The 72,089-nt window shown below is 41.2% G+C and overlaps 3 protein-coding genes across 5 annotated transcripts; 1 reads left to right on the forward strand and 2 right to left on the reverse strand.

Annotated features, from left to right (window-relative positions):
- Positions 1–4,478: 4,478 nt before the first annotated feature.
- LOC106579698 (phthioceranic/hydroxyphthioceranic acid synthase-like) lies at positions 4,479–27,754 on the forward strand. The gene is made up of 6 exons (XM_045702792.2): positions 4,479–4,560; positions 5,093–5,246; positions 9,756–9,916; positions 13,249–13,455; positions 16,989–17,170; positions 19,809–27,754. The coding sequence occupies exons 1-6, from the start codon at positions 4,479–4,481 to the stop codon at positions 25,371–25,373; spliced, it is 6,351 nt and encodes a 2,116-aa protein (XP_045558748.2). The 3' UTR covers positions 25,374–27,754.
- A 17,420-nt stretch (positions 27,755–45,174) lies between these two features.
- LOC106579703 (patched domain-containing protein 3) lies at positions 45,175–50,498 on the reverse strand. 2 transcript variants are annotated; one of them, XM_082966012.1, is made up of 5 exons: positions 49,696–50,498; positions 48,974–49,045; positions 48,336–48,463; positions 47,748–47,893; positions 45,175–47,008 (listed from the first exon to the last, which is right to left on the reverse strand). In XM_082966012.1, the coding sequence occupies exons 1-5, from the start codon at positions 50,383–50,385 to the stop codon at positions 45,408–45,410; spliced, it is 2,637 nt and encodes an 878-aa protein (XP_082822138.1). In that variant the 5' UTR covers positions 50,386–50,498; the 3' UTR covers positions 45,175–45,407. The 2 variants fall into 2 exon arrangements, with proteins under 2 accessions (XP_082822138.1, XP_045558749.2); XM_045702793.2 differs by lacking the exon at positions 48,974–49,045 and having other exon boundaries at positions 49,696–50,497.
- A 13,161-nt stretch (positions 50,499–63,659) lies between these two features.
- LOC145862335 (patched domain-containing protein 3) lies at positions 63,660–69,430 on the reverse strand. 2 transcript variants are annotated; one of them, XM_082966013.1, is made up of 5 exons: positions 68,629–69,430; positions 67,907–67,978; positions 67,269–67,396; positions 66,681–66,826; positions 63,660–65,493 (listed from the first exon to the last, which is right to left on the reverse strand). In XM_082966013.1, the coding sequence occupies exons 1-5, from the start codon at positions 69,316–69,318 to the stop codon at positions 63,893–63,895; spliced, it is 2,637 nt and encodes an 878-aa protein (XP_082822139.1). In that variant the 5' UTR covers positions 69,319–69,430; the 3' UTR covers positions 63,660–63,892. The 2 variants fall into 2 exon arrangements, with proteins under 2 accessions (XP_082822139.1, XP_082822140.1); XM_082966014.1 differs by lacking the exon at positions 67,907–67,978.
- Positions 69,431–72,089: the final 2,659 nt, after the last annotated feature.

Here is a 72,089-nt window from a genome sequence, read left to right on the forward strand (position 1 = left end):
CAGCTACAGTGCATTCGGGAAAGTATTCAGACCCCTTGACCTTATTCTGAAATGGATTAAATAGGTTTTTTCCCTCGTCAATCTACACACAATTCCCGATACATACAAACCAAAAACAGTTTATTTTTTATTTTTGCAAATGTATAAAAAAATATTAAAAACATTGAAATATTACATTTACAAAAGAATTCAGACCCTTTACTCAGTACTGTGTTGAAGCACCTTGAGTCTTCTTGGGTATGACGCTACAAGCACACCTGTATTTGGCGAGTTTCTCCCATTCTTCACTGCAGATCTTCTCAAGCTCTGTAAGGTTGGATGGGGAACGTCCCATCAGCTTTCTCTAGAATTGCCCTACTATATTAATTTCTCAACTTTCCTAATATTAAGCACATTGCATATATTTACAACAGGAGTATAGCCTACATGGCTGGCATGAAAATAAACCATGGGAAAAAGTAACCTCCATTCGCTATTTAAGTACATAGATTACATGTATGTTTTCCTGCGTCTCTGTTTCGATACAGGTGTATGATAATGGTCCATTCTAAATTAAAACAAATGTCATACATATATTATCTAGTATATGTAAAGACAAGACTAAATCAAGGATCGTCTGATGGGTGACAATATTAGCCTATCACTTGTGAATGATATATTATTGCTTGTGAATGATGCCCAGCATAAGAAACAAAGCTTTTTTCCCACTAGACTTTATCGAATCGCAGTCGCACGCCTCATGTAGCCTAGCCCATAGGTCTATATGTTTTAATAAGGTTTGTATCACAACTAAAGTGGCCAAATAACTTCTTAGAATGAAGCACATTAATCTGCTTTACAAGGGGTGCAGATCCTAACTACATACATAAGCAGTGTTTGAGTTTCAAGTTTGGGGAAGATTATTTTCACCATAGAAAATGCATCTTTATAATAAAAGCATTACATGCATAGTTGCATTTGCGGTCACTTTTGATAATAGTGTTTTCCGCTAATGGAACGTTTGTGTTTATAGCCGACTACCATGTGCACACTGCTGCGCTTATAATGTGAAGAAATAGCCTAATAGTTGATCAACATTTTAAGCTAAAAGTCTTGTGTCAGCAACATTGCATCAAATTGTTTTTTTGATGCTAGTGGTTGTATTAATTTGGGATCTATCACATCCCACAACTTTCCCAGACTATGTTTGGAATATTTATTACTCACACAGAATAGGTCAACTTTTGTACTATGGGGGATAGTAGATTGAAATAGGCTAGTGTTTTTGTTGTTCGTTAGGCCTACTCATCTTGTTGGCTGACGAAAAGTAAATGTGGACAGTTCTTATATCTTCAATATGCACCTCGGAATAAGGACAAGAGCAGTTGCGTCCACGATGTGTCTGTCTTCACTTGTAGCCTGTGAGAAAGACCCGATCACGTGATGGAGCGTGCAGCACTCAGGCAGAAGAGCACAATGGCAACTGGCCGCGAAGGGCATGGATTTTTTTTTTAGGATGCATTACGGCCACACAAAGGGGATGCCGCCACTGCCGTGAAATTCTAGGCATTATCAGGTGCTTGTCAAATTGTGAATGAGTGACTGATGTACAGACAGTGTGTACAGCCTGCACAAAAAAAACAAAGCAGAGCTCATGCCTTTCAAGCGACTTTTTTCAAATCATCATTAGAGTCACATCATGCAGCCTTACAATGTATTACAAATCAAAACATATAGCCCAACATTTGTAGAACAACTAAAGTTACATTACCATCTATAAATTAAGAAAATAGGAGGACCCATTTCTTTGTTAATCACTCGCCACAGAATAGCCGAGTGTGCGCACTCCCTCAAATCGTTTGGAGAAAATATCCTTTCTATATTATTCAGCTTTGTTCAATTGTATTCTTCATACTATAAAATAATGACTCGGAATTCTAAGCAAAATCTTGTCTGCTAAAGGAGTGTAGCCCACAGCCATTTGGCATAGCCAGATCAGGACCTAACATAAAGACAAATCAGAGTATGCAGTTATTTGATTGACAATCACAGCTGACGAAATTTCGTGATCGACACAGCAATAATGAGGAGCAGTTTTATTTAATCCATTTTAGCATAAGACTGTAACGTAACAAAATGTGGACTTCTTTTAAGTCTTATACCGTTTCTTGTTAACAACATCTTGACCTACAGTCCAGCCTACAAGGCCTTACAATCGGATAGCTAGTGACCTTACAATAGGCTAACTAGTGACCCTACAATAGGCTAGCTAGTGACCCTACAATAGGCTAGCTAGTGACCCTACAATAGGCTAACTAGTGACCCTACAATAGGCTAACTAGTGACCCTACAATAGGCTAACTAGTGACCCTACAATAGGCTAACTAGCAACTCTACAATAGCCTAACTAGCAAATCTACAATAGGCTAGCTAGTGACCCTACAATAGGCTAACTAGCAACTCTACAATAGGCTAGCTAGTGACCCTACAATAGGCTAACTAGCAACTCTACAATAGGCTAGCTAGTGACCCTACAATAGACTAGCTAGCAACTCTACAATAGGCTAGCTAGTGACCCTACAATAGACTAGCTAGTGACCTTACAATAGGTCAGCTAGTGACCCTACAATAGCTATAGGCTAGTTAGCAACCCTATGTCAAAGAGAAAGCTGTATTTTTGCAAGAGATGAAAACTTGGAAATGATACATGTGTTACCTGATGCTGATGCACTGTCACAGGATACCAAGTGCATTTAAGTGAAGGGGCACATGTTTAACATTGTATCCAGAATGACTGCTATGTTACTAGTCATGCCTGGCACAGACCATTCGGTAACACAGTTGTTGACTAAAACCGTCCTTGGGTGAAAAGTCTAAGAAAATTATTTGCTAACAGGTCCACAATAATTTGTCGAATATTTTGTGATCGACACAGCAATAATGAGGAACATGTTTTATTTAATCCATGTTAGAATAAGGCTGTAAGGTAACAACATTTGGAAAGATAGAAGGGCCTTGAATCCTTTCCGTGAATACTATAGTATTCATACAGTAATATACTATACTATTTTTACATTTGCTGCATCTGCAAATTCTACAAAACATTAAAGAGAGAGGGAAGTGAAAGACCAAAATAGGAAGTATGACGTAATGACGTGAGAAGTGGAGGAGCTGTGTCAGGAAAATAAGTAGGAATCCCCCTGACACTCTACTTGTGGTACCATGTGACTTCTTTGAAGTCCTATACCGTTTCTTGTTAACAACATCTTGACCTACAGTCCAGCCTACAAGGCCTTACAATCGGATAGCTAGTGACCCTACAATAGGCTAACTAGTGACCCTACAATAGGCTAGCTAGTGACCCTACAATAGGCTAACTAGTGACCCTACAATAGGCTAGCTAGTGACCCTACAATAGGCTAGCTAGTGACCCTACAATAGGCTAGCTAGTGACCCTACAATAGGCTAACTAGTGACCCTACAATAGGCTAACTAGTGACCCTACAATAGGCTAACTAGTGACTCTACAAGAGTCTAACTAGTGACCATACAATAGGTTAGCTAGCAACCCAACAATAGGCTAACTAGTGACCCTACAATATAATAGCTAGCCACTTTACAATACACTAGCAACTTTACAATAGGATAGCTAGTGACCCTACAATAGGCTAACTAGCAACTCTACAATAGACTAGCTAGTGACCCTACAATAGACTAGCTAGTGACTCTACAATAGACTAGCTAGTGACCCTACAATAGGCTAACTAGCGACCCTACAATAGGATAGGTAGCCACTTTACATTACACTAGCAACTCTACAATAGGCTGGCTAGTGACCCTACAATAGCTATAGGCTAGTTAGCAACCCTATGTCAAAGAGAAAGCTGTATTTTTGCAAGAGATGAAAACTTGGAAATGATAAATGTGTTACCTGATGCAGATGCACTGTCACAGGATACCAAGTGCATTTAAGTGAAGGGGCACATGTTTAACATTGTATCCAGAATGACTGCTATGTTACTAGTCATGCCTGGCACAGACCATTCGGTAACACAGTTGTTGACTAAAACTGTCCTTGGGTGAAAAGTCTAATAAAAATATTTTTACATGATGCTTCCAAACTTATTATAACGACAAAATTAAATATTTCTTCACCAAAAAAATTGTTCTCACATATTAGCATTATTAAAACCCTTTATGCATCTCTTTTATTATCTTTCATATTCCCAATTACTTTTCTTACTCCACACAAATGCCCTGCCCACTTCACTCCTGCCCCAAAACGGTGACCAATCCAAGCAAGAGAAATTGGATAGAAAAGAGCAGACGCTCTGAGCTATCCTTCAAAGACCAACCTACTACTACTACTACTGCTAATGAGCCAAAGAAACTGGAGGTAAATTCAGCACCTTCTATCTGAGTTTAGGTTATACTAGAGGTTTAGAAATAAGTGCACGCATTGCAGTGTCCAGCTGGTGTGTGTGTGACAGACAGCCAGGATGGAGGAGGAAGAGGGAGCCAGGATGGAGGACGAAGAGGGAGCCATTGCAGTTGTTGGCATTGGATGCAGCTTCCCTGGAGGTTTGACAGTTTATCTAATTTTGTGATGTAGCTAGTTCTCTTAAGAATTGTAATTCATTTCAGTATATCTTTTCACTCACTTTAAAGCAATTTGAGATGACTGGAAAGCAAAATAACTACTGTAGAGATGTATGAATAAAGAAAGGTCTAGAATCACCAGGCAAATCACTGGTTATTGCTATATGCAGTCATGGAATGTTTTCACCTCGTATAGAACCATAAGAAGCTGCTCAATTCATGTTGATTAATTAAATCACTACAATGCCAGCAATGTAAAACCTCAGACTACAGAGGTTATTATACTGCGACAACTATTATGAAACATCTACTAACTTAGGTATGATGTAAATATCTGATCCAAATATGCTTTTAAAGCAAGGGCTTATTTACAGACAAGCTACATTTTGTTAAAAAATAAACAATTGGTAAGAAAAATAATACTTTGATGTAAAACTAATATGTTGATTACTTATTAATGTTGAAACAATTTAGATTAATTCCCTATTCTGATTCAACCAATATTCAATTCCAGGTGAGGGGCTTGACAATTTCTGGAAGGTTCTTCTGGAAGGGAAGAACTGTGCAGTTCCAATCCCTGATGAGAGGTTCAACAGTACTTACTGGTATGATGCTGACAACAGAAAACCTGGGAAGTCTCACACTATCAAAGCTGCTCTCATAGATGGGTTAGTACGAAGATTCACTGACCATTTCTTTTTTTACCACTGCTACTGTTATTCAATTAAAGAATTTCAAGGGTTTGATTCCAAAACACAATATTTTTTTTATCTGAAATGAATGTCTGCTTTCTGTATTAATTATGGCTGTTCTCATACTTTTTGCTAAACTAGATATCTGATACACTTGTGTCATTACCAAAACGTGCTCTATCCAAAGCCATGTGTTTAAAGAGTTGGGGCATTGAAGTTTTAGCATTATTATGCATTGTCACTACAACATTCTATGGCAGCCATGTTAGCACACCAATAAATATATGGGGAATATAAAAACAAATGCTATGTAACTGAATATCTAGATTTTAAACAATATTCAAGTTTTTTAAAAATTGGCCCAATTGTCTATACTGTACAGTGTATTCTGAAAGCATTCAGACCCCTTGACTTTTTCCACATTTTGTTACATTACAGCCTTATTCTAAACTGCATTAAATTGTTTTTTTCCCCCACATCAATCTACAGTCATGGCCAAAAGTTTTGAGAATGACACAAATATTAATTTCCACAAAGTTTGCTGCTTCAGTGTCTTTAGATATTTTTGTCAGATGTTACTATGGAATACTGAAGTATAATTACAAGCATTTCATAAGTGTCAAAGGCTTTTACTGACAATTACATGAAGTTGATGCAAAGAGTCAATATTTTCAGTGTTGACCCTTCTTATTCATGACCTCTGCAATCCGCCCTGGCATGCTGTCAATTAACTTCTGGGCCACATCCTGACTGATGGCAGCCCATTCTTGCATAATCAATGCTTGGAGTTTGTCAGAATTTGTGGAGTTTTGTTTGTCCACCCGCTTCCTGAGGATTGACCACAAATACTCAATGGGATTAAGGTCTGGGGAGTTTCCTGGCCATGGACCCAAAATATCGATGTTTTGTTCCCCGAGCCACTTAGTTATCACTTTTGCCTTATGGCAAGGTGCTCCATCATGCTGGAAAAGGCATTGTTCGTCATCAAACTGTTCCTGGATGGTTGGGAGAAGTTGCTCTCGGAGGATGTGTTGGTACCATTCTTTATTCATGGCTGTGTTCTTAGGCAAAATTGTGAGTGAGCCCACTCCCTTGGCTGAGAAGCAACCCCACACATGAATGGTCTCAGGATGCTTTACTGTTGGCATGACACAGGACTGATGGTAGCGCTCACCTTGTCTTCTCCGGACAAGCTTTTTTCCGGATGCCCCAATCAATCAGAAATGGGATTCATCAGAGAAAATGACTTTACCCCAGTCCTCAGCAGTCCAATCCCTGTACCTTTTGCAGAATATCAGTCTGTCCCTGATGTTTTTCCTGGAGAGAAGTGGCTTCTTTGCTGCCCTTCTTGACACCAGGCCATCCTCCAAAAGTCTTCACCTCACTGTGCGTGCAGATGCACTCACACCTGCCTGCTGCCATTCCTGAGCAAGCTCTGTACTGGTGGTGCCCCGATCCCGCAGTTGAATCAACTTTAGGAGACGGTCCTGGCGCTTTCTGGACTTTCTTGGGCGCCCTGAATCCTTCTTCACAACAATTGAACCGCTCTCTTTGAAGTTCTTGATGATCCAATAAAAGGTTGATTTAGGTGCAATCTTACTGGCAGCAATATCCTTGCCTGTGAAGCCCTTTTTGTGCAAAGCAATGATGACGGCACGTGTTTCCTTGCAGATAACCATGATTGACTGAGGAAGAACAATGATTCCAAGCACCACCCTCCCTTTGAAGCTTCCAGTCGGTTATTCAAACTCAATCAGCATGACAGAGTGATCTCTAGCCTTGTCCTCGTCAACACTCACACCTGTGTAAACGAGAGAATCACTGACATGATGTCATCTGGTCCTTTTGTGGCAGGGCTGAAATGCAGTGGAAATGTTTTGGGGGATTCAGTTCATTTGCATGGCAAAGAGGGACTTTGCAATTAATTGCAATTCATCTGATCACTCTTCATAACATTCTGGAGTATATGCAAATTGCCATCATACAAACTGAGGCAGCAGACTTTGTGAAAATTAATATTTGTGTCATTCTCAAAACTTTTGGCCACAACTGTACACACAATACCCCATAGTGACAAAGCAAAAACAGGTTTTAGCAGGTTTACATCAAGGTTCCCTCTGCACTTTGCTCCGTTCATCTTTCCCTCGATCCTGACCAGTCTCCCAGTTCCTGCCGCTGAAAAACATTCCCACAGCATGGTGCTGCCACCACCATGCTTCCCCGTAGGGATGGTGCCAGGTTTCCTCCAGACGTGATGCTTGGCATTCAGGCCAAAGACTTCAATCTCGGTTTCATCAGACCAGAGAATTTTGGTTGTCATGGTCTGAGAGTCCTTTAGGTGCCTTTTTGGAAAACTCCAAGCGGGCTGTTATGTGCATTTTACTGAAGAGTGGCTTCTGGCTGGCCATAAAGGCCTGATTGGTGGAGTGCTGCAGAGGTGGTTGTCCTTCTGTAAGGTTCTCCCATCTCCACAGAAGAACTCTGGAGCTCTCTCAGAGTGACCATCGGGTTCTTGGTCATCTCCCTGACCATGGCCCTTCCCCACCGATTGCTCAGTTTGGCCGGTCGGCCAGCTCTAGAAAGAGTCTTGGTGGTTCCAAACTTCTTCCATTTAAGAATGATGGAGGCCACTGTGTTCTTGGAGACCTTCAATGCTGCAGAAATGTTTTGTTACCCTTCCCCAGATCTGTGCCTTGACACAATCCTGTCTTGGAGCTCTACGAACAATTCCTTCGACCTCATGGCTTGGTTTTAGCTCTGACAACTGCGGGACCTTATATAGACTGTTGTGTGCCTTTTCAAACCATGTCCAATCATTTGAATTTACCACAGGTGGACTCCAATCAAGTTGAAGCAAGGATTATCAATGGAAACAGTTCAATTTCTAGTCTCATAGCAAAAGGTCTCAATACTTACTGTATGTAAATAAGTTAATTAAGTTTTTATTTTTAATACATTTGCAAACATTTCTAAAAACCTGTTTTCACTTTGTCATTATGGGTTATTGTGTGTAGATTGATGAGGGAAACAAAATATTTAATCAATTTTAGAATGCTGCTGTAATGTAACAAAATGTGGAAAAAGTCAAGGGGTCTGAATACTTTCCAAATACACTGTCTATGGCTCTGGCTATACTCCGAGTCCATATCCGAGTCCAAGAATCAATCCATCCTTGACCGACAAATAATGAATTGTGACAGACTTTCAATGTTGTTATTATTCCTTAAATCCTTCCCTAAAGTGTTGTAACGGCCGTCGAAGGGAGTAGACCAAGGCGCAGCGGGTTGAGTGCTCATTTTAACGTTTATTGAACACTTACAAAACAAAACAAGAAAAGAAAACGAATGAACGCACACTATTGCAGGCTACTCACAGCTATGCAAAATCAACTTCCCACAAAAGACAGGTGAAAAAAGGGCTACCTAATTATGACTCCCAATCAGCAACAACGATGTACAGCTGTTCCTGATTGAGAGCCATACCAGGCCAACACAAAGAAATACACAACATAGAAAAACATAGAAATACAAAAACATAGAACCATACCCAAAAACCCCGATAACACAAAACAAACACACCCCTGCCACGCCCTGACCAAACTACAATAACATATAACCCCTTATACTGGTCAGGACGTGACAAGTGTATATAGTCAAACAAGAAAAGCTGCCCTTGATTTAGCCTAGTGGGGAAAAAATGAACACAGTGCATACACTGGATACAATAAATCAGTTATGTGATTTTTTACGTGACAGGTGTGGCATGTCAAGAAGCTGATTAAACAGCATGATCATAACACAGGTGCACCTTGTGCTGTGGACAATAAAAGGCCACTCTAAATTGAGCAGTTTTGTCACACAACACAATGCCACAGATGTCTCAAGTTCTGAGGAAGCGTACATTTTTGCATGCTGACTGCATGAATGTCCACCAGAGCAATTGCCAGATCATTTAATGTTAATTTCTCTACCGTAAGCCGCTTCCAACGTCATTTTAGAGAATTTGGCAGTACGTCCAACCAGCCTCAAAATCGCAGACCACTTGTAACCACGCCAGCCCAAGACCTCCACATCAGGCTTCTTCAGCTGCAGGATCGTCTGAGACCAGTCACCTGGACAGCTGATGAAACTGAGGAGTAAACCCTCCCAGGCCCACGCCCCTACCCAGTCATGTGAAATCCATAGATTAAGGCCTAATTTATTTATTTAAATTGACTGATTTCCTTATACTGTAACTCAGTAAAATCTTTAAAATTGTTGCGTGTTGCGTTTATATTTTTTGTTCAGTATGTACAGTACACCACATTTTGGAATGAAACTCTTAATTTATATAACCAAAGGTACTATACTGTATTTTAGAATGATATTGTTGGTAATGTACAGTTGACCAACAAATGCTCTTGCCCCTGAATTCCCAGCTTCAGATTGCTTTTGTTGTATCCAATATTTTCCACTCTTGTTTAGCGGTTAATGTTTTTATTCTTAGCTTCAATGAATTAGACCTAAGGTTGTTTGGTGTCACTGATGCTGAGGCTGACCACATGGACCCTCAGCACAAAGTCTTGCTGCACTGCACCTACAGGGCTCTAGAGAATGCTGGATTGCAAATAGAGAAAGCCAGCGGAACAAGGACTGGAGTATACATAGGTAAAAACGTTTTATATACCTACAGTACCAGTCAAAAGTTTGGACATAGCTACTCATTCATTTCTTTATTTTTACTATTTTCAACATTGTAGAATGCCAAGACCGTGCAAAGCTGTTATCAAGACACAGGGTGGCTACTTTGAAGAATGTCATATAAAATATATTTAGATTTATTTAACCCTTTTTTGGTTACTACATGATTCCATATGTGTTATTTCACAGTTCACAGTCTTCACTAATATTCTACAATGTAGAAAATAGTCCAAATAAAGAAAATCCCATGAATGACTACAGTAGGTGGGTCCAAACTTTTGACTGGTACTGCATAATGCTAATGACACACCAAATACCTCTGCACTGGTTACATTTGTGTTGCTTCTTAATGTAAGTGTGTATATATATATATATATATATTGCAGATAAATTGTGGGTTCTATCAATGTCGTTTTTTGCATCATTTCCAATCCCCCATATCTTTTAAAAATATATTTTCCCGTAACACTACCTCCCTTTCCCAAATTGGAGTAAACTAATGTACAACAACACTTAGTCATCTACTTCCAGTTTATACCGGACACGGTACATTTTACATTAGTTATCTCTCTATATATTTATATATATATTTGATTATTATTTTTATCGCACCATTCAGCTCATCTATCTAAAAAAAAAAAAAAAAAAACAGTCTTGACCTCCAATTGACAAATATTTTTCAACTGTGCTGTAATGTTTCACAAAAGTTCTGGACCTTTCTATTGTCATATCGTTTCCACAGATTCTAAATATAAAGATGAACTCCTTTACCAAATGTACTAATATATTAATGATTGACTGACCATGGATTTTCAAGTCACCCAGCTGTGTTATTTTCAAAGATAGCTTTAAGTACATTTTGTGATTTTTCAGCCATTCCTAAAACCTGCAATCAAAAACAAGCTACATATAGGCAGTAACAAAACAAATGATGTAAAGATTCTGTCTCTTCACAGCAAAATCGGCAGAGCTGGGAAGGTTGTATCCCCCATATACAGTGCATTCGGAAAGTATTCAGAACCCCTTACCTTTTTCCAAATTTTGTTATGTTACAACCTTATTCTAAGTATTCAGACCCTTTGCTATTAGACTCGAAATTGAGCTCAAGTACATCCTGTTTCCATTGATCATCCTTGAGATGTTTCTACAACTTGATTGGAGTCCACCTGTGGTAAATTCAATTGAATTAATTGGACATGACTTGGAAAGGCACACTGCTGTCTATATAAGGTCCCACAGTTGACAGTGCATGTCAGAGCAAAAACCAAGCCATGAGGTGGAAGGAATTGTCTGTAGAGCTCCGATACAGGAATGTGTCATGGCACAGATCTTGGGAAGGGTACCAAAAAATGTCTGCAGCATTTAAGTTCCCCAAGAACACAGTGGCCTCCAGCATTCTTAAATGGAAGAACTTTGAAACCACCAAGAATCTTCCTAGAGCTGGCCACCCTGCCAAACTGAGTCATCGGGGAAGAATGGCCTTGGTCAGCGAGGTGACCAAGAACCCGATGGTCACTCTGACAGAGCTCACAAGTTCCTCTGTGGAGATGGGAGAACCTTCCAGAAGGACAACCATCTCTGCGGCACTCTACTAATCAGGCTTTTATGGTAGAATGGCCAGCCGGAAGCCATTCTTCAGTAAAAGGCACATGACACAACTGTGATGAAACCAAGACTGAACTCTTTGGCCTGAATGCCAAGTGTCACGTCTGGAGGAAACCTGGTACCATCCCTATGGTGAAGCATGGTGGTGGCAGCATCATGCTGTGGGGATGTTTTTCAGCGGCAGGGACTGGGAGACAAGTCAGGACGGGGGACGAGGAACGGAGCAAAGTACAGAGAGATCCTTAATGAAAACCTGCTCAAGAGTGCTCAGGACCTCAGACTGGGGTGAAGGTTCACCTTCCAACAGGACAATGACCCTAAGCACACAGCCAAGACAAGACAGGAGTGGCTTCGGGATAAGTCCTTCAGTGGCCCAGCCAGAGCCCGGACTCTAACCCAATCGAACATCTCTGGAGACACCTGAAAATAGCTGTGCAGCTGTGCAGCTATTTACAACCTGACAGAGCTTGAGAGAATCTGCAGAGAAGAATGGGAGAAACTCCCCAAATACAGGTGTGCCAAGCCTGTAGCATCATACCTAATAAGACTCGAGGCTGTAATCGCTGCCAAAGATGCATCAACACAGTACTGAGTAAAAATCAGAATACTTACTGTATGTACAGTTGAAGTCGGAAGTTTACACTTAGGTGAAGCACAAAATAGATGGCATCATGAGCCAGGAACATTATGTGGATATATTGAAGTAACATCTCAAGACATCAGTCAGGAAGTTAAAGCTTGGTCGCAAATGGGTCTTCCAAACTGACAATGACCCCAAGCATACTTCCAAAGTTGTGGCAAAATGGCTTAAGGACAACAAAGTCAAGGTATTGGAGTGGCCGTCACAAAGCCCTGACCTCAATCCAATTGAATATTTGTGGGAAGAACTGAAAAAGCGTGCGAGTAAGGAGGCCTACAAACCTGACTCAGTTACATCAGCTCTGTCAGGAGGAATGGGCCAAAATTCACCCAACTTATTATGGGAAGCTTGTGGAATGCTCCCCGAAACGTTTGACCCAAGTTAATCAATTTAAAGGCAATGCTACCAAATACTAATTGAGTGTATCTGTCCCACTGGGAATGTGATGAAAGAAATAAAAGCTGAACTAAATCATTCTCTCTACTATTATTCTGACATTACACATTCTTAAAATAAAGTGGTGATCCTAACTGACCTAAGACAGGGCATTTTTACTAGGATTAAATGTCAGGAAATGTGAAAAACTGAGTTTAAATGTATTTGGCTAAGGTGTATGTAAAACTTCCGACTTCAACAGTAGATGGGAAATTTCTGTTTTATTTTGTAATAGATTTGCGAAAAAGTCAAATCTGTTTTTGCTTTGTCATTATGGGGTATTGTGTGTATATTGATGAGGGAAAAAAACGATTTAATCAATTTTAGAATAAGGCTGTATTGTAACAAACTCTGAATACTTCCAAATGCACTTTTTATAATAATTTAAATTGAAAAACTCTACGTTTTGAATCCACTCCTGTTTGTATCAGTTCATAAACCCTGTGCCATGGAATCGGCACATCAATAATCTCTTCCCAACTATCTTGCAACCAGTATGGCACAGCTGTCATTTTTGTGGTCCTTAAATGGACCTAGGAATACCTGTGGTAATTTGACTTTTTATTATTATTTAGTGGTGACACCATATGATTGTTACTTATATCCATTTTAATTATAGGACTGATGAACAGCGACTACAATCTCACAACAGCCAAATACAATCCCTGCTTGATCAACCATTGGACTGGCACTGGTAAATCCATGAGTATTGCAGCCAACCGGATATCCTACACCTTCAACCTCACTGGTCCATCAGTTGCCCTAGACAGTGCCTGTTCCTCATCTCTTGTGGCACTGCACTTTGCTTGTCAAGCCATAAAACAAGGTACACATCTTTATCTAATTGTGAGTAAGAAAATTGCTTGGCTAGTAGAAGACACAGTATGTACTGTATAGAAACATTTGACAGTAATTTCTATATAAAAACAAATGGAGGATGGTTGTTGCTTGTTTTAATATGTAATGTAGATTGAATGTTGTCTACTCGTCTCATTACATTACATTACATTTAAGTCATTTAGCAGACGCTCTTATCCAGAGCGACTTACAAAATGGTGCATTCACCTTATGATATCCAGTGGAACAACCACTTTACAATAGTGCATTTAAATCTTTTAAGGGGGGGGGGGGGTTAGAAGGATTACTTTATCCTATCCTAGGTATTCCTTAAAGAGGTGGGGTTTCAGGTGTCTCTGGAAGGTGGTGATTGACTCCGCTGTCCTGGCGTCGTGAGGGAGCTTGTTCCACCATTGGGGTGCCAGAGCAGCGAACAGTTTTGACTGGGCTGAGCGGGATCTGTGCTTCCTCAGAGGTAGGGGGGCCAGCAGGCCAGTGGTGGATGAACGCAGTGCCCTTGTTTGGGTGTAGGGCCTGATCAGAGCCTGAAGGTATGGAGGTGCCGTTCCCTTCACAGCTCCGTAGGCAATCACCATGGTCTTGTAGCGGATGCGAGCTTCAACTGGAAGCCAGTGGAGAGAGCGGAGGAGCGGGGTGACGTGAGAGAACTTGGGAAGGTTGAACACCAGACGGGCTGCGGCGTTCTGGATGAGTTGTAGGGGTTTAATGGCACAGGCAGGGAGCCCAGCCAACAGCGAGTTGCAGTAATCCAGACGGGAGATGACAAGTGCCTGGATTAGGACCTGCGCCGCTTCCTGTGTGAGGCAGGGTCGTACTCTGCGAATGTTGTAGAGCATGAACCTACAGGATCGGGTCACCGCCTTGATGTTAGTGGAGAACGACAGGGTGTTGTCCAGGATCACGCCAAGGTTCTTAGCACTCTGGGAGGAGGACACAAGGGAGTTGTCAACCGTGATGGCGAGATCATGGAACGGGCAGTCCTTCCCCGGGAGGAAGAGCAGCTCCGTCTTGCCGAGGTTCAGCTTGAGCTGGTGATCCGTCATCCACACTGATATGTCTGACAGACATGCAGAGATGCGATTCGCCGCCTGGTTATCAGAAGGGGGAAAGGAGAAGATTCATTGTGTGTCGTCTGCATAGCAATGATAGGAGAGACCATGTGAGGATATGACAGAGCCAAGTGACTTGGTGTATAGCGAGAATAGGAGAGGGCCTAGAACAGAGCCCTGGGGGACACCAGTGGTGAGAGCGCATGGTGCGGAGACAGATTCTCGCCACGCCACCTGGTAGGAGCGACCTGTCAGGTAGGACGCAATCCAAGCGTGGGCCGCGCCGGAGATGCCCAACTCGGAGAGGGTGGAGAGGAGGATCTGATGGTTCACAGTATCAAAGGCAGCAGATAGGTCTAGAAGGATGAGAGCAGAGGAGAGAGAGTTAGCTTTAGCAGTGCGGAGAGCCTCCGTGACACAGAGAAGAGCAGTCTCAGTTGAATGCCCAGTCTTGAAACCTGACTGATTAGGATCAAGAAGGTCATTCTGAGAGAGATAGCAGGAGAGCTGGCCAAGGACGGCACGTTCAAGAGTTTTGGAGAGAAAAGAAAGAAGGGATACTGGTCTGTAGTTGTTGACATCGGAGGGATCGAGTGTAGGTTTTTTCAGAAGGGGTATAACTCTCGCTCTCTTGAAGACGGAAGGGACGTAGCCAGCGGTCAAGGATGAGTTGATGAGCGAGGTGAGGAAGGGGAGAAGGTCTCCGGAAATGGTCTGGAGAAGAGAGGAGGGGATAGGGTCAAGTGGGCAGGTTGTTGGGCGGCCGGCCGTCACAAGACGCGAGATTTCATCTGGAGAGAGAGGGGAGAAAGAGGTCAAAGCACAGGGTAGGGCAGTGTGAGCAGGACCAGCGGTGTCGTTTGACTTAGCAAACGAGGATCGGATATCGTCAACCTTCTTTTCAAAATGGTTGACGAAGTCATCCGCAGAGAGGGAGGGGGGGGGGGGGAGGAGGATTCAGGAGGGAGGAGAAGGTAGCAAAGAGCTTCCTAGGGTTAGAGGCAGATGCTTGGAATTTAGAGTGGTAGAAAGTGGCTTTAGCAGCAGAGACAGAAGAGGAGAATGTAGAGAGGAGTGAGTGAAAGGATGCCAGGTCCGCAGGGAGGCGAGTTTTCCTCCATTTCCGCTCGGCTGCCCGGAGCCTTGTTCTGTGAGCTCGTAGTGAGTCGTCGAGCCACGGAGCAGGAGGGGAGGACCGAGCCGGCCTGGAGGATAGGGGACAGAGAAAATCAAAGGATGCAGAAAGGGAGGAGAGGAGGGTTGAGGAGGCAGAATCAGGAGATAGGTTGGAGAAGGTTTGAGCAGAGGGAAGAAATGATAGGATGGAAGAGGAGAGAGTAGCGGGAGAGAGAGAGCGAAGGTTGGGACGGCGCAATACCATCCGAGTAGGGGCAGAGTGAGAAGTGTTGGATGAGAGCAAGAGGGAAAAGGATACAAGGTAGTGGTCGGAGATTTGGAGGGGAGTTGCAATGAGATTAGTGGAAGAACAGCATCTAGTAAAGATGAGGTCAAGCGTATTGCCTGCCTTGTGAGTAGGGGGGGAAGGTGAGAGGGTGAGGTCAAAAGAGGAGAGGAGTGGAAAGAAGGAGGCAGAGAGGAATGAGTCAAAGGTAGACGTGGGGAGGTTAAAGTCACCCAGAACTGTGAGAGGTGAGCCATCCTCAGGAAAGGAACTTATCAAGGCGTCAAGCTCATTGATGAACTCTCCAAGGGAACCTGGAGGGCGATAAATGATAAGGATGTTAACCTTGAAAGGGCTGGTAACTGTGACAGCATGGAATTCAAATGAGGAGATAGACAGATGGGTCAGGGGAGAAAGAGAGAATGTCCACTTGGGAGAGATGAGGATTCCAGTGCCACCACCCCGCTGGCTCGATGCTCTAGGGGTATGCGAGAACACGTGGGCAGACGAAGAGAGAGCAGTAGGAGTAGCAGTGTTATCTGTGGTAATCCATGTTTCCGTCAGCGCCAGGAAGTCTAGGGACTGGAGGGTAGCATAGGCTGAGATGAACTCAGCCTTGTTGGCTGCAGACCGGCAGTTCCAGAGGCTGCCGGAGACCTGGAACTCCACGTGGGTCGTGCGCGCTGGGACCACCAGGTTAGAGTGGCAGCGGCCACGCGGTGTGAAGCGTTTGTATGGCCTGTGCAGAGAGGAGAGAACAGGGATAGACAGACACATAGTTGACAAGCTACAGAAGTGTTGTTTCTTGTATTATTGTCTCCTGTGTCTTTAGAGAACTGTTTCACTTTGATATCCTTTTTCTTCTGAAAAAAATGTTCAGTTCTCTTCTGTCTCAGCCTGTCAATTGTGCCCAGAGGGCAATTTCTAAAAAGATCAAGCAAAAAATAAAATCATACTGTATGTTTGACTATTAACCTTTTTTTCAGCTGCATGAGCAGGTGCTGTTTGAGTGCCACCTGCAATTATATTAAAACCCGTTTGTCCAACCAGGTGACTGTGAGATGGCTCTCTGTGGCGGTGTAAGCTGTATCATAGAGCCACAAGTCTTTGTCGCTCTCAGCAAGGCAAAGATGATTTCACCTGAAGGCACCAGCAAACCTTTCTCCCGCAGAGCAGATGGCTATGGCAGAGGAGAGGGTTGTGGGATTCTTCTACTGAAGCCACTGAAACAAGTGAGCGCTTATGATTTCTTCCATTTGCACTCGTTGCAGTACAGTTCAAACATATTCAAACTGGGCAAACATTTAGCCAGTCAGGCCATAAAACTGTGTCTGGGAGTATTTGATAAATGAAATGAACTCTCAAGCTTTCATTTTGTCAAAGAACTTGTAGAGTATATGACTAATATGTGACATATACAGTGAGCTCCAAAAGTATTGGGACAGTGACACAATTGTTGTTGTTTTGGCTCTGTACTCCAGCACGTTGGATTTGAAATGATATAATGACTATTAGGATAAAGTGCAGATTGTCAGCTTTCATTTGAGGATATTTTCATCCATATCAGGTGAACCGTTTAGAAATCCGTTTTTGTACATTACCCCCCCCCCCCCCCCCCATTTTATGGGACCAAACATATTGGGACAAATGTGACCCATTTCAGTAAACAAGGCGTACGTATGTCGCGGGTCACTACTTCACAGGAGAGCCGTTTGAACATAAACTTTTTTTATTTATCAAAATGCGTTTTATAGGCAGAAATACCTTCTTGAACATGTGAACTTTCATGTGCCTTAATAACAAACTTGTATGCCATCTGTAAATACGAATACAATTGTTAAATGATGAGCCTAGTTGGTTTAGCCACAGAAAAAGTCAGCAACCTTCCCATTAGCGTGGGGTGTTCTCTCATTATGTGTTTGCAAGTAGCTAGCAAGTCAGCCAGTTAGCTTGAGTGTTTGACTGCCGTTGTGGGGTCAGAATATTTGGATCAACCATACTCATCAGCCAGAGCGTCCAGTGTGCGCTCTGAACGCTCCGAGAGCGAAACGCTCTGAATTTACAGACAATCTGACAGCACAGTTACAGTCACCAACGCTCTGGATAACATAACAGCCTAACCAGCTCTGCTAGGGCGAGTAATGTTCAATGAGCTGTTCTCTCATTTGTGTCTGGAAGTAGCTAGCAAGTTAGCTTGGGTGCTTGACTGATTTTTTAAATTTATTTTTATTATTATTATGAACAAAACAAATACAAAAACAGAAATATAAAAACAAAAGTACATAAACCTAACATAAACCTTACATATCGAGATACATTTTCAATTTGGCAAAAAAGTTTCATGGTACGTATAGATTTTTTGTTTTTTACACTTACTGAAAATGTCAAAATAATATTTAAATTCTATCTTAAACAATGGTTTTGTTCTCCGTCGACTTGAAAAATAAAGAAATGAACAGTGAAAGTTATATCAGGGTCCATATAATTTAGATAAAAATTCAACATAATATCAGTCTTTCAAATTAACGTTAATATTAGTTTATTTTAAAATAAAATCTAGCTCACTCCAAAACCTTCTGACATAAGAACAGTCCCAAAATAAATGGTCAAAAGTCTCTGGGTCACAACCACAAAGTACACATTTGTTATCAATAGCTATTTTGAATCTGTGTATAATAAAGCTTACGAGGGTGTGAACGATCGTGAATGGGTGTAGACAAAGAAGGGCTCTCCAGCAGTAGTGTCAAAACATTCAAAGGCCATTTTCTCAAAAGTCTATCAACTTTTAAAGCAAAATTACTTTCACATTGTTCCTCAACTGTAGTGTATGATAGACCATTTTGTAGCTCTCTACTTTTATCCAATGTAAAAAAAAACACAATTTCAAATTTTGCTACATAAGACCGATTTCAGCCGCTCGGTCACACATTCACTTGTGTAATAAAATAGTCAAAAGTTTAGTACCTCTACAAACTTGTTGGATGCTTTTGCTGTTTGTTTTGCTTTTGCTCTTTCAGATTTTTTTTGTGGCCAATAGAAATTAATGGTAAATAATGTATTGTGTCATTTTTGGAGTCCCTTTTATTGTAAATAAGAATAGAATATGTTTCGAAACAGTTCTACATTAATGTGGATGCTACCATGATTATGGATAGTCCTGAGTCATGATGATTGAGAAATGTACAGACTCACAAATATCTATCCCCCCAAAGACGTGCTAGCCTCTCACCCTTATAATAACAGGGGAGGTTAGGATTTTGGTGGGTATGATAATTGTGTGTCTGTAACTTTCTCATTCATCATAATTGACAATTAATTCAGGGCTATCCGTAATCATGGTAGCATCCACATTAATTTACAAAAACTGCTGTAATTTCTAAACCGTTCACCCGATATGGAGGAAAATTACCCTAAAAATCATAGCTGACAATCTGCACTTTAGCCTCATAGTCATTGTATAATTACAAGAACAGAGCCAAAACAACAACAAAAATTGTCACTGTCACAATACTGTTGGAGCTCACTATACTTACCGTCCCTTATTACCTATTTAATTTAGACTGCAATAGAAAAGCTATTATGTATCATCTTTATTACTATGTTTGGTCCATCAAACACTGGTCCATCAAACACTGGTCCATCAAACATGATATCAATTCTGTTGAATTTCAAATCTTTTACAGGCCTTGAAAGACTGTGACCATGTATGGGGCATCATAAGCAGCACTGATTTATATTTTACACAGGCTCTCAAGGAGAATGACCATGTGTGGGGCATCATAAGCAACACTGATTTATATTTTACACAGGCTCTCAAGGAGAATGACCATGTGTGGGGCATCATAAGCAGCACTGATTTATATTTTACAGGCTCTCAAGGAGAATGACCATGTATGGGGCATCATAAGCAACACTGCTGTAAACCAAGACGGTCACACAGTCACTCCAATCACCAAGCCATCCATGGTCCAGCAAGAGGAGCTGCTGCGAGGAATCTATTCAGAGTCTGACCTGTTATCGGTCCAGTACATAGAGGCTCATGGGACTGGAACTCCAGTGGGGGATCCCATAGAAGCAGGCAGCATCTCCAAAGTCATTGCCAAAGCCAGACCTCCAGGTTCAGAGATACTCCGCATCGGCTCTGTGAAAGGCAACATTGGACACACTGAATCTGCAGCTGGAGTGGCAGGGCTAATCAAGGTACTCCTAATGATGAAACATGAAACCATTGTCCCTTCACTGTTCTACTCTGAGGACAGTGCCAGTATCGATGTGAAAGCCTTGAATGTAAAAGTTCCCACTAAAGCAGAAAAGTGGGGCAATGCAGGCTCTGTTGAACGGGTTGCAGGGATCAATAATTTTGGTTTTGGGGGCACAAATGCCCACACCATTGTCAAACAGTACAACAAGTCTCACACCAAAACAGCTAGGGTTGAGCGGTCATATGAGTATTTTGTCCTCTCAGCAGCCTCAGAAAAATCCCTTAACATGATGATACAGGACACAGATGAACAGATAAGTGCAGACAAAACAGTGGAACTCCAGAGATTGTCATATACGTCAGCCTGTAGAAGAAGCCACTTGAAACGTAAATACAGGAGGGCATTCACAACGTCATCACTGGTTGATCTGAGAAACCAGCTAAAATCTGCTTTCAACAAAAAGATTGACCCCTCCATGCTCAATCCAAGGTTAGTGTTTGTTTTCTGTGGGAATGGTGTGACCTACCAAGGCATGTGCAAGCAGTTGCTAAAACAGGAGCCAGTGTTCAGAGAGAAGATAAGGGAGATTGAGGCACTTTTTCAAAGGTACCAAAGAATGTCCATCACAGACAAACTGGAAAGTGCATCGAATGATGATAGCTTTTCAAAACCAGATGTTGTCCAGCCCCTCCTCTTTGCCATTCAGGTTGGCATAGCCAGTCTCTTCAAGCACTGGGGCATCAAACCTGATGCCATTCTTGGCCACTCTGTAGGAGAGGTTGCTGCTGCCCACTGCTCTGGGCTGTTGTCCCTTGAGGATGCAGTGAAGGTGATCTACTTCCGCAGTACTCTGCAGAATAAGGTCACAGGAGGGAAAATGCTTGTGGTCAGTAACATGGTCGTATCAGAGGTCTTGAACCTCCTCCCCTCCTACTCAAATAAGATTTCCTTGGCTGCCTTCAACAGCCCACAGTCCTGCACACTCTCAGGTGATGCAGAGGCTATTGACAGTCTCCATCAAAAGCTGAGCAGCTCAGTCAAGAGGAAGAATCTGTTCCTCCGTGTTCTGGATGTCCCTGCTGCATACCACAGCCAGATGATGGATCCCATCCTGTCTCAACTAGAGGACAGTATTGGCTCTTTACAAGTCAATGATGTTGAGACAGAATTGTTCTCCACAGTGACAGGAAAGGAGGTAGAGCAGCCAGACTTCAGCACAGGCAAATACTGGGCCAGGAACATTCGAGAGCCAGTTTCATTTGAACAGGCAGTGAGATCAGCAGCCAAAGAGAATAAGAATGTGGTCTTTGTGGAGATTGGCCCTAGAAGGGCACTACAAAGAAACATCCAGGAGACGCTGGGAAATGAGACACAAGTGCTAACCTCAGTGCAGCCAGATAAAGATCATGAGACAATGCTGAATTCTGTGTCCAAACTGTTTGAGTTGGGGGTTCAGGTAGACTGGGATCAGTTCTACAGAGGTTGTGAGACATCCCCAACACCTTTACCAAGGTATCAGTTTGATTGTGTGAAGAACAATGTCATCTTTGAGGCAGGCACATTAGGCTGTCATCCTGTATTAACTCAGAGAGGCAATGATGGAAAAACCTTCAGCTGTGATCTGGCTTCAGCCTCAGTGTCTTACCTGCAGGACCATAGAAACAATGATGTTGCAATTGTCCCTGGTGCCCTCTATGTTGAGTTGGGTTTGGCTGCCTTCATGGCCAGTGCCAAACCAAAGGTGCCACTCAACACACTGCAACTCAGTGTCAGTTTTCAGAGTCCATTTGTCATTTCACCAAATTCTCCTGAGTTGAGTGTCAAACTGGATCACATTGAAAACGAGACAACGTTTAAGATACAATCTCCTACAGTAACGTATGCATCAGGCAGCATATCATGCAAGCAAGGGAGGTTGGCCGAAGAACAGTACATCTCTATAGACTCGGTTTACAAGCGATGCACATCAACTATGAGTACTGACGATTTCTACAATTACCTAAGTAAGGGAGGGTTTCAGTATGGTTCTGTTTTCATAAACAGAGGAGATGTGCATTATGGTGAAGACTTGATGGAAGCCATCTCTGTTGTGTCTGTCCCTGAAGAGCTCCTTCCACAGTTGCATGACTTCTGCATTCATCCTGTAGTGCTAGACTACTTGCTCCAACTGACTCAAGTCACAACAGCGAATGCATTCATGGCAAGGCCTGGCTTTCCTGCAGAAATTGGCAGTTTGACTGTTCACGAACCCTTGCAGCCTGAAATGGTTCTGTATTTGAGAGCTGCAAATGTTGCAGTGGACCATTTTGAAGTATCTGGCTGTTTCACAGACAAAGCAGGCCGGGTGTTGGTTGAACTGAAGCATGTTATATTCAAGTATCTTGGAAGTCAATCTTGTGTAGTTGAAGAGTACTTCTTCCACAATGACTTCAGTGTTGTCTCTGATGACTACAAGCCAACTAATACTCCCAAAGCACTGGTCTTCGCTGACCAGACGGGTGTATCCGAAGCCATCCGAAAACACTTGAGCTCACAGTCTCAATACATCTCTTGCACACATGCCAATGATCTCTTGAGCCGTGGATTTAAAGCGCTGTTTGATCAAATGTCAAATCTGAACAGCTTTGAAGAAATCTTGTTTGTGTGGAGCAACGACAATGTTACCTCACACAAAACAGAGGCTATCCTGGAGAACATGGTAAGCTGCTGTGAGATGTTCCGACAAATAGTCCTGGAACTGAAGGTAATGAAATTTCCAAATTCCATCAGAGCAATAACCTTCCGGTCAGCAGAGAACACAGTGGACTGTATCAGCTCAGGCTTTGTCATGTCAGGTATGACTAGATCGTGTGCTGCAGAAATGGCAGATCTTTCCTTCCAGCTGATTGACATCAGCTCTGTCTCTGCAGAGGACATCAGAGCTCTGTCTCAGGTCCTTGACTCATTCCCCTGCAGCAAATACCCAGAATTGGTGGTGAAAGATGGGCAGATTCTGAAACCTTCCATAGTGCACACGCCCCCTGAAAGCAGTGACAACTCACAGGGAAATGTCCATTCTTTGAAGTCTGGGCAGTTCATCCTTCAGACTGCTGATCCGTACAGAATGACTAGCTTGTCTGCCGTTCCCTGTGATGTTGATGATATAAACATCCCAGTGAAATCAGTTGAGATTCAGCTCAGTAAGATATGTGTTCATTCCTCAGACTTCTGTCCTGTCAGTGTCTCTGATCTGAACTATGGTCAGACAATATACTGGAACAATCATACATCTCAGAAGCACCAGCTTCTGGCTCTTGACTTCAGTGGTACTGTCACAGCTGTAGGGAAAAATGTGAACAAACTGAAAGTGGGAGACCATATAGTCGCATGTTATCCCATTGCTGCATCTTCTAAGATTGTGATTCCTGAAGCAGCATGCTACAAGACAAAGAGGCTCACATTTCTGAAGGAGGCTCCTTGTGTGTCCTACTTTGTTCTTGCATGGGAAGTCTTGCATCATGCATTATCCAAAGTCAAACAGCGGAGGTTAGGCATCATCTCATCTGTTCCTGACTCAGGTTTGACAAAGATCTTAGCCCAAACTGCAAATAAATCAGGATGGTATAACATTGTCTTGCCTCAGTTTAGTGATCAGCTTCACAATGTGAACAAGCTTGACGCATTTGTCCTTTTGCCACCATTTGACAAATCTCAGTTTGAAAAAGCTTGCAATGTTTCCGGTGTGAGACACATTGTTGCTGTATGCGAAAATGAGTGGCAATCCTCCTTTTCACAAAATGTCTTCAGTTGTGGCAATGACAATGTTCGCATTCAGACTGTTCAGATGTCTAGCATATTGGAAAAGGGATCTATCAGAGCAGAAAAGCCTCACATTTACCGTTGGCTCAAATCAATGCATTTGGACAAGAAGTCTTTAGATTTTGAAACCAACACCTTTCAGACAATGTCATCCGGTAGCATTGACTTCCTGCCTGTTGAGGAATCTGAGTCGTACTTCAGCTCAAAGACCCTGTCTGTTGTGGCACTGGGTAAAGATGATTCCAAAGGCGCACTGTCCGACATTCAGTTGCTGCCTAAACCAAACCAGCTTTTCCAGAAGAAGTCTGTGTACATCGTTACAGGTGGTCTAACTGGACTAGGGTTTGAAACAGTGAAATTCATTGCACATCGAGGAGGTGGGTACATTGTCATTCTTTCCAGAAGCAGGCCCTCGCCAGACGTACAGCAGGAGATAAGCAAAATTAAGAGTCAGTATGGCACCACAGTCGTAAGCTTGCAGTGTGATGTCTCAATCTCTGCACAAGTGGTAAAGACCATTACTGCAATTGGGGAAAGTTTCCCATCTTGTCCAATCAGAGGGTTGTTCCACAGCGCTGTCGTCCTGCACGATGGGCTGATTGAAACCCTTGACAAATCTCTCTATGAGAAAGTCCTGAAGCCCAAAGTGAATGGGGCTCTGAATCTGCACCACGCCACAAAACACTGCAAGTTAGATTACTTTGTGTGTTATTCCTCCATTTCTGCCTTTATTGGCAATGCGTCACAAACAAACTATTGTGCAGCCAACTCCTTCTTGGACACATTCTGTCAGTATCGGCGAAACGTTGGACTCGCAGGACAGTCCATCAACTGGGGAGCTTTGAACCTTGGTCTCTTGTTGAACAAAGACCATTTACAAACATTTCTGTCAGCAAAGGGGATGATGGTCTTGGAGGTTGCAGAAATCCATGAGAGCCTAGAACAATGCCTTGTGCTGAACAGACCCCAACAGGTTGTCTGCAAGTTCAGTTTCAATAACCTGAGGCGTCATGTTCTTATTCACAATGCCGCCCTAAAAATGCGTCTAGGCGCACTGGTGGCTGAGGCGCTAACAAAAGCCAAAGGGGTAGATACAATATATGACCAAACTACCGCGTCCAAGTCACCAAGTGAATACGTCAGGTCGGTGCTCAGGGAAAAGCTAGGTGTTGAAAATGATCAGCTGAATGACGATTCTTCTCTCACGGCATTAGGCGTTGACTCAATGCTAGCAATGACTTTGCAGAATCTTCTCTTTCAAGACAGCGGTGTGAATGTTCCCCTGGTTAAATTGCTAGACCCCGACAGCACACTGTCTACTTTGGTAGCAATGCTGAAAGAGGGTGCAAACCAGGAATCTGAGCATGGTGATGAACATGTTTTGGATCTGATGGATAATAAGGAGGAAGTAAATTACATGTCGGCTGTATTGTAGAGACTTATTCCATCAACATGTAATTGTTAAAGCTTATTCATTGCAGTCAACTTAATTTTTTTATTTGATTTATTAGGATCCACATTAGCCGACGTCAATAGATACAGCTAGTCTTACTTTACAATTTATATACATTTAAAAACATGAACATGTAATGTAAGTGTGCATCTATCAGTTCCACATACATGTCAGTACATACAGACACCAAGTAGGTCAGATGGGGAAGAGGCTTTGTGTGGTGCACTCATGGCTTTGTATAATACCGTACATTTCTTTGAATTTGTTCTGGACCTCTGGGAACTGTGAAAAGACCCCTGGTGGCATGTCTGTTGAGTTAAGTGTGTATGTTAGTGCTGTGCGTAAGTTGACTATGCAAACAATTTGGAATTTACAACACATTGTTTCTTATAAAACAAGAAGTGACACAGTCAGTCTTCCTCAACTCTTAGCCAAGAGAGACTGGCATGCATAGTATTAATACCAGCCCTCTGATTACAATGAAGAGCAAGAAGTGTCGATCTGTTCTGGACCAGCTGCAGCTTAACTAGGTCTTCCCTTGCAACACTTGACCACATGACTGGACAATAATCAAGATAAGATCAAACTAGAGCCTGCAGGACTTGCTTTGTGTCATGTGGTGTCAAAAAAAAGCAGAGCATCTCTTTATAATTTTTTTATTTAACCTTTATTTAACTAGGCAAGTCTAAGAACACATTCTTATTTACAACGACGGCCTACCCAGGCCAAATCCGGACGACGCTGGGCCAATTGTGCACCTCCCTATGGGACTCCCAATCATGTCCGGATGTGATACAGCCTGGAATCAAACCACGGACTGTAGAGACGCCTCTTGCACTGAGATACAGAGGAGCTTAGGCCTTAGACAGCTGCGCCACTCAGGAGCCCATTACAGACAGACCTATCCCCATCTTTACAACCATTGCATATATATGTTTTGACCATGACAGTTTACAATCTAAGGTAACACCAAGTAATTTAGTCTCCTCAACTTGTTCAAACAGCCACACCATTCATTACCAGATTCAGCTGAGGTCTAGAACTTATGGAAGGATTTGTACCAAATACAATGCTCTTAGTTTTAGAGATGTTCAGGACCAGTTTATTACTGGCCACCCATTCTTTGTTAAGGGTTTCAGTGAATTCATTAGATATGGTTGAACCATCAGGATACCTGGACACACATGCGTTGTTTAATGCCAGTAGCAGGTCATTGGTAAAAATAGAAAAGAGTAGTGGGCCTAGAGAGCTGCCCTGCTGTACACCACACTTTAGTTTGATTTGTTCATGAGGTTTAGCCATATAGAAGGCTAACTTTAGATTAATGTCCATATACATTTCCCTATTATTTGAATGATTAAATATCAATAATGCATATATTGTTACTCAAATACATTTATTTATGGAACTAACTAGTGCAATATAATACAGGATTTTTACTAGAAAAGGTGTTAACAAAGTGGTCAAATATTTGTGTGACATAATTATTATTCCTCTTTTTCTTTTATTATGGTAAAAAGTAGACAACCTTTCAAATGATGGTGATTTATTCTCACAAAATGTATTATGCATTATCCTGATATAATAAACATTGTTATGTCTTGATTATAGTTACTGAGAGGTATTGACATGTTGAAATCACTGAGCTGACTGTTCAAACGACTAGCACACAGCTCAGACGCCCATGCACACCCCACAAGACATGCCACAAGAGGTCTGTCTCTTCACAGTCCCCAAGTCCAGAACAGACTCCGGGAAACGCACAGTACTACACAGAGCCATGACTACATGGAATTCTATTCCACATCAAGTAACTCATTCAAGCCGTAAAATCTGATTGAAAAAACAAATAAAAATACACCTTATGGACAGCGGGGACTCTGAAAAGACACACACACAGGTACAGACACACGCATACGCACACACACACTAGCACACGGACTCTCCACACACGTACATTGTAATATTGTTGTATCGTGGTATTATACATTTTGTATTGTAGATATGTAGTAGTGTAATACTGTTATATGATGTACCGTTTTATTTTAGATTTTTTTGGGGGTGATGTAAGCCCCTTAATGTGTTTGGACCCCAGGAAGAGTAGCTGCTGGCTTGGCAGGAACTAATGGGGATCCATAATAAACCCCAGAAAGAGTATCTGCTGGCTCAGCAGAAACTAATGGGGATCCCTAATAAATACAAATACAAGCAAAAGAGCGTATGTTTTGCTCATGAGGCATTCTTCAGTTATCAATGGGTACTTGTCCTTATAGAAAGTCTACACCCACTTGGATTTCTTCACTTTTTATTGTGTTACAAAGTAGGATTAAAATTGATTTAATTGTCATTTGTTGTCAATGATCTTCACAAAATAGTATAATGTCAAAGTGGAAGAAAAACATAATTTTTTAAAGATAAATAAAAAATAAAACGCTAATATACCTTGAGTCAATTTCAATCAATCAATCAAATGTTTATAAAGCCCTTTTTACATCAGCAGTTGACACAAAGAAGGTGACACAGAATCCCAGCCTAAAATCCCAAACAACAAGCAATGCAGATGTAGAAGCACAATGGCTAGGGAAAACTCCCTAGATAGGCAGGAACCTAGGAAGAAACCTAGCTAGGAACCAGGCTCTGAGGGGTGCCCAGTCCTCTTCTTGCTGTGCCGGGTGGAGATTATAAGAGTACATAGCCATTAAGGCTAGACCATTCTTCAAGATGTTCAGTCGTTCAAAGATGACCAACAGGGTCAAATAATAATCACAGTGGTTATAGAGAAGGGTGCAACAGGTCAGCACCTCAGGAGTAAATGTCAGTTGGCTTTTCATAGCCGAGCATTCAGAGATCGAGACAGCAGGTGAGAGCGAGAGAGAGAGACAGCAGGTGAGAGAGAGAATACAAGGTAGCATGTCTGGTGAACAGGTCAGGGTTCCATATCCGCAGGCAGAACAGCAGAAACTCGATCAGCAGCATGACCAGGTGGGCTGGAGACGGGGACAGCCAGGAGTCGTCAGACCAGGTACAGTAGTCCTGAGTCATGGTCCTAGGGCTCTGGTTTTCCGGGAGGGGAGAATTAGAGGAGCATACCTAAGATCGGACAGGGCACCAGATAAGACAGGAGAACTAAACTAGATAGGACAGACTGATCCTAGCCCCCTGGTACATAGACTATTGCAGAATAGATACTGGAGACTGAGACAGGGGGGACCGGGGGACACTGTGGCCCCGTGAGATGATACCCCCGGACAGGGCCAACCAGGTAGGATATAACCCCACCCACTTTGGCAAAGTACAGCCCCACACCATTACAGTGATATCAACAGACCACCAACTTACTACCCTGAGACAAGGCTGAGTAGAGCCCACAAAGATCTCCTCCACCGCACGAGCACGAGACGCAAAACCTGACAGGAAGATCACATCTGTGACTCAACCCACTCAAGTCGAGTATAGCGAAAAAAGCCCGGCATGACATGATGCAACCATCCTAGGCCTAGGGACAGCATGGGAGAGCGCGAGCAAGCCAGAGACTCAGCCCCCGTAATAGGGTCAGAGGCAGAGAATCTCAGGGGAGAGTCGGCGAGGCAAAGATGGCAAGGGTGGTTCGTCACTCCAGTGCCTTGCCGTTCACCTTCACACTCCTGGGCCAGATTACACTCAATCATAGGACATATGACCTACTGAAGAGATGAGTCTTCAGTAAAGACTTAAATGTAAAGTCTGCGTCTCTCACATGGATAGGCAGACCATTCCATAAAAATTGAGCTCTACAGGAGAAAGCCCTGCCTACAGCTCTTTGCTTAGAACTTCTAGGGACAATAAGGAGGCCTGCGTCTTGTGACCGTAGCGCACGTGTAGGTATGTACGGCAGGACCATATCAGAGAGATAGGTAGGAGCAAGTCTATGTAATGCTTTGTAGGTTAGCAGTAAAACCTTGAAATCAACCATAGCCTTAACAGGAGTAATATGATTAAATTGTGTGGTTCTAGTCAAGATTCTAGCAGGCGTATTTAGCACTAGCTGAAGTTTATTTAGTGCTGGAGAGATTGCAGTAGTCTAATCTTGAAGTGACAGAAGCATGGATTAGCTTTTCTGCATAATTTTGTGATAAGAAGATGGAAAAAAGCAGCTCTTGAAATATTCTTGAAACGTTCGTCAAAAGAGAGATCAGGGTCCAGAGTAATGTTGAGGTCCTTCACAATTTTATTTGAGATGACTCTACAACCATTGGGATTCATTGTCAGATCTCTTTGTTTCTTGGGACCTAGAACTAGCATCTCTGTTTTGTCTGACTTTAAAAGTAAAACATTTGCCGCCATCCACTTCCTTATGTCTGAAACACAGGCATATTGAAATGTACAGCTGTGTGTCGTCTGCATAGCAGTGACAGTTGACTTTGTGTTTCTGAATGGCATCACCAAGAAGAAGCAAATATAGTGAAAACAATAGTGGTCCTAGAACAGACTCTTGAGGAACACCGAAACTTACCATTGATTTGTCAAAAGACAAACCATCCACAGAGACAAACTGATATCTTTCCAACAGATAAGCTCTAAATCAGGCAAGAACTTGTCTGCATAGACCAATTAGGGTTTCCAATCCCTCCAAAACAATGTGGCGATCGATGGTGTCGAAAGTGGCACTACGGTCTAGGAGCACGAGGACGGATGCAGAGCCTTATTCTGACGCCATTAAAGGCAATTTACCACTTTCACGAGTGCAGTCTCAGTACTATAATGGGGTTTAAAACCCGACTGGAGCGTTTCATATACATTATTTGTCTTCAGGAAGTCAGTGAGTTGTTGAGAAACAGCTTTTTTTTGAAAGAGAGGAATGGGAGATTCAATATATGCAGATAGTTTCTTTTGTTTTCCGGGTCAAGGAGAGGCTTTTTCAGGAGAGGCTTTATTAGGGAGCCATTTATTATGTTCAACGTAGAAGGGCCAAGCACAGAAATAAGCTTTTTCAGTAGTTTAGTTGGAATAGGGTCCAGTAGACAGGTGGAAGGTTTTCGAGGCCATTACTATTTTCGTGAATGTCTCGAGAGATAAAGAATTTAAAAAAACTTGAGCATGAAAATCTTGGTGTGGCAAACTAAACAAAAAAAATGTAAGATGCATGCCAGCGCAGCCTCATCTGGCAGCGAAAAAGATCATTTCAGCCTCATTTACTGCCTTTTTAAAATCCATAGCTGATATGGATCTTGCTTAAATAAATATGGTTTCTACTGACTCCTTGTAGATTTGTGTAGCTCGATAAAAAAACGCATTCTTCTTCAATAATAATAAATGTTGACTTGAGTTGTGACTTTTGAACCGTACACAAAAATTCTTACATTTAAGTTCAGTAGATTCATAATGTTTGTTCTTATATCATTAAATATAAACAAGTGCAAGCAAATGAGCTGCGAAGAGGCAGGCAGGATCCACTTTTACAGTAAATAGGCCTATACTGATGCACAGACAGTGCATTGTGCAAACAAAACAACCCTCGCAATATCACCTGGAATTACATGGGTCTATTACTGAACTGTCACTGGCAAACATGGTTATAGACCCAACAACATTATATAGTATCGCTCCTCATGGTTACAGACCCAACAACATTATATAGTATCCCTCCTCATGGTTACAGACCCAACAACATTATATAGTATCCCCTCTTCATGGTTCCAGACCCAACAACATTATATAGTATCCCATCCTCATGGTTACAGACCCAACAACATTATATAGTATCCCCTCTTCATGGTTACAGACCCAACAACATTATATAGTATCCCATCCTCATGGTTACAGACCCAACAACATTATATAGTATCCCCTCCTCATGGTTACAGACCCAACAACATTATATAGTATCCCCTCTTCATGGTTCCAGACAAAACAACATTATATAGTATCCCCTCCTCATGGTTACAGACCCAACAACATTATATAGTATCCCCTCTTCATGGTTACAGACCCAACAACATTATATAGTATCCCTCCTCATGGTTACAGACCCAACAACATTATATAGTATCCCTCCTCATGGTTACAGACCCAACAACATTATATAGTATCCCCTCTTCATGGTTACAGAACCAACAACATTATATAGTATCCCCTCTTCATGGTTCCAGATCCAACAACATTATATAGTATCCCTCCTCATGGTTACAGACCCAACAACATTATATAGTATCCCTTCTTCATAGTTCCAGACCCAACAACATTATGTAGTATCCCTCCTAATGGTTACAGACCCAACAACATTATATAGTATCCCCTCTTCATGGTTACAGACCCAACAACATTATAAAGTATCCCTCCTCATGGTTACAGACCCAACAACATTATATAGTATCCCATCCTCATGGTTACAGACCCAACAACATTATATAGTATCCCCTCTTCATGGTTACAGACCCAACAACATTATATAGTATCCCCTCTTCATGGTTACAGACCCAACAACATTATATAGTATCCCTCCTCATGGTTACAGACCCAACAACATTATATAGTATCCCCTCTTCATGGTTACAGACCCAACAACATTATATAGTATCCCTCCTCATGGTTACAGACCCAACAACATTATATAGTATCCCCTCCTCAAGGTTACAGACCCAACAACATTATATAGTATCCCATCCTCATGGTTACAGACCCAACAACATTATATAGTATCACCTCTTCATGGTTACAGACCCAACAACATTATATAGTATCCCTCCTCATGGTTACAGAACCAACAACATTATATAGTATCCCTCCTCATGGTTACAGACCCAACAACATTATATAGTATCCCCTCTTCATGGTTACAGACCCAACAACATTATATAGTATCCCTCCTCATGGTTACAGACCCAACAACATTATATAGTATCCCTCCTCATGGTTAGAGACCCAACAACATTATATAGTATCCCCTCTTCATGGTTACAGACCCAACAACATTATATAGTATCCCCTCTTCATGGTTCCAGACCCAACAACATTATATAGTATCCCTCCTCATGGTTACAGACCCAACAACATTATATAGTATCCCTCCTCATGGTTACAGACCCAACAACATTATATAGTATCCCTCCTCATGGTTACAGACCCAACAACATTATATAGTATCCCTCCTCATGGTTACAGACCCAACAACATTATATAGTATCCCCTCCTCATGGTTACAGACCCAACAACATTATATAGTATCCCTCTTCATGGTTACAGACCCAACAACATTATATAGTATCCCTCCTCATGGTTACAGACCCAACAACATTATATAGTATCCCCTCTTCATGGTTACAGACCCAACAACATTATATAGTATCCCTCCTCATGGTTCCAGACCCAACAACATTATATAGTATCCCATCCTCATGGTTACAGACCCAACAACATTATATAGTATCCCATCCTCATGGTTACAGACCCAACAACATTATATAGTATCCCTCCTCATGGTTACAGACCCAACAACATTATATAGTATCCCCTCCTCATGGTTACAGACCCAACAACATTATATAGTATCCCTCTTCATGGTTACAGACCCAACAACATTATATAGTATCCATCCTCATGGTTCCAGACCCAACAACATTATATAGTATCCCTCCTCATGGTTACAGACCCAACAACATTATATAGTATCCCTCCTCATGGTTCCAGACCCAACAACATTATATAGTATCCCATCCTCATGGTTACAGACCCAACAACATTATATAGTATCCCCTCCTCATGGTTACAGTCCCAACAACATTATATAGTATCCCCTCTTCATGGTTACAGACCCAACAACATTATATAGTATCCCATCCTCATGGTTACAGACCCAACAACATTATATAGTATCCCCTCCTCATGGTTACAGACCCAACAACATTATATAGTATCCCCTCTTCATGGTTCCAGACAAAACAACATTATATAGTATCCCCTCCTCATGGTTACAGACCCAACAACATTATATAGTATCCCCTCTTCATGGTTACAGACCCAACAACATTATATAGTATCCCTCCTCATGGTTACAGACCCAACAACATTATATAGTATCCCTCCTCATGGTTACAGACCCAACAACATTATATAGTATCCCCTCTTCATGGTTACAGAACCAACAACATTATATAGTATCCCCTCTTCATGGTTCCAGATCCAACAACATTATATAGTATCCCTCCTCATGGTTACAGACCCAACAACATTATATAGTATCCCTTCTTCATAGTTCCAGACCCAACAACATTATGTAGTATCCCTCCTAATGGTTACAGACCCAACAACATTATATAGTATCCCCTCTTCATGGTTACAGACCCAACAACATTATATAGTATCCCTCCTCATGGTTACAGACCCAACAACATTATATAGTATCCCATCCTCATGGTTACAGACCCAACAACATTATATAGTATCCCCTCTTCATGGTTACAGACCCAACAACATTATATAGTATCCCCTCTTCATGGTTACAGACCCAACAACATTATATAGTATCCCTCCTCATGGTTACAGACCCAACAACATTATATAGTATCCCCTCTTCATGGTTACAGACCCAACAACATTATATAGTATCCCTCCTCATGGTTACAGACCCAACAACATTATATAGTATCCCCTCCTCAAGGTTACAGACCCAACAACATTATATAGTATCCCATCCTCATGGTTACAGACCCAACAACATTATATAGTATCACCTCTTCATGGTTACAGACCCAACAACATTATATAGTATCCCTCCTCATGGTTACAGAACCAACAACATTATATAGTATCCCTCCTCATGGTTACAGACCCAACAACATTATATAGTATCCCCTCTTCATGGTTACAGACCCAACAACATTATATAGTATCCCTCCTCATGGTTACAGACCCAACAACATTATATAGTATCCCTCCTCATGGTTAGAGACCCAACAACATTATATAGTATCCCCTCTTCATGGTTACAGACCCAACAACATTATATAGTATCCCCTCTTCATGGTTCCAGACCCAACAACATTATATAGTATCCCTCCTCATGGTTACAGACCCAACAACATTATATAGTATCCCTCCTCATGGTTACAGACCCAACAACATTATATAGTATCCCTCCTCATGGTTACAGACCCAACAACATTATATAGTATCCCTCCTCATGGTTACAGACCCAACAACATTATATAGTATCCCTTCCTCATGGTTACAGACCCAACAACATTATATAGTATCCCTCTTCATGGTTACAGACCCAACAACATTATATAGTATCCCTCCTCATGGTTACAGACCCAACAACATTATATAGTATCCCCTCTTCATGGTTACAGACCCAACAACATTATATAGTATCCCTCCTCATGGTTCCAGACCCAACAACATTATATAGTATCCCATCCTCATGGTTACAGACCCAACAACATTATATAGTATCCCATCCTCATGGTTACAGACCCAACAACATTATATAGTATCCCTCCTCATGGTTACAGACCCAACAACATTATATAGTATCCCCTCCTCATGGTTACAGACCCAACAACATTATATAGTATCCCTCTTCATGGTTACAGACCCAACAACATTATATAGTATCCATCCTCATGGTTCCAGACCCAACAACATTATATAGTATCCCTCCTCATGGTTACAGACCCAACAACATTATATAGTATCCCTCCTCATGGTTCCAGACCCAACAACATTATATAGTATCCCATCCTCATGGTTACAGACCCAACAACATTATATAGTATCCCCTCCTCATGGTTACAGTCCCAACAACATTATATAGTATCCCCTCTTCATGGTTACAGACCCAACAACATTATATAGTATCCCATCCTCATGGTTACAGACCCAACAACATTATATAGTATCCCCTCCTCATGGTTACAGACCCAACAACATTATATAGTATCCCTCCTCATGGTTACAGACCCAACAACATTATATAGTATCCCTCCTCATGGTTACAGACCCAACAACATTATATAGTATCCCTCTTCATGGTTACAGACCCAACAACATTATATACTATCCCTCCTCATGGTTACAGACCCAACAACATTATATAGTATCCCCTTTTCATGGTTACAGACCCAACAACATTATATAGTATCCCATCCTCATGGTTACAGACCCAACAACATTATATAGTATCCCCTCTTCATGGTTACAGACCCAACAACATTATATAGTATCCCATCCTCATGGTTACAGACCCAACAACATTATATAGTATCCCCTCTTCATGGTTACAGACCCAACAACATTATATAGTATCCCCTCTTCATGGTTACAGACCCAACAACATTATATAGTATCCCTCCTCATGGTTACAGACCCAACAACATTATATAGTATCCCTCCTCATGGTTACAGACCCAACAACATTATATAGTATCCCCTCTTTATGGTTACAGACCCAACAACATTATATAGTATCCCCTCTTCATGGTTACAGACCCAACAACATTATATAGTATCCCTCCTCATGGTTACAGACCCAACAACATTATATAGTATCCCTCCTCATGGTTACAGACCCAACAACATTATATAGTATCCCCTCTTTATGGTTACAGACCCAACAACATTATATAGTATCCCCTCTTCATGGTTACAGACCCAACAACATTATATAGTATCCCTCCTCATGGTTACAGACCCAACAACATTATATAGTATCCCTCTTCATGGTTACAGACCCAACAACCTTATATAGTATCCCTCCTCATAGTTACAGAACCAACAACATTATATAGTATCACCTCTTCATGGTTCCAGACCCAACAACATTATATAGTATCCACTCCTGATGGTTACAGAACCAACAACATTATATAGTATCACCTCTTCATGGTTACAGACCCAACAACATTATATAGTATCCCCTCCTCATGGTTACAGACCCAACAACATTATATAGTATCCCTCCTCATGGTTACAGACCCAACAACATTATATAGTATCCCTCCTCATGGTTACAGACCCAACAACATTATATAGTATCCCTCTTCATGGTTACAGACCCAACAACATTATATAGTATCCCCTCTTCATGGTTACAGACCCCAAAACATTATATAGTATCCCTTCCTCAAGGTTACAGACCCAACAACATTATATAGTATCCCTCTTCATGGTTACAGACCCAACAACATTATATAGTATCCCTCCTCATGGTTCCAGACCCAACAACATTATATAGTATCCCTCCTCATGGTTACAGACCCAACAACATTATATAGTATCCCATCCTCATGGTTACAGACCCAACAACATTATATAGTATCCCTCCTCATGGTTACAGACCCAACAACATTATATAGTATCCCCTCTTCATGGTTACACACCCAACAACAGTATATAGTATCCCCTCATCATGGTTCCAGACCCAACAACATTATATAGTATCCCATCCTCATGGTTACAGACCCAACAACATTATATAGTATCCCTCCTCATGGTTACAGACCCAACAACATTATATAGTATCCCTCCTCATGGTTACAGACCCAACAACATTATATAGTATCCCCTCCTCATGGTTACAGACCCAACAACATTATATAGTATCCCCTCTTCATGGTTACAGACCCAACAACCTTATATAGTATCCCCTCTTCATGGTTACAGACCCAACAACATTATATAGTATCCCTCCTCATGGTTACAGACCCAACAACATTATATAGTATCCCTCCTCATGGTTCCAGACCCAACAACATTATATAGTATCCCCTCTTCTTGGTTACAGACCCAACAACATTATATAGTATCCCTCCTCATGGTTACAGACCCAACAACATTATATAGTATCCCTCCTCATGGTTACAGACCCAACAACATTATATAGTATCCCTCCTCATGGTTACAGACCCAACAACATTATATAGTATCCCTCCTCATGGTTCCAGACCCAACAACATTATATAGTATCCCTCCTCATTGTTACAGACCCAACAACATTATATAGTATCCCCTCCTCATGGTTACAGACCCAACAACATTATATAGTATCCCTCGTCATGGTTACAGATCCAACAACATTATATAGTATCCCTCTTTATGGTTACAGACCCAACAACATTATATAGTATCCCCTCTTCATGGTTACAGACCCAACAACATTATATAGTAACCCCTCCTCATGGTTACAGACCCAACAACATTATATAGTATCCCTCCTCATGGTTACAGACCCAACAACATTATATAGTATCCCCTCTTCATGGTTACAGAACCAACAACATTATATAGTATCCCCTCTTCATGGTTCCAGATCCAACAACATTATATAGTATCCCTCCTCATGGTTACAGACCCAACAACATTATATAGTATCCCCTCTTCATGGTTACAGACCCAACAACATTATATAGTATCCCCTCTTCATGGTTACAGACCCAACAACATTATATAGTATCCCATCCTCATGGTTACAGACCCAACAACATTATATAGTATCCCCTCTTCATGGTTACAGACCCAACAACATTATATAGTATCCCTCCTCATGGTTACAGACCCAACAACATTATATAGTATCCCTCCTCATGGTTACAGACCCAACAACATTATATAGTATCCCTCTTCATGGTTACAGACCCAACAACATTATATAGTATCCCTCCTCATGGTTACAGACCCAACAACATTATATAGTATCCCTCCTCATGGTTACAGACCCAACAACATTATATAGTATCCCTCCTCATGGTTACAGACCCAACAACATTATATAGTATCCCCCTCCTCATGGTTACAGACCCAACAACATTATATAGTATCCCTCCTCATGGTTACAGACCCAACAACATTATATAGTATCCCATCCTCATGGTTACAGACCCAACAACATTATATAGTATCCCTCCTAATGGTTCCAGACCCAACAACATTATATAGTATCCCTCCTCATGGTTACAGACCCAACAACATTATATAGTATCCCTCCTCATGGTTACAGACCCAACAACATTATATAGTATCCCCTCCTCATGGTTACAGACCCAACAACATTATATAGTATCCCCTCCTCATGGTTACAGACCCAACAACATTATATAGTATCCCCTCTTCATGGTTACAGACCCAACAACATTATATAGTATCCCCTCTTCATGCTTACAGACCCAACAACATTATATAGTATCACTCCTCATGGTTCCAGACCCAACAACATTATATAGTATCCCTCCTCATTGTTACAGACCCAACAACATTATATAGTATCCCCTCCTCATGGTTACAGACCCAACAACATTATATAGTATCCCTCGTCATGGTTACAGATCCAACAACATTATATAGTATCCCTCTTTATGGTTACAGACCCAACAACATTATATAGTATCCCCTCTTCATGGTTACAGACCCAACAACATTATATAGTAACCCCTCCTCATGGTTACAGACCCAACAACATTATATAGTATCCCTCCTCATGGTTACAGACCCAACAACATTATATAGTATCCCTCCTCATGGTTACAGACCCAACAACATTATATAGTATCCCATCCTGATGGTTACAGAACCAACAACATTATATAGTATCACCTCTTCATGGTTACAGACCCAACAACATTATATAGTATCCCTCCTCATGGTTCCAGACCCAACAACATTATATAGTATCCCTCCTCATGGTTACAGACCCAACAACATTATATAGTATCCCATCCTCATGGTTACAGACCCAACAACATTATATAGTATCCCCTCCTCATGGTTACAGACCCAACAACATTATATAGTATCCCTCCTCATGGTTACAGACCCAACAACATTATATAGTATCCCTCCTCATGGTTACAGACCCAACAACATTATATAGTATCCCTCGTCATGGTTACAGATCCAACAACATTATATAGTATCCCTCCTCATGGTTACAGACCCAACAACATTATATAGTATCCCATCCTCATGGTTACAGACCCAACAACATTATATAGTATCCCTCTTCATGGTTACAGAACCAACAACATTATATAGTATCCCCTCTTCATGGTTCCAGACCCAACAACATTATATAGTATCCCTCCTCATGGTTACAGACCCAACAACATTATATAGTATCCCCTCTTCATGGTTACAGACCCAACAACATTATATAGTATCCCTCCTCATGGTTACAGACCCAACAACATTATATTGTATCCCTCTTTATGGTTACAGACCCAACAACATTATATAGTATCCCCTCTTCATGGTTACAGACCCAACAACATTATATAGTAACCCCTCCTCATGGTTACAGACCCAACAACATTATATAGTATCCCCTCCTCATGGTTACAGACCCAACAACATTATATAGTATCCCCTCATCCTGGTTACAGACCCAACAACATTATATAGTATCCCCTCCTCATGGTTACAGACCCAACAACATTATATAGTATCCCCTCTTCATGGTTACAGACCCAACAACATTATAGTATCCCCTCCTTGTGGAGAAAAGCATATAAGCTAATTATAATTAAGCAAAACAAAGAAATGCATAATTCCAACATTGCTTAATGATGAATAAGTTACTAATGAGACCTACAGCATTTAAGCAATATAACAAACTATGCCACGAGGGAACGATGAGCGCATAATAGGCAAGCCATAATTTACATTAAGATTAATGAGTGATGATATGCCTATTTGTTTGGCTCTTTTGAAATGGACAGTGACAGAATTTTGAGCATGGGCCGTTCTTACAGTATTCTCCCTGTACACCAAGTCAGAAATGTAGTATAAATAACAGGGACATATAAGCAGACAATGAAAGCTTTTACAATATTCGATGATGACATTTCTCTACAACTGGCTATCGGCTACATCTGCACCATGAAGTCAGAACAGTAGTCTAAGTTCTGAGAGATACCAAATTCTTAGGGTGAGACACATGAACTACTAACAGCTTACTACACAACATACAGTTAGTATTACTGTCTTGACAGAACACTGAGCCAATCACGGCACAACTAGAAAAGATTACCAATGCCTACGCTCTGTATTTTCCACTGGTTGCCCCTCCACCACAGAAAGCACTGAGCTAGGCTGAAACTGAAAGCTGCCTTACTCAAGAACGAGACCATGTTTGTATGCGGCTTTATTAATGCATTTTTACATTGTTTGCAAACTGATATTCCACGGGGATGATTTCTGTGAGTGCTGGTGTGCCATCCTGAACAAACGCTCTATTGATTTAATTACATTAATTGTTGACCAGTTGAAAAAGGATTTTATTGAAACGGATAACACAATTGATGAGAAATGCATAGCTCTGCAAGGAGCTGTTAATGATGATGGCATATTCAATGAACTGATAAAAACTAACCAAGCGCTCCAGGACAAGTTGTCAACAGAAATAAAGGAACTTAAAATCAAGATATTCAACCAAGACAAAAAAGACAAGGCCAAGGACAAAGTCTACTTCTGGAGAAACCCTGACAAAAGAGGTCCTGCTCCTCCTCTCATCACAGACGCAGGAGGGAGGCCGTTTACTTCTATCCACCTCGTCTGACCAATGCTCTACAACCAGCCCCTCTTCCGCTTCTAGTGCCAGTTTTATTGTATTTATTTAACCAGCTGGCCAGTTGAGAACAAGTTGTCATTTACAGCTGCGACTTGGCCAAGATAAAGCAAAGCAGTGCGACAGAAACAACAACACAGAGTTACACATGGAATAAACAAATGTACAGTCAATAACACAATAGAAAAGTCTATATACTGTCACGTCCTGACCAGCAGAGGGAGTAGTGGTGTAGTATTTTGTTCAGGACGTGGCAGAAGAAGTCTGTATGTGTTGTCTCGTATGTCTGTTTCTGTGTTAGTCTTGTGACTCCTGATCAGGAACAGCTGGGGATCGTTGTTCCTGATTGGGAGTCATATATTTAGGAGTATGTTTGTCACTTGGGTTTGTGGGTGGTTGTGCTAACACTGCTAGTCTTTTTGTTTGTAGTAAGCATGTTAGCCTGTCGGGAGTGCTGTGTTTATTGTTTTCCTGTGTATACTTTGCTTTAATTTATTATTCTTTACATTAAAAGATGAGTATCCACATTCCGCCTGCAGTTTGGTCCATTCAACACGGCTTCAACATTTATGACATATACAGTGTTTGCAAATGAGGTAGGATAAGGGAGGTAAGGCAATAAATAGGCCATAGTGGCGAAATAATTACAATTTAGCAATTAAACACTGGAGTGATAAATGTGTTTGTTAATTTTATGTCAGTTTACTCTCAGTTTTCAATTACTTTAATCACCTTGATGGTGACTCATCTTTGACTTAACATGGCATGTTATTTCCAGGACCAGATCAGCAAGGGAGGATGTTTTGTGGTGATGTGTCTATTATAATTTCAACCCCAAACCTATTTCTGAGAAACACACACTTCCTACTTCCTGCCCACAGAGAGAGGGAGTTTCCATGACACTCTGCTGTGCGTCATGCGCTCATGGCCTATTCACAGTAGAACATGGACCTGTACTGAGTGTAAAAACTTTTAGACAAGTGTTGGTCTGATGGTGCCCTATGATGTCATCAGCCTCCCCCTTTGCTTGAGGAACAAAAGGAGCAATAGAGAACATAAGAGGAATGGAATCTACAAAATAACCCATTATAAATCATTGATGAATTATTGTATTTCAAACCCTAAATCATCGAACAAAATGTCCACATACAGTAAACATAAGATACAATTCTCGGCGTACACTTCAGTGACAAACTGAAATGGTCCATCCACACAGTGTGGTGAAGAAGGCACAACAGCGCCAAGACAATTGGCCTAAAACCCTCACAAACTTTTACAGATGCACAATTGAGAGCATCCTGTCGGGCTGTATCACCGCCTGGTACGGTAACCGTACCGCCCACAACCGCAGGGCTCTCCAGACGGTGGTGTGGTCTGCACAACGCATCACCAGGAGCAAACTACCCGCCCTCCAGGACACCTACACCACCCGATGTCACAGGAAGGCCAAAAAGATCATCAAGGACAATAACCACCCAATCCACTGCCTGTTCACCCTGCTACCATCCAGAAGGCGAGGTCAGTACAGGTGCATGAAAGCTGGGACCGAGAGACTGAAAAACAGCTTCTATCTCAAGGCCATCAGACTGTTAAACAGCCATCATTAACACAGAGAGGCTGCTGCCTACATACAGACTTAAAATCATTGGTCACCTTAATAAACGGATCACTAGTCACTTTAATAATGACACTTTAATAATATCTTGCATTACTCATCTCATATGTATATACTGTATTTTATACCATCTTGCCTATGCCGCTCTGTCATCGCTCAACCATATATTTATATGTACATATTCCATACCTTTAGATTTGTGTGTATTAGGCAGTTGTTGAGGAATTGTTAGATTACTTGTTAGATATTACTGCACTGTCGGAACTAGAAGCACAATATTTCGCTCCACTCACATGAACATCTGCTAACCGTGTGTATGTGACCAATAAAATTTGATTTGATCTGACAAAGGTAGGTCATATTCTCATTGTTTCTGTCATTTATTTTGTGTCATGTAGAAGTAATATAAGTAATATAAAATCAAATGTTAGTTTGTTCATTTTGTAAAATGTAATTTTTATTTACGAAATAGAAATACACTTGTTGAAATTAGGGGTTCAACAAGGGTTCTTCTTAGATCCTCAAAGTTCTCTGAAGAACCTTAGGGTTCTTCCCACTGAAAATGGCCCCCAAAAGGTTCTTCCAAGAACCCCATAGGAGGTGGGGTTCATCGAGGGACCTCCTTAGTTGCTGGGGGTTCTTACTGCCCAACTGAAACATTTGAATTTGAAAGGACAGCAGGTGCAGGAACTTAACTGAAAAAATGTAAATATCTTCTCAGTTTAAGGTAAGGTTTGTCCCTTGAATGATCTAAATTAATATTGTTTTATGATGATACCATCTATCTTTTCATATTTGTGCAAATCTTTCTAAAACAAAAAATGGACTCAATTCAATGGCTATCAATCAACAAAGAGGTAAGAATATGTAGGCTATGAGAATATGTTGAAGGCTAGCTGTATTGGGTGCAGATGACTGAACGGATCACTTTTGTGTCTGTAGGTATGCAGACGAGGAGGCATACAAAGGAATGTCAGTTGGTATTGGTATGTTATGCAGATCACATTTACCATCCTCCTCCCTTACCTCTTCAATGAATATCCCATAGGCCTCTACATTATGGACAAAGTATGTGTATGAAAACCATTATCAAAACAGGTTTTTTTCATTCACATTCACCACAGAAACCAAGGTATGAATACTGTCGTGTGCATATTTTGTTAATCATCTGTATAATTACAATTTTGGGATTCACAGACTTCACCCTCCCTACACCTCTGATGAAACCTGTTCGATCCCCATGGATATGGAGAACATCAATACATTAACATCAGAGGGTATACATCAATACATTAACACCAGAGGGTACACATCAATACATTAACACCAGAGGGTATACATCAATACATTAACACCAGAGGGTATACATCAATACATTAACACCAGAGGGTATACATCAATACATTAACACCAGAGGGTATACATCAATACATTAACACCAGAGGGTATACATCAACACCAGAGGGTATACATCAATACATCAACACCAGAGGGTATACATCAATACATTAACACCAGAGGGTATACATCAACACCAGAGGGTATACATCAATACATTAACACCAGAGGGTATATATCAACACCAGAGGGTATACATCAATACATTAACACCAGAGGGTATACATCAACACCAGAGGGTATACATCAATACATTAACACCAGAGGGTATACATCAACACCAGAGGATATACCCAATGGACTTGAGGCTCTGCTGAGAGTTTACCTCATATTTTGATTTGTTTTATTCTGCTTTGCCACTAAAATCATAATAAACACTGAGAACGAAAATATTGTGTTCTTGTTATTGTTATGCATATTATTAATAATAATAATGGGGGGGGGGGTGGTAGTTCAAAAATGAACCCCAAAATGTTCTTCGAGGATCCATTAACAGGGGTTCTTTGAGGATCCATTAAAACGGGTTCTTTGAGGATCCATTAAAAGGGGTTCTTTGAGGATCCATTAACAGGGGTTCTTTGAGGATCCATTAACAGGGGTTCTTTGAGGATCCATTAAAAGGGGTTCTTTGAGGATCCATTAACAGGGGTTCTTTGAGGATCCATTAACAGGGGTTCTTTGAGGATCCATTAACAGGGGTTCTTTGAGGATCCATTAAAAGGGGTTCTTTGAGGATCCATTAACAGGGGTTCTTTGAGGATCCATTAACAGGGGTTCTTTGAGGATCCATTAACAGGGGTTCTTTGAGGATCCATTAACAGGGGTTCTTTGAAGAACTTACAGGGGTTCCCCCACAGTTTCAATTTAAAGAACCCTTAAAGGATACTCCAGGAACTTTTTATTTTAAATAATGTTTACCAGTCTCCTTATTATATACATACACACTTCTCTGGTTTCCTTATAATAGTTCAGTTATTTAGTTACTAAGGTACAGTACGCAGAAGTAGGCAGCAGGAAGCAAACACATTACTCCCATGCCATGATACACTGTGGTGGTGATGAACACTGACACACATGTTCATTTAAAATGTGTATGAAGAGTGTGAATCTCTAGAACTAGGAGAACAGGTGACATAAGTTTAGTATAGAAACTCTGCATTGTTGCTAACCATAATAATCACTATAAATGTGATTATAATGACTATCTGCTCTATGAATAAATATATAAAATCAGATCATTTGAAATAATTTTATTCATTTTTTTAAATCAAAACTCAAAAAAGGCACTGTATAGTATTTACATTCCAAACGATTTCTAAAATCGAATAAATAAAAGCAAAATATTCCTCAGAAATACATACTTGGAAAAGAAATAGACGTATGCCTGTCGTTTTAATGAACTGACTTGATAAGTTACTTCTAATGTTGGGACAATGTCATGACCAGACTGAACATATACTGCTCTTAGTCACCCAGTTTGAGTAACCAACATGTGACCTATTTGAGACAAGGTGATAGACCTACATTCCACAACTTTTTTATCACCAACTTTGTCTCCGCAGATTCCAAAGAAGGTCAAAAACACAGGGATGAAAACGATGCCATGAAATACCCCAAACGAAATGACCAAGAACATGATCTTAAAGAAGGTTCTGAAGATGTAGCTCTCAGCTGCAGACAGCACCACCACTCCTAAGATAGTAGACACAGCTCCCTGTATGATAGGATACCCCAAGTGATAGACAGCATCTATAGCCTTCTCATTAGCAGTTCTCTTATTGCTAGAGACAAAGGCATAGGAAATGTGAGCAGAAAAGTCCACTGAGAAACCAATGCAGATGACAAGGTTGATCATAGATACAGAGTCTAGATTGACATCCCAAAATGTCATGAAACCAGCAACACCCACTATGACAGAGGCAATGGCAAAGGTCACCCACAGAGAACATATCGGGTTGGGAATCAACATGAGGGAGATCACCAGCATGGCAAGAGTGGCAACTACAATGTTTTGGATGGTATTACTAACAATGACTGCATACTGGTCAAAGTATATGAAAGCAGGGTGGTAAACAACCAACTTTACTGGACAATCCTTAGCTGTCTCTCGAAGCTCATTCAACATGTTCTTTTCATCAACAGCTGTACTGACATTGACTGTCTGAATGAACATACGTGAAGCATATATTGTGTTGTCTGTAAAATCCACATCTTGAATGAAATCAGACCTCTCAAGAAATGCAGACAAATTACTTTTGAATGTATTTTCCACACTTAGATTCAAATTGGTCATCTTTCCAAATATAAGATACGCATTGAGCCAAGATATGGTCCTGTTTTGAGAAACCATTGATAGATCTTCAAACTTTTGAAGGCAGGAGTCGAGACTATTCCGAGCACTTTCATCCCAATATTTAAACGTACTATCGGTCACAACAACCATAACATTTGGGCCATACTTTGAAAAGAATTCATCCTCATTGTCATAATAGCTACCCACGTATGAGCTATCAGCTGCTAGGTTTTTAAGGTCTATGCCCTCTTTGATTTGGGAGCAACCATAGATGCTTAAGCCCAAATATACAGCATAGAGCAGGATCACAAACCCCTTGGTCCAATTATTTGTTAGAAATGGACCATAGTACGTCTTAAAGAAGTTGTTAATTGGCATTGGTTCCTCTTTTCCCGTTTCATGATCATAAGCTCCCCCTACAGAACAGATATTGTACTTTTCAGAATTCTCCTCTGGTTCTGGAACCTTCACGCAGGTCAGCCAATGTCTGTTGCTCTTTTCACGTCTTCCATTCAGTGCTAGAAATGCACCAAAGAAGGTGATGTTGTACAAGTAGCAGAACATGACAGCTGTGCCAGTATACATACAAAAGGACTGTACAGAACCAAAGGGAGTTAACAGACCAATATAGAAAGCCAAGGCATCAGTTAGTGTTGTGATGGTGATAGAAACAGCTGCCTCTTTGTATGTAGCTGCCATACGATCCTCTACGTCGCCATGAACTTGAGTCTGCTGCCAGCAAGAAATCATGATGAACATGTCGTCAACACCAATTCCTGTGGAGAAAAAGGCAACGTTTTACAAAATGTCAGATCTTGTTTCTACCCGTGTTCATTCCTGTGATCACATACCGGAGTGCCAAGTCTAGGACAAAAAGGCTTCTCAACAGTTTTTACCCCCAAGCCATAAGACTCCTGAACAGGTAATAAAATGGCTACCCGGACTATTTGCATCGTGTGCCCCCCCCCCCCAACTGCTCTTTTAAGCCTCTCTACTGTCTATAGCCTCTCTACTGTATGTAACCTCTCTACTGTATATAGCCTCTCTACTGTATATAGCCTCTACTGTATATAGCCTCTCTACTGTATATATCCTCTCTACTGTCTATAGCCTCTCTACTGTATGTAACCTCTCTACTGTATATAGCCTCTCTACTGTATATAGCCTCTCTACTGTCTATAGCCTCTCTACTGTATGTAACCTCTCTACTGTATATAGCCTCTCTACTGTATATAGCCTCTCTACTGTCTATAGCCTCTCTACTGTATGTAACCTCTCTACTGTATATAGCCTCTCTACTGTATATAGCCTCTCTACTGTATATAGCCTCACTACTGTTATTTTTCACTGTCTTTTTTACTGTTGTTTTTATTTCTTTACTTACCTACTGTTCACCTAATACCTTTTTTGCATTGTTGGTTAGAGCCTGTAAGTAAGCATCTGTTGTATTCGGCGCACGTGACAAATACATTTTGATTTGGTTTATTGCATCATAATGAGAGTTTGTAAGCTTACCCAGAATCAGGAATGGAGCTGTAGCCACAGTCATAGAAAAGGGCATCCCACAGTACAGCAACAACCCAAAACTGGACAACACTGCCATACCAGCTGAGAGGACACCAAAGGTCGCCACCCACACCTTGTTCCTAACACAGTCCAACCTAGAAAAACACAACATTAGTCCCAGTGTGGGTAAAGGCTGATAAGTAGTGCTCTCTGATTTGCCTTAAAAAGAGTAATGTAGTCACAATGTGGAGACAAATACAAGATCACAACACACTCGTAGGTAAATCCCTGATATGACTAGGTAATATATCTATGTGTCCTTGAGCAAGACACTTAACCCTAATTGCTCCTGTAAATGGCTCTAGTCTGCTAAATGACTAAAATGTAAATGCTGAGAATGAGTTTATCATAAAATGTTTGTTATAGTCCTTTCTGATATGTCTTTTAAAAAGTATTGTGGGTCACAATGTGGATTTGATTTGAATTTAGCCCCAAATCTAGCTTTTTGTTTTTTTTACAGTCAACACTGTCATTAAGATTTTCTATCAAGCTGTCCTATATTCATTGTCCTATATTTATTGAAATCATAACAGATACCTTATACAAGAGGTGATTGAAAAAGTGATGGCCAGGGCATAGGTCAATGAGAAGAGAGGAATGATTGAGTCAGAGCTCTTCTCAAACTCTTCATCCCTTGATATTGATGTAAAATAAGATACGGTCATCTGCAAAGACAAATAAGAATATAGATACAAGAACATATCCAGGTAACATTAGTAAAACAACTCAAGATGTTTGAATAATCCAATTATCATGACATTACATGGTTTTCTAAATGGAGCTTAAATGTGCAGTTTGATCAATTAGGCTGTAGGCCTACACATTTAATTTGTTTCACCTTTATTTAACCAGGTAGGCTAGTTGAGAACAAGTTCTCATTTACAACTGCGACCTGGCCAAGATAAAGCAAAGCAATTCGACACATACAACAACACAGAGTTAGACATGGAATAAACAAAACATACAGTCAATAATACAGTAGAACAAAAGAAAACAAAAAGTCTATATACAGTGAGTGGAAATGAGGTGAGATAAGGGAGGTAAGGCAATAAATAGGCCATGGTGGCGAAGTAATTACAATATAGCAATTAAACACTGGAATGGTAGATGTGCAGAAGATGAATGTGCAAGTAGAGATACTGGGGTGCAAAGGAGCAAGATAAATAAATAAATACAGTATGGGGATGAGGTAGATAGATGGGCTGTTTACAGGTGCAGTGATCTGTGAGCTGCTCTGACAGCTGGTGCTTAAAGCTAGTGAGGGCTGCTCCAGTTCCAACTGTTCTGCCTGCAGCTATGGAACCCTGACCTGTTCACCGGACGTGCTACCTGTCCCAGACCTGTTGTCCCAGACCTGCTGGAACCCTGACCTGTTCACCGGACGTGCTACCTGTCCCAGACCTGCTGTTTTCAACTCTCTAGAGACAGCAGGAGCGGTAGAGATACTCTCAAAGATCGGCTATGAAAAAGCCAATTGACACTTACTCTTGTGTTACTGACTTGTTGCACCCTCGACAACTACTATGATTATTATTATTTGACCATGCTGGTCATTTATGAACATTTGAACATCTAGGCCATGTGCTGTTATAATCTCCACCCGGCACAGCCAGAAGAGGACTGGCCACCCCTCATAGCCTGGTTCCTCTCTACGTTTCTTCCTAGGTTTTGGCCTTTCTAGGGAGTTTTTCCTAGCCACCGTGCTTCTACACCTGCATTGCTTGCTGTTTGGGGTTTTAGGCTGGGTTTCTGTACAGCACTTTGTGACATCAGCTGATGTAAGAAGGGCTATATAAATACATTTGATTTGATTTGATATGAGATATGAGACACCCATCATAAACAAGTTGATAAAAAAAACATGTTATATGTTTCCTCTCTAAAACGATGTACTCACGCCTTCTTCTTTTTGCATCATCGACGCAGTCTCTATAAACTTCTGCAGCCACATCGTATTTACAGTCTGGTTGTCTTCATTTAAGAAGTAAAAAAGTCGAATTGCCTTTGCGCTTTCAATTTCAGTTGATCCAGTTTTCAGTTTCACACCACCAATTTCAGATGCGATGAAAATGTTGTCATGGTATGGGTAATCAATAGTTGTCGTGGTAACATTGGGAGTTTTTACAATATCAAAGATTGAATTTGACACGCACACGTCACCTTTCTTAACACAAAGGCTTGAGAAATTAAATGTTCCTACTTCAATGGCTTTCACTTCCCTGTCCATAGCAACAATTTTTGTGAAAGCAGGATTTGTGAGGATATTTGCTGTAGGCGTAACAATTATGAGAGATGCAAAGGTCCCTTCAGTATAGAGCCGCAAACGAGAGAAGTCGCTATCATTCTGTGGAAAGTATTCTTTAACTACTTGTCGTTCGTCTTTCGCTGGTCCATCCAGAGGTGTAAACATCTCTTCAATGCCGTTTGCTTTTCTGTCCGCAAGGAAGTAAAATCCTCCGCCAAGACCCGCAGAAATGAACATGGGAAGAATAAAAAACCACCAGTGGTGTCTACCAACAAAACGCCCAAGTATTTCAAATCCCCTAGCCATAGGCTTCTCAACGCAGTCTGTGTTGCACCCAGCCATTTTCTATTCTCAATGTGTGGTATTAGAAAATAACTCGTCTTGAATTCTAACTGCGTCTCTGTTCACGGACTGTCTGGTATCATCCTCTATCAGTGAGTCTGTCGAGACGTTTGGTTTCACTTTCCCATTCCTCATAACGGGACTTGATTCGCAACCAATGGGTGTGTCCGAGCGGTAATCCTAACGAAGATGACTGAAAACGAAAGTCAAATAAAAATAAATGTATTTGTCACATGCGCCGAATACAACAGTGAAATGCTTATTTACAAGCCCTTAAAACCAACAATTCAGTTTTAAGAAAATATATATTTTTTAAAGTAAGAGATAAGAAAAACAAATAATTAAAGAGCAGCAGTAAATAACAATAGCAGGGCTATATACAGGGGGTACTGGTACAGAGTCAAAGTGTCAATGTGAGGGGGCACCGGTGTTGGGGTAATTGAGGTAATTATGTACATGCAGGTAGTGTTATTAAAGTGACTATGCATAGATAATAACAGAGAGTAGCAGCAGCGTGGGGTGGGGGGGATGTTTGATTAGATGTTCAGGAGTCTTATGGCTTGGGGGTAGAAGCTGTTTAGAAGCCTCTTGGACCTAGACTTGGCGCTTCGGTACCGCTTGCCGTGCGGTAGCAGAGACAACAGTCTATGACTAGGGTGACTGGAGTCTTTGACAATTTGTTGGGCCTTCCTCTGACACCGCCTGGCATAGAGGTCCTGGATGGCAGGAAGCTTGGCCCCAGTGATGTACTGGGCCGTACGCACTACCCTCTGTAGTCCCTTGCAGTCAGAGGCAGAGCAGTTGCCATACCAGGCAGTGATGCAAACCGTCAGGATGCTCTCGATAAGCAAAGAAGAAAATGCTCACCCAGAAGCGGCGCTCCTAGTGGCCGGTGACTTTAATGCAGGCAAACTTAAATCAGTTTTACCAAATGTTTACCAGTATGTCACATGTGCAACCAGGGGGGGAAAAAATCCTAGACCGCCTTTACTAAACCCACAGAGATGCATACAAATCTCTACCCCGCACTCCATTTGGCAAATCTAACCATAATTCTATCCTCCTGATTCCTGCTTACAAGCAAAAACTAAAGCAGGAAGCACCAGTGACTCGCTCAATACAGAAGTGGTCAGTTGACGCGGATGCTACACTACAGGACTGTTTTGCTAGCACAGACTGGAATATATTCTGGGATTCATCCAATGCCATTGAGGAATACACCACCTCAGTCATCGGCTGAGTGCATTGACGACGACGTCCCCACAGTGACCGTGCGTACATACCCCAACCAGAAGCCATGGATTACAGGCAACATCCGCATCGAGCTAATGGCTAGAGCTGCCGCTTTCAAGGAGCGGGAAACTAATCCGGACGCTTATAAGAAATCCCGCTATGCCCTCAGAGGAACCATCAAACAAGCAAAGCTTCAATAAAGGATTAAGATTGAATCCTACTACACCGGCTCTGACACAAAACCTTTAAACAGGTCAACACTCACAAAGCCGCTGGGCCAGACGGATTACCAGGACATATACACAAAACCTTTTGAGGATCTGAGGACCCATGCCAAATCTTTTCAGTCTCCTGAGGGGGAATAGGTTTTGTCGTGCCCTCTTCACGACTGTCTTGGTGTGCTTGGACCATGTTAGTTTGTTGGTGATGTGGACGCCAAAGAACTTAAAGCTCTCAACCTGCTCCACTACAGCCCCATCGATTAGAATGGGGGCGTGCTCGGTCCTCCTTTTCCTGTAGTCCACAATCATCTCTTTTGTCTTGATCACGTTGAGGGAGAGGTTGTTGTCTTTGCACCACAGGGCCAGGTCTCTGACCTCCTCCCTATAGGCTGTCTCATCGCTGTCGGTGATCAGGCCTACCACTGTTGTGTCATCAGCAAACCTAATGATGTGTTGGAGTTGTGCCTGGCCGTGCAGTCATGAGTGAACAGGGAGTACAGGAGGGGACTGAGCACGCACCCCTGAGAGGCCCCTGTGTTGAGGATCAGCGTGGCAGATGTGTTGTTACCTACACTTATCATCTGGGGGTGGCCTGTCAGGAAGTCTAGGATCCAGTTGCAGAGGGAGGTGTTTAGTCCCAGGGTCTTTAGCTTCGTTTTACCCACATAATTTTTACCACAAGGACAAGTTATAAGATAAATAACTGCCTTAGTGGAGCACATGCTAACACCTTTGATTGGGATCTGTTTGCCTGTTTGTTTCCCTGTTTGGGGGTGTTTGAAGGATCTACATGTGTAAGTGCCATTGCATTGAGCGCAGCCATTACACTTGCAGTTTACATCCGTTAGAGGCGCAAATAAACGTTGCTCAGGGATATTTTGGGGTGGTAAATCAGAGTTTACCAGTTGATCTCTAAGATTTCTGCCCCGCGAGAATACGACCAAGGTAGGGTCCGTAAACACATTACCGATACTGTCATCGGAGCTTAGAATGTGCCAATGTTTTGTGAACGAGTCCCTTAATTTGTTCAGAGCACTTTGAATAGCGGGTAGTTATAACGCAAGAATGCTAATTTTTGCGAGACTGTCCTTGAAAGAGATAATGTTTGTTTTCGAATTTTTCGAATGTTTTCGAATTTTCTCAATGGCAGTATTAATCTGACAATTTTTGTACCCCCTCTCCTTGAATTTTTGTTGCGTCCCAACCATATTTCTGTCTAAATCATATTTCTGTTTTTTGCTAATTCTTTTGATTCGACAGAATTTTAGGCTAACCTGGGCTGGCTCCTCTGTTCCAAGATAACCAAGAATAGTCGGGGGTTGGAGGTCGCTGTGTAGCCATTATCCTTGCTGCGCTTGTGGAAGGGTGGGTAGGCTCTGCACATGGAACTAGCTGGTTGAGAGAATGCCAAGAGTTTACAAAGCTGTCATCAAGGCAAAGGATGGCTACTTTGAAGAATATAAAATATAAAATGTATTTAGAATTTTTTTTTAACACCATTTTGGTTACTACATTATTCCATGTGTGTTATTTCATAATTTTGATGTCTTCACTATTATTCTTCAATGTAGAAAATAGTAAAAAATAAAGAAAAACCCTTGAATGAGTAGGTGTCCAAACTTTTGACTGGTACTGTATATTATTTTATTTTTTTACCATCCTTTTTAGAAATTGATCCACAGGCCTACAAAAGGGCCGCCAGATGCCCATCCCTGATTTACAGGAAATTCACCGTCCTTCCACTTTATATTGTGTGTCGCTGTGCCTGTCTATGTAGTTACAATTTATGTATAGTCTTAGTGACAATATAAATTGGGAATATGACTGTTTGCACACAAAATTATTTGAACCTCATTAGCTAGGTTAGGTTCAGATATACATTACAGAAGAGTGTTATGATTACCTATGTAAACAGCTGTTCTGGTCCCAATGACTTTCTCTATTGGCATTCCAGCATCCTCCAATACCCTGTATGTACACTGCAGTAAGAGCTTGTGCTGAGAGTCCATTTATTCTGCTTGAGCCTCAGTGATGCCAAAGAACTTGTGATCAAACTCATTAAACCTCCTGGGAGATAAACAGAGATTGATACCCAGTATTGATGCAGTGCACGTCTGGAATTGTAACTTTGATTTCAACTTTGTCTTACCATTGATACACAAGTCTCAATGTCAAATATAACAATAAATACATTGAAAGTTCAAACTCACATTTTCAATATTATACATGACATTAAAAGATGCAGGTCTTACCTATCTATGAGAGCAGCTTTGGTTCTTTGTGTCTTCCCAGGTTTGCGATCATCAGGATCATACCAGGAAGTGCTCTCGCCCAGAATGTCTACTACACAGTTCTTGCTTTCCAATAGAACCTTCCAGAAACTGTCAAGCCCTTCACCTTAAACAAAAGTGTAAAATCCAGTATCACTCTGGCTTTTGGGAACTTTAAATAAACACAATGAATCAAGTCCTTATTTGGTCCATTCTTATCTCCTGTGAAATTGCATCCTATCCCAACTATTGCAATGTCATCTTCGGTATCATCAATCTTTACTTCTCATTAATTTGACCTTGAGAACAGTCTTTCATGTGTTTTTACCTCCTATCCAAAGAAGTTGTGTTGAATATAGTCCCTCAAAGTTGTCAAAAGCAAAACAATTTTTATACTTGAAGCTGAACCGTTCTTGTTGGATCTCAGTGACTTTGTCCTCTTGCCTTGTTTATTCTACCCCCTATTCTCTTAGGAAACCAGATAACATCTCACTGATCACAATGAGCTGCATCAAGACAAAGGGAGTAGAGATCCCAACAATAGACTGAGTTGTTAAAGAAGCATTTGACCAATTGTCCTGCTGTTCAGTTAGGGTCGTTTGAAACAGAAGTCACTAATTGCAGGCTTCAGTTGAAATTAGTTTTTGTTAAAAAGGTGCTTGTTTTAAAGACACAATGGATGATTGTGTTCTCTTTTCTGTGGCACTTTAAAAAAAAAAAAATTTAATCGAAATCTTTCAGTGAACATTTTTATGAAACCTATCCAGATTAACCAGGTAAAAATGGATGTGGTAACAAAAACAGTTTCATCATTGTGTATAGAATATCAGACTAATTGCATCCGAGGGGGAAAGAGAGCCAGGCTTTTCACTTAAGTGGAACCAACACTAAGCTGACTACAGACAGGAGGTCATGATAGAGATCCAGTGTTTCCTGTGATTGAGGGTAATTTAGCAAAACAATAAAGATTACAGGTCTCAGGTCAGTGCTTCCAACATCAGGTTGTTAAAAAGGTCCAAGAATAGCAAGACGATGCACTCACACGGAGTACCTGTGCAAGGGTGCGCGTCACTCTGCTGCAACACGATAGCTGCAGGACCAAAACAGCCAAAAAGTTTAGCATTGTTGTTGCAGAAGTCAGACTGATATTGTGCTTTGCTGACTCTACCTTGAAAAAAGGTCATTTACGCTTGAGCTGACATCCAGTGTTTACAATCCCACAAACCTTAAGGAAATTGCCTTTAAAAAAAAACGCACATTGTCAGTAGCGCAGTGTATTGCAATAAGCCTCTTTGAATGAATCCCAGCTAAAAAGTCTCACGACCAGAGACCAAAGTCTATCTCAAAAAAGAAAAACATGATTTTAGAATAACTTTTATTTGAGCTTCCACAAGATCCACTTCCAATGAGAAACAGATGAAGTACAGCTCCCCTCACATTTCATTTACATCATGGATGGGCTCAGACACGAGGGCCTAAAATAGCTAAAGATGACAAGTCCGACACACTTTGGGTAAATAAATAAAATGACAACATAAAATGTGTAAATTGACCTGCATACAGTGAATGCAGATTAATTCCTTCACAACGCACAGATGATGAATCGTATACGGGACAGAACACTGATACAGCCATTTTGTATTTAGATTGTATATTAAAAATTGTATGGTTTTAATGATAAACCCATATTTTATGGTCGGTGTTTCTATCACTAATATTCTGCTCAGTGAAAAGGCTTAATAGGCCAAGTAGGATCAGATCTGCAACCAATTGTTTTCCCTCATAACTTTGATAGCATACCAAATACACGATGAGGCTTTCATGCACAAAATTGCAAAAGAAAAACAATTGTGCGATAAAAGATCCTATTGACTGAGGACTATTGGGGGGGTTCACATGCTGCTGAAACGGTCGGAATTACAAACTGCATTTTTTGTTACCGAAGACATTCAACCACTCCCCTTTTCAACCAAAAGTTAACAATAAATACATTTGACAATTACAAACTTAATGTGGATAATGTAGCTCGTTTGACCATATTGGCAATGTTTAGCAAGCTAGCTAACTTAATTATTAGCAATGTAGCTTCTTATTGGTTCAAGAATTGGTCCGACTTCAAAAGCACATATCGGATTTACAACCTCCCACTTTCCCAGGAGCACATTAACGCCTCACTTTCTTGATCAATACTGTATATACAAACTTTTCAAGGGGGAAAACTTGAGGGGGGGGGGGGGGGGACGGGGACGACGACAATGTCAATATCAAAAAACTAAAATCCTGGCATTGAAAGGGCATTTGGAGCTCAGGGTGTTGAAATGAACCTTGCTATGGGCTTTTGTCGCTTGACAAAGCTGCTGTACGGGAATGCCTGCCCAACATGAATGGTTCAGACAGAGGAGTCAATGTCCAGTGGGATAAAACAAGGTGTGATTGAGCTAGTCAGTCATTTACATTGAGGGGGAAGAAACCTGTAAAGCCTCTAAAGGCCATTGTACATCTTCAAATGTACATAATTCAAATAATATGTCTTACAGGGTTGGGGTCAAATGCATTTTAATTCCAGTCAATTCAGGATGTACACTGAAATTCCAATTCCTATTATGTTCAATGCTTTTCCATTGAAGAACATTTTGAATAGGAATTTGGTTTACTTTCTGAATTGACTAGAATTGAAATGGAATGACCCCAACCCTGGATGTCTAACTGTCTCTGACTAGGCTTTTCTCAGCGAGTCATCTAGGGTCCAGGGCTTTGCCCTCTAGGACCAGCTTGATCTCTTTGGCGTCCAGAGTTTCGTACGTTAGCAGAGCCTCGGCCAGCGTCTTGTGCTCATCACTGTAGGTCTTCAAGAGGTTTTTGGCTCGCTCATACGAGTCCTGGATAGGAGAGAGAGAGAGAATGAATGTCAAAGAAAAACAGAACGTAACCTTTATGTAACTAGGCAAGTCAGTTAAGAACAAATTCTTGTTTACAATGACGGCCTACACCGGCCAAACCCGGATGACGCTGGGCCAATTGTGTGCCGCCCTATGGGACTCCCAACCACAATCACGGCCGGTTGTGATACAGCCTGGAATCGAACCAGGGTGTCTGTAGTGACATTATATAGTATCCCCTCCTCATGGTTACAGACCCAACAACATTATATAGTATCCCATCCTCATGGTTACAGACCCAACAACATTATATAGTATCACCTCTTTATGGTTACAGACCCAACAACATTATATAGTATCCCTCCTCATGGTTACAGACCCAACAACATTATATAGTATCCCCTCTTCATGGTTACAGACCCAACAACATTATATAGTATCCCTCCTCATGGTTCCAGACCCAACAACATTATATAGTATCCCTCCTCATGGTTACAGACCCAACAACATTATATAGTATCCCCTCTTCATGGTTACAGACCCAACAACATTATATAGTATCCCTCCTCATGGTTACAGACCCAACAACATTATATAGTATCCCCTCTTCATGGTTACAGACCCAACAACATTATATAGTATCCCCTACTCATGGTTCCAGACCCAACAACATTATATAGTATCCCATCCTCATGGTTACAGACCCAACAACATTATATAGTATCCCCTCTTCATGGTTACAGACCCAACAACATTATATAGTATCCCCTCTTCATGGTTACAGACCCAACAACATTATATAGTATCCCTCCTCATGGTTACAGACCCAACAACATTATATAGTATCCCTCCTCATGGTTACAGACCCAACAACATTATATAGTATCCCTCCTCATGGTTCCAGACCCAACAACATTATATAGTATCCCTCCTCATGGTTACAGACCCAACAACATTATATAGTATCCCCTCTTCATGGTTACAGACCCAACAACATTATATAGTATCCCATCCTCATGGTTACAGACCCAACAACATTATATAGTATCCCCTCCTCATGGTTACAGACCCAACAACATTATATAGTATCCCTCCTCATGGTTACAGACCCAACAACATTATAGTATCCCCTCCTTGTGGAGAAAAGCATATAAGCTAATTATAATTAAGCAAAACAAAGAAATGCATAATTCCAACATTGCTTAATGATGAATAAGTTACTAATGAGACCTACAGCATTTAAGCAATATAACAAACTATGCCACGAGGGAACGATGAGCGCATAATAGGCAAGCCGTAATTTACATTAAGATTAATGAGTGATGATATGCCTATTTGTTTGGCTCTTTTGAAATGGACAGTGACAGAATTTTGAGCATGGGCCGTTCTTACAGTATTCTCCCTGTACACCAAGTCAGAAATGTAGTATAAATAACAGGGACATATAAGCAGACAATGAAAGCTTTTACAATATTCGATGATGACATTTCTCTACAACTGGCTATCGGCTACATCTGCACCATGAAGTCAGAACAGTAGTCTAAGTTCTGAGAGATACCAAATTCTTAGGGTGAGACACATGAACTACTAACAGCTTACTACACAACATACAGTTAGTATTACTGTCTTGACAGAACACTGAGCCAATCACGGCACAACTAGAAAAGATTACCAATGCCTACGCTCTGTATTTTCCACTGGTTGCCCCTCCACCACAGAAAGCACTGAGCTAGGCTGAAACTGAAAGCTGCCTTACTCAAGAACGAGACCATGTTTGTATGCGGCTTTATTAATGCATTTTTACATTGTTTGCAAACTGATATTCCACTGGGATGATTTCTGTGAGTGCTGGTGTGCCATCCTGAACAAACGCTCTATTGATTTAATTACATTAATTGTTGACCAGTTGAAAAAGGATTTTATTGAAACGGATAACACAATTGATGAGAAATGCATAGCTCTGCAAGGAGCTGTTAATGATGATGGCATATTCAATGAACTGATAAAAACTAACCAAGCGCTCCAGGACAAGTTGTCAACAGAAATAAAGGAACTTAAAATCAAGATATTCAACCAAGACAAAAAAGACAAGGCCAAGGACAAAGTCTACTTCTGGAGAAACCCTGACAAAAGAGGTCCTGCTCCTCCTCTCATCACAGACGCAGGAGGGAGGCCGTTTACTTCTATCCACCTCGTCTGACCAATGCTCTACAACCAGCCCCTCTTCCGCTTCTAGTGCCAGTTTTATTGTATTTATTTAACCAGCTGGCCAGTTGAGAACAAGTTGTCATTTACAGCTGCGACTTGGCCAAGATAAAGCAAAGCAGTGCGACAGAAACAACAACACAGAGTTACACATGGAATAAACAAATGTACAGTCAATAACACAATAGAAAAGTCTATATACTGTCACGTCCTGACCAGCAGAGGGAGTAGTGGTGTAGTATTTTGTTCAGGACGTGGCAGAAGAAGTCTGTATGTGTTGTCTCGTATGTCTGTTTCTGTGTTAGTCTTGTGACTCCTGATCAGGAACAGCTGGGGATCGTTGTTCCTGATTGGGAGTCATATATTTAGGAGTATGTTTGTCACTTGGGTTTGTGGGTGGTTGTGCTAACACTGCTAGTCTTTTTGTTTGTAGTAAGCATGTTAGCCTGTCGGGAGTGCTGTGTTTATTGTTTTCCTGTGTATACTTTGCTTTAATTTATTATTCTTTACATTAAAAGATGAGTATCCACATTCCGCCTGCAGTTTGGTCCATTCAACACGGCTTCAACATTTATGACATATACAGTGTTTGCAAATGAGGTAGGATAAGGGAGGTAAGGCAATAAATAGGCCATAGTGGCGAAATAATTACAATTTAGCAATTAAACACTGGAGTGATAAATGTGTTTGTTAATTTTATGTCAGTTTACTCTCAGTTTTCAATTACTTTAATCACCTTGATGGTGACTCATCTTTGACTTAACATGGCATGTTATTTCCAGGACCAGATCAGCAAGGGAGGATGTTTTGTGGTGATGTGTCTATTATAATTTCAACCCCAAACCTATTTCTGAGAAACACACACTTCCTACTTCCTGCCCACAGAGAGAGGGAGTTTCCATGACACTCTGCTGTGCGTCATGCGCTCATGGCCTATTCACAGTAGAACATGGACCTGTACTGAGTGTAAAAACTTTTAGACAAGTGTTGGTCTGATGGTGCCCTATGATGTCATCAGCCTCCCCCTTTGCTTGAGGAACAAAAGGAGCAATAGAGAACATAAGAGGAAAGGAATCTACAAAATAACCCATTATAAATCATTGATGAATTATTGTATTTCAAACCCTAAATCATCGAACAAAATGTCCACATACAGTAAACATAAGATACAATTCTCGGCGTACACTTCAGTGACAAACTGAAATGGTCCATCCACACAGTGTGGTGAAGAAGGCACAACAGCGCCAAGACAATTGGCCTAAAACCCTCACAAACTTTTACAGATGCACAATTGAGAGCATCCTGTCGGGCTGTATCACCGCCTGGTACGGTAACCGTACCGCCCACAACCGCAGGGCTCTCCAGACGGTGGTGTGGTCTGCACAACGCATCACCAGGAGCAAACTACCCGCCCTCCAGGACACCTACACCACCCGATGTCACAGGAAGGCCAAAAAGATCATCAAGGACAATAACCACCCAATCCACTGCCTGTTCACCCTGCTACCATCCAGAAGGCGAGGTCAGTACAGGTGCATGAAAGCTGGGACCGAGAGACTGAAAAACAGCTTCTATCTCAAGGCCATCAGACTGTTAAACAGCCATCACTAACATAGAGAGGCTGCTGCCTACATACAGACTTAAAATCATTGGTCACCTTAATAAACGGATCACTAGTCACTTTAATAATGCCACTTTAATAATAACTTGCATTACTCATCTCATATGTATATACTGTATTTTATACCATCTTGCCTATGCCGCTCTGTCATCGCTCAACCATATATTTATATGTACATATTCCATCCCTTTAGATTTGTGTGTATTAGGTAGTTGTTGAGGAATTGTTAGATATTACTGCACTGTCGGAACTAGAAGCACAATATTTCGCTCCACTCACATGAACATCTGCTAACCGTGTGTATGTGACCAATAAAATTTGATTTGATCTGACAAAGGTAGGTCATATTCTCATTGTTTCTGTCATTTATTTTGTGTCATGTAGAAGTAATATAAGTAATATAAAATCAAATGTTAGTTTGTTCATTTTGTAAAATGTAATTTTTATTTACGAAATAGAAATACACTTGTTGAAATTAGGGGTTCAACAAGGGTTCTTCTTAGATCCTCAAAGTTCTCTGAAGAACCTTAGGGTTCTTCCCACTGAAAATGGCCCCCAAAAGGTTCTTCCAAGAACCCCATAGGAGGTGGGGTTCATCGAGGGACCTCCTTAGTTGCTGGGGGTTCTTACTGCCCAACTGAAACATTTGAATTTGAAAGGACAGCAGGTGCAGGAACTTAACTGAAAAAATGTAAATATCTTCTCAGTTTAAGGTAAGGTTTGTCCCTTGAATGATCTAAATTAATATTGTTTTATGATGATACCATCTATCTTATCATATTTGTGCAAATCTTTCTAAAACAAAAAATGGACTCAATTCAATGGCTATCAATCAACAAAGAGGTAAGAATATGTAGGCTATGAGAATATGTTGAAGGCTAGCTGTATTGGGTGCAGATGACTGAACGGATCACTTTTGTGTCTGTAGGTATGCAGACGAGGAGGCATACAAAGGAATGTCAGTTGGTATTGGTATGTTATGCAGATCACATTTACCATCCTCCTCCCTTACCTCTTCAATGAATATCCCATAGGCCTCTACATTATGGACAAAGTATGTGTATGAAAACCATTATCAAAACAGGTTTTTTTCATTCACATTCACCACAGAAACCAAGGTATGAATACTGTCGTGTGCATATTTTGTTAATCATCTGTATAATTACAATTTTGGGATTCACAGACTTCACCCTCCCTACACCTCTGATGAAACCTGTTCGATCCCCATGGATATGGAGAACATCAATACATTAACATCAGAGGGTATACATCAATACATTAACACCAGAGGGTACACATCAATACATTAACACCAGAGGGTATACATCAATACATTAACACCAGAGGGTATACATCAATACATTAACACCAGAGGGTATACATCAATACATTAACACCAGAGGGTATACATCAATACATTAACACCAGAGGGTATACATCAACACCAGAGGGTATACATCAATACATCAACACCAGAGGGTATACATCAATACATTAACACCAGAGGGTATACATCAACACCAGAGGGTATACATCAATACATTAACACCAGAGGGTATATATCAACACCAGAGGGTATACATCAATACATTAACACCAGAGGGTATACATCAACACCAGAGGGTATACATCAATACATTAACACCAGAGGGTATACATCAACACCAGAGGATATACCCAATGGACTTGAGGCTCTGCTGAGAGTTTACCTCATATTTTGATTTGTTTTATTCTGCTTTGCCACTAAAATCATAATAAACACTGAGAACTAAAATATTGTGTTCTTGTTATTGTTATGCATATTATTAATAATAATAATGGGGGGGGGGGGTGGTAGTTCAAAAATGAACCCCAAAATGTTCTTCGAGGATCCATTAACAGGGGTTCTTTGAGGATCCATTAACAGGGGTTCTTTGAGGATCCATTAAAACGGGTTCTTTGAGGATCCATTAACAGGGGTTCTTTGAGGATCCATTAACAGGGGTTCTTTGAGGATCCATTAACAGGGGTTCTTTGAGGATCCATTAACAGGGGTTCTTTGAGGATCCATTAACAGGGGTTCTTTGAGGATCCATTAAAACGGGTTCTTTGAGGATCCATTAACAGGGGTTCTTTGAGGATCCATTAACAGGGGTTCTTTGAGGATCCATTAACAGGGGTTCTTTGAGGATCCATTAACAGGGGTTCTTTGAGGATCCATTAAAAGGGGTTCTTTGAGGATCCATTAAAACGGGTTCTTTGAGGATCCATTAACAGGGGTTCTTTGAGGATCCATTAACAGGGGTACTTTGAGGATCCATTAACAGGGGTTCTTTGAGGATCCATTAACAGGGGTTCTTTGAGGATCCATTAACAGGGGTTCTTTGAGGATCCATTAACAGGGGTTCTTTGAGGATCCATTAACAGGGGTTCTTCGAGGATCCATTAACAGGGGTTCTTTGAAGAACTTACAGGGGTTCCCCCACAGTTTCAATTTAAAGAACCCTTAAAGGATACTCCAGGAACTTTTTATTTTAAATAATGTTTACCAGTCTCCTTATTATATACATACACACTTCTCTGGTTTCCTTATAATAGTTCAGTTATTTAGTTACTAAGGTACAGTACGCAGAAGTAGGCAGCAGGAAGCAAACACATTACTCCCATGCCATGATACACTGTGGTGGTGATGAACACTGACACACATGTTCATTTAAAATGTGTATGAAGAGTGTGAATCTCTAGAACTAGGAGAACAGGTGACATAAGTTTAGTATAGAAACTCTGCATTGTTGCTAACCATAATAATCACTATAAATGTGATTATAATGACTATCTGCTCTATGAATAAATATATCAAATCAGATCATTTGAAATAATTTTATTCATTTTTTTAAATCAAAACTCAAAAAAGGCACTGTATAGTATTTACATTCCAAACGATTTCTAAAATCGAATAAATAAAAGCAAAATATTGCTCAGAAATACATACTTGGAAAAGAAATAGACGTATGCCTGTCGTTTTAATGAACTGACTTGATAAGTTACTTCTAATGTTGGGACAATGTCATGACCAGACTGAACATATACTGCTCTTAGTCACCCAGTTTGAGTGACCAACATGTGACCTATTTGAGACAAGGTGATAGACCTACATTCCACAACTTTTTTATCACCAACTTTGTCTCCGCAGATTCCAAAGAAGGTCAAAAACACAGGGATAAAGACTATACCGTGGACGGCCCCAAACGAAATGACCAAGAACATGATCTTAAAAAAGGTTCTGAAGATGTAGCTCTCAGCTGCAGACAGCACCACCACTCCTAAGATAGTAGACACAGCTCCCTGTATGATAGGATACCCCAAGTGATAGACAGCATCTATAGCCTTCTCATTAGCAGTTCTCTTATTGCTAGAGACAAAGGCATAGGAAATGTGAGCAGAAAAGTCCACTGAGAAACCAATGCAGATGACAAGGTTGATCATAGATACAGAGTCTAGATTGACATCCCAAAATGTCATGAAACCAGCAACACCCACTATGACAGAGGCAATGGCAAAGGTCACCCACAGAGAACATATCGGGTTGGGAATCAACATGAGGGAGATCACCAGCATGGCAAGAGTGGCAACTACAATGTTTTGGATGGTATTACTAACAATGACTGCATACTGGTCAAAGTATATGAAAGCAGGGTGGTAAACAACCAACTTTACTGGACAATCCTTAGCTGTCTCTCGAAGCTCATTCAACATGTTCTTTTCATCAACAGCTGTACTGACATTGACTGTCTGAATGAACATACGTGAAGCATATATTGTGTTGTCTGTAAAATCCACATCTTGAATGAAATCAGACCTCTCAAGAAATGCAGACAAATTACTTTTGAATGTATTTTCCACACTTAGATTCAAATTGGTCATCTTTCCAAATATAAGATACCCATTGAGCCAAGATATGGTCCTGTTTTGAGAAACCATTGATAGATCTTCAAACTTTTGAAGGCAGGAGTCGAGACTATTCCGAGCACTTTCATCCCAATATTTAAACGTACTATCGGTCACAACAACCATAACATTTGGGCCATACTTTGAAAAGAATTCATCCTCATTGTCATAATAGCTACCCACGTATGAGCTATCAGCTGCTAGGTTTTTAAGGTCTATGCCCTCTTTGATTTGGGAGCAACCATAGATGCTTAAGCCCAAATATACAGCATAGAGCAGGATCACAAACCCCTTGGTCCAATTATTTGTTAGAAATGGACCATAGTACGTCTTAAAGAAGTTGTTAATTGGCATTGGTTCCTCTTTTCCCGTTTCATGATCATAAGCTCCCCCTACAGAACAGATATTGTACTTTTCAGAATTCTCCTCTGGTTCTGGAACCTTCACGCAGGTCAGCCAATGTCTGTTGCTCTTTTCACGTCTTCCATTCAGTGCTAGAAATGCACCAAAGAAGGTGATGTTGTACAAGTAGCAGAACAGGACAGCTGTGCCAGTATACATACAAAAGGACTGTACAGAACCAAAGGGAGTTAACAGACCAATATAGAAAGCCAAGGCATCAGTTAGTGTTGTGATGGTGATAGAAACAGCTGCCTCTTTGTATGTAGCTGCCATACGATCCTCTACGTCGCCATGAACTTGAGTCTGCTGCCAGCAAGAAATCATGATGAACATGTCGTCAACACCAATTCCTGTGGAGAAAAAGGCAACGTTTTACAAAATGTCAGATCTTGTTTCTACCCGTGTTCATTCCTGTGATCACATACCGGAGTGCCAAGTCTAGGACAAAAAGGCTTCTCAACAGTTTTTACCCCCAAGCCATAAGACTCCTGAACAGGTAATAAAATGGCTACCCGGACTATTTGCATCGTGTGCCCCCCCCCCAACTGCTCTTTTAAGCCTCTCTACTGTCTATAGCCTCTCTACTGTATGTAACCTCTCTACTGTATATAGCCTCTCTACTGTATATAACCTCTCTACTGTATATAGCCTCTCTACTGTATATAGCCTCACTACTGTATATAGCCTCTCTACTGTATATAGCCTCTCTACTGTATGTAACCTCTCTACTGTATATAGCCTCTCTACTGTATATAGCCTCTCTACTGTATATAGCCTCTCTACTGTATATAGCCTCACTACTGTATATAGCCTCTCTACTGTATATAGCCTCTCTACTGTATGTAACCTCTCTACTGTATATAGCCTCTCTACTGTATATAGCCTCTCTACTGTATGTAACCTCTCTACTGTATATAGCCTCTCTACTGTATATAGCCTCTCTACTGTATGTAACCTCTCTACTGTATATAGCCTCTCTACTGTATATAGCCTCTCTACTGTATGTAACCTCTCTACTGTATATAGCCTCTCTACTGTATATAGCCTCTCTACTGTATGTAACCTCTCTACTGTATATAGCCTCTCTACTGTCTATAGCCTCTCTACTGTCTATAGCCTCTCTACTGTATGTAACCTCTCTACTGTATATAGCCTCTACTGTATATAGCCTCTCTACTGTATATAGCCTCTCTACTGTATATAGCCTCTCTACTGTATGTAACCTCTCTACTGTATATAGCCTCTCTACTGTCTATAGCCTCTCTACTGTATGTAACCTCTCTACTGTATATAGCCTCTCTACTGTATATAGCCTCTCTACTGTATATAGCCTCTCTACTGTATATAGCCTCACTACTGTTATTTTTCACTGTCTTTTTTACTGTTGTTTTTATTTCTTTACTTACCTACTGTTCACCTAATACCTTTTTTGCATTGTTGGTTAGAGCCTGTAAGTAAGCATCTGTTGTATTCGGCGCACGTGACAAATACATTTTGATTTGGTTTATTGCATCATAATGAGAGTTTGTAAGCTTACCCAGAATCAGGAATGGAGCTGTAGCCACAGTCATAGAAAAGGGCATCCCACAGTACAGCAACAACCCAAAACTGGACAACACTGCCATACCAGCTGAGAGGACACCAAAGGTCGCCACCCACACCTTGTTCCTAACACAGTCCAACCTAGAAAAACACAACATTAGTCCCAGTGTGGGTAAAGGCTGATAAGTAGTGCTCTCTGATTTGCCTTAAAAAGAGTAATGTAGTCACAATGTGGAGACAAATACAAGATCACAACACACTCGTAGGTAAATCCCTGATATGACTAGGTAATATATCTATGTGTCCTTGAGCAAGACACTTAACCCTAATTGCTCCTGTAAATGGCTCTAGTCTGCTAAATGACTAAAATGTAAATGCTGAGAATGAGTTTATCATAAAATGTTTGTTATAGTCCTTTCTGATATGTCTTTTAAAAAGTATTGTGGGTCACAATGTGGATTTGATTTGAATTTAGCCCCAAATCTAGCTTTTTGTTTTTTTTACAGTCAACACTGTCATTAAGATTTTCTATCAAGCTGTACTATATTCATTGTCCTATATTTATTGAAATCATAACAGATACCTTATACAAGAGGTGATTGAAAAAGTGATGGCCAGGGCATAGGTCAATGAGAAGAGAGGAATGATTGAGTCAGAGCTCTTCTCAAACTCTTCATCCCTTGATATTGATGTAAAATAAGATACGGTCATCTGCAAAGACAAATAAGAATATAGATACAAGAACATATCCAGGTAACATTAGTAAAACAACTCAAGATGTTTGAATAATCCAATTATCATGACATTACATGGTTTTCTAAATGGAGCTTAAATGTGCAGTTTGATCAATTAGGCTGTAGGCCTACACATTTAATTTGTTTCACCTTTATTTAACCAGGTAGGCTAGTTGAGAACAAGTTCTCATTTACAACTGCGACCTGGCCAAGATAAAGCAAAGCAATTCGACACATACAACAACACAGAGTTAGACATGGAATAAACAAAACATACAGTCAATAATACAGTAGAACAAAAGAAAACAAAAAGTCTATATACAGTGAGTGGAAATGAGGTGAGATAAGGGAGGTAAGGCAATAAATAGGCCATGGTGGCGAAGTAATTACAATATAGCAATTAAACACTGGAATGGTAGATGTGCAGAAGATGAATGTGCAAGTAGAGATACTGGGGTGCAAAGGAGCAAGATAAATAAATAAATACAGTATGGGGATGAGGTAGATAGATGGGCTGTTTACAGGTGCAGTGATCTGTGAGCTGCTCTGACAGCTGGTGCTTAAAGCTAGTGAGGGCTGCTCCAGTTCCAACTGTTCTGCCTGCAGCTATGGAACCCTGACCTGTTCACCGGACGTGCTACCTGTCCCAGACCTGTTGTCCCAGACCTGCTGGAACCCTGACCTGTTCACCGGACGTGCTACCTGTCCCAGACCTGCTGTTTTCAACTCTCTAGAGACAGCAGGAGCGGTAGAGATACTCTCAAAGATCGGCTATGAAAAAGCCAATTGACACTTACTCTTGTGTTACTGACTTGTTGCACCCTCGACAACTACTATGATTATTATTATTTGACCATGCTGGTCATTTATGAACATTTGAACATCTAGGCCATGTGCTGTTATAATCTCCACCCGGCACAGCCAGAAGAGGACTGGCCACCCCTCATAGCCTGGTTCCTCTCTACGTTTCTTCCTAGGTTTTGGCCTTTCTAGGGAGTTTTTCCTAGCCACCGTGCTTCTACACCTGCATTGCTTGCTGTTTGGGGTTTTAGGCTGGGTTTCTGTACAGCACTTTGTGACATCAGCTGATGTAAGAAGGGCTATATAAATACATTTGATTTGATTTGATATGAGATATGAGACACCCATCATAAACAAGTTGATAAAAAAAACATGTTATATGTTTCCTCTCTAAAACGATGTACTCACGCCTTCTTCTTTTTGCATCATCGACGCAGTCTCTATAAACTTCTGCAGCCACATCGTATTTACAGTCTGGTTGTCTTCATTTAAGAAGTAAAAAAGTCGAATTGCCTTTGCGCTTTCAATTTCAGTTGATCCAGTTTTCAGTTTCACACCACCAATTTCAGATGCGATGAAAATGTTGTCATGGTATGGGTAATCAATAGTTGTCGTGGTAACATTGGGAGTTTTTACAATATCAAAGATTGAATTTGACACGCACACGTCACCTTTCTTAACACAAAGGCTTGAGAAATTAAATGTTCCTACTTCAATGGCTTTCACTTCCCTGTCCATAGCAACAATTTTTGTAAAAGCAGGATTTGTGAGGATATTTGCTGTAGGCGTAACAATTATGAGAGATGCAAAGGTCCCTTCAGTATAGAGCCGCAAACGAGAGAAGTCGCTATCATTCTGTGGAAAGTATTCTTTAACTACTTGTCGTTCGTCTTTCGCTGGTCCATCCAGAGGTGTAAACATCTCTTCAATGCCGTTTGCTTTTCTGTCCGCAAGGAAGTAAAATCCTCCGCCAAGACCCGCAGAAATGAACATGGGAAGAATAAAAAACCACCAGTGGTGTCTACCAACAAAACGCCCAAGTATTTCAAATCCCCTAGCCATAGGCTTCTCAACGCAGTCTGTGTTGCACCCAGCCATTTTCTATTCTCAATGTGTGGTATTAGAAAATAACTCGTCTTGAATTCTAACTGCGTCTCTGTTCACGGACTGTCTGGTATCATCCTCTATCAGTGAGTCTGTCGAGACGTTTGGTTTCACTTTCCCATTCCTCATAACGGGACTTGATTCGCAACCAATGGGTGTGTCCGAGCGGTAATCCTAACGAAGATGACTGAAAACGAAAGTCAAATAAAAATAAATGTATTTGTCACATGCGCCGAATACAACAGTGAAATGCTTATTTACAAGCCCATAAAACCAACAATTCAGTTTTAAGAAAATATATATTTTTTAAAGTAAGAGATAAGAAAAACAAATAATTAAAGAGCAGCAGTAAATAACAATAGCAGGGCTATATACAGGGGGTACTGGTACAGAGTCAAAGTGTCAATGTGCGGGGGCACCGGTGTTGGGGTAATTGAGGTAATTATGTACATGCAGGTAGTGTTATTAAAGTGACTATGCATAGATAATAACAGAGAGTAGCAGCAGCGTGGGGTGGGGGGGATGTTTGATTAGATGTTCAGGAGTCTTATGGCTTGGGGGTAGAAGCTGTTTAGAAGCCTCTTGGACCTAGACTTGGCGCTTCGGTACCGCTTGCCGTGCGGTAGCAGAGACAACAGTCTATGACTAGGGTGACTGGAGTCTTTGACAATTTGTTGGGCCTTCCTCTGACACCGCCTGGCATAGAGGTCCTGGATGGCAGGAAGCTTGGCCCCAGTGATGTACTGGGCCGTACGCACTACCCTCTGTAGTCCCTTGCAGTCAGAGGCAGAGCAGTTGCCATACCAGGCAGTGATGCAAACCGTCAGGATGCTCTCGATAAGCAAAGAAGAAAATGCTCACCCAGAAGCGGCGCTCCTAGTGGCCGGTGACTTTAATGCAGGCAAACTTAAATCAGTTTTACCAAATGTTTACCAGTATGTCACATGTGCAACCAGGGGGGGAAAAAATCCTAGACCGCCTTTACTAAACCCACAGAGATGCATACAAATCTCTACCCCGCACTCCATTTGGCAAATCTAACCATAATTCTATCCTCCTGATTCCTGCTTACAAGCAAAAACTAAAGCAGGAAGCACCAGTGACTCGCTCAATACAGAAGTGGTCAGTTGACGCGGATGCTACACTACAGGACTGTTTTGCTAGCACAGACTGGAATATATTCTGGGATTCATCCAATGCCATTGAGGAATACACCACCTCAGTCATCGGCTGAGTGCATTGACGACGACGTCCCCACAGTGACCGTGCGTACATACCCCAACCAGAAGCCATGGATTACAGGCAACATCCGCATCGAGCTAATGGCTAGAGCTGCCGCTTTCAAGGAGCGGGAAACTAATCCGGACGCTTATAAGAAATCCCGCTATGCCCTCAGAGGAACCATCAAACAAGCAAAGCTTCAATAAAGGATTAAGATTGAATCCTACTACACCGGCTCTGACACAAAACCTTTAAACAGGTCAACACTCACAAAGCCGCTGGGCCAGACGGATTACCAGGACATATACACAAAACCTTTTGAGGATCTGAGGACCCATGCCAAATCTTTTCAGTCTCCTGAGGGGGAATAGGTTTTGTCGTGCCCTCTTCACGACTGTCTTGGTGTGCTTGGACCATGTTAGTTTGTTGGTGATGTGGACGCCAAAGAACTTAAAGCTCTCAACCTGCTCCACTACAGCCCCATCGATGAGAATGGGGGCGTGCTCGGTCCTCCTTTTCCTGTAGTCCACAATCATCTCTTTTGTCTTGATCACGTTGAGGGAGAGGTTGTTGTCTTTGCACCACAGGGCCAGGTCTCTGACCTCCTCCCTATAGGCTGTCTCATCGCTGTCGGTGATCAGGCCTACCACTGTTGTGTCATCAGCAAACCTAATGATGTGTTGGAGTTGTGCCTGGCCGTGCAGTCATGAGTGAACAGGGAGTACAGGAGGGGACTGAGCACGCACCCCTGAGAGGCCCCTGTGTTGAGGATCAGCGTGGCAGATGTGTTGTTACCTACACTTATCATCTGGGGGTGGCCTGTCAGGAAGTCTAGGATCCAGTTGCAGAGGGAGGTGTTTAGTCCCAGGGTCTTTAGCTTCGTTTTACCCACATAATTTTTACCACAAGGACAAGTTATAAGATAAATAACTGCCTTAGTGGAGCACATGCTAACACCTTTGATTGGGATCTGTTTGCCTGTTTGTTTCCCTGTTTGGGGGTGTTTGAAGGATCTACATGTGTAAGTGCCATTGCATTGAGCGCAGCCATTACACTTGCAGTTTACATCCGTTAGAGGCGCAAATAAACGTTGCTCAGGGATATTTTGGGGTGGTAAATCAGAGTTTACCAGTTGATCTCTAAGATTTCTGCCCCGCGAGAATACGACCAAGGAAGGGTCCGTAAACACATTACCGATACTGTCATCGGAGCTTAGAATGTGCAAATGTTTTGTGAACGAGTCCCTTAATTTGTTCAGAGCACTTTGAATAGCGGGTAGTTATAACGCAAGAATGCTAATTTTTGCGAGACTGTCCTTGAAAGAGATAATGTTTGTTTTCGAATTTTTCGAATGTTTTCGAATTTTCTCAATGGCAGTATTAATCTGACAATTTTTGTACCCCCTCTCCTTGAATTTTTGTTGCGTCCCAACCATATTTCTGTCTAAATCATATTTCTGTTTTTTGCTAATTCTTTTGATTCGACAGAATTTTAGGCTAACCTGGGCTGGCTCCTCTGTTCCAAGATAACCAAGAATAGTCGGG

The sequence above is a fragment of the Salmo salar genome, chromosome 19, assembly GCF_965601325.2.
Source record: "Salmo salar chromosome 19, fSalSal1, whole genome shotgun sequence".
NCBI lineage: Eukaryota > Metazoa > Chordata > Actinopteri > Salmoniformes > Salmonidae > Salmo > Salmo salar.

Bases quoted from the DNA above. Each gene is read 5' to 3' on its own strand.
- LOC106579698 (XM_045702792.2), top strand. From the start codon at position 4,479: ATGGAGGAGGAAGAGGGAGCCAGGATGGAGGACGAAGAGGGAGCCATT. The intron at 9,917-13,248 runs GTAAAAACGTTT...TTTTAATTATAG, and splicing joins AAGGACTGGAGTATACATAG to GACTGATGAACAGCGACTAC. The intron at 17,171-19,808 runs GTGAGCGCTTAT...TATATTTTACAG, and splicing joins TACTGAAGCCACTGAAACAA to GCTCTCAAGGAGAATGACCA.
- LOC106579703 (XM_082966012.1), bottom strand. From the start codon at position 50,385: ATGGCTGGGTGCAACACAGACTGCGTTGAGAAGCCTATGGCTAGGGGA. The intron at 48,464-48,973 runs GTATTTATTTAT...TTGTCTTTGCAG, and splicing joins ATCTACCTCATCCCCATACT to ATGACCGTATCTTATTTTAC. The intron at 47,894-48,335 runs GTATCTGTTATG...GTGTTTTTCTAG, and splicing joins TCAATCACCTCTTGTATAAG to GTTGGACTGTGTTAGGAACA.
- LOC145862335 (XM_082966013.1), bottom strand. From the start codon at position 69,318: ATGGCTGGGTGCAACACAGACTGCGTTGAGAAGCCTATGGCTAGGGGA. The intron at 66,827-67,268 runs GTATCTGTTATG...GTGTTTTTCTAG, and splicing joins TCAATCACCTCTTGTATAAG to GTTGGACTGTGTTAGGAACA. The intron at 65,494-66,680 runs GTAAGCTTACAA...TTTTCTCCACAG, and splicing joins AGCTCCATTCCTGATTCTGG to GAATTGGTGTTGACGACATG.